The sequence below is a fragment of the Silene latifolia genome, chromosome 7, assembly GCF_048544455.1.
Source record: "Silene latifolia isolate original U9 population chromosome 7, ASM4854445v1, whole genome shotgun sequence".
NCBI lineage: Eukaryota > Viridiplantae > Streptophyta > Magnoliopsida > Caryophyllales > Caryophyllaceae > Silene > Silene latifolia.
In genome coordinates this window covers 26,502,419-26,574,507 of record NC_133532.1, presented here as the reverse complement: position 1 = coordinate 26,574,507, position 72,089 = coordinate 26,502,419, and the positions used below count along the sequence as shown (strand labels likewise).

The following is a 72,089-nucleotide window of genomic DNA, read 5'->3' as shown; positions in this document are numbered from 1 at the left end:
CCTCGTCGCCATCGACTACTTCACTAAATGGGTGGAAGCACAGTCAAATGCAGTCTTGACCGCCAAACAAGTGGCCATGTTCATTCAAAACAACATCATCTGCCGATATGGGGTACCCCATGAGGTCATCAGCGATCAAGGCTCTCACTTCCGGGCGAAAACTCAAGCCTTGCTGGACAAATACAAGATCAAACGACATCGATCATCCCCCTACCGTCCCCAAACCAACGGAGCGGTGGAGGCAGCGAACACTTGGAGGACCCTTGGCGATCCAAAAGAGGGAGCTTCTCCACAAGAGCTTTCCTTGTCCAAAGCTTGGATAATCTCTCCAAGCACCAACCATGATGGATCTCTACCATGCTCTATTTGCTCAATCACATGGATAAGGGTCATGCTACCATGACATCTTGGCCCCTCCTTCTTCAAGACATCAACAAAGAGGTACACATGGACAAGGCAAAATGCAAGAGCCCTTCTCCTAGCAACCTCCGAGACATTAGCATCTAACCGATTCGAGAAGATGTTGATAACAGCCAACATATCCACACCATGTGGAGCAAGAAGAAAGTTGATTTGGCTTGTTGATAAGCCCAACATGGAACGCAATTTCTCCTTGTAGCACAACCGAGTCGGAGGAAGCACCAGAGCACAACCCGGCCACCCACCAATGACTCCAACTTCTTCGGCAAGAGGACAAATTTCACCTTTCGGGAAAACGAAAACATGATGTTTCGAATCCCAAAACCGAGAACATGCTTCAAGAAACAAAGGTTGCACCTTGACTTGACGAAGCACCAACAATTGACCAACTCACATGCAATCGAGTTGATACTTTTCGGGAGGCGACAAATCCAGGCACCATTGTCGCAATGCGTTCTCAAGAGCATCCATGAAATATTTTTGTGGAAGAAGAAGAGGTTTTGTAGAGTTGTTTTCGTGTTTCGGATGATGAAACAATGAAGCGCAAACGTCCCTATTTATACAAAATGATCAGCGCATTTTTCAGAAAAAGGGGAGAGCTGGCTCCCATCGCCGAGCTGCTCGCGCCTCTTTGAGGCTCCTCCAGGATTCCCGCTGTTGACTTGTCTCTTTCAACATGTGTTTTCTCCTGACACCTCAAACCTCCCGCCAGGAACCTCGCGCCTCTTCGGGATGATCCGGGAAATTTTGTGTTTATTCACACTCACATTTCCTTGTTTTTGCGTTTTACGAAATCCGGCACGGTTTCCATGACGCAGCTTTAAACATACGGATTTTTCTTTCTTTTTTTTTAAGGAGGGAAGGGCTAGTAGCCCCGATCCGCGACGGATCGTTTCCATGTCAGTCGAAATTCCGAAAATTTTTCGCTTTTTCGCGATTCAAAAATTCGAAAATTGATAACGAGACATCAATTTTCCTCAAAAATTCAAGCACTCACAAATTCGAGTCTTGACCTCAAAAGCCAAATGTACTCACAAAATCCTTTTCTAAAATTCATTCCTGACGGTTTGAGTTTTATATTTTTTCGAGTCAATTTTCAATAATTTCGATGCAATTTAATTCACGACACGAGTTAATTGCTCAAATTTTCAAATCAATTCCTTTTGAATTCCAAACATGACGATTTGTCACGGAATTTTCAAAATTTCAAACTTAACTTCAAGTCGTCTTGGTTAATTTTGATTTTCAAACAAATGCTTTACGTGTTTTCAATCAAATGCTTCTACATGTTTACGTTTATGCATATGTGCTATCTGTTGCCTGTTTTCCATACTAACGATGCAGAAACTGGTACAAACATCAAAAGGAGAATCGACAGCCAACAACGCTCCTCCGAAACGCAACACAAAAAGCCAAAAATCACAAAATAAGCCACAATCCAAAAACACATATATACAAACCGCCTTACGCAAAACGTCTATCATACAGACACTGGCCTAAAACAAACGTCTATCATACAAACACTGGCCTAAAACAAACGTCTATCATACAGACACTGGCCTAAAACAAACGTCTATCATACAGACACTGGCCTAAGACAACGAACTGGGGGCTACCTGCTGCCTACCGAACTAAGCATCTTTATCCTCTCAAACAGAAAAGAAAGAGAGCAGCACAAGAGACAAAGGAGCAACAACGGAAGCATAGGAGGTTACCATGACGATAACCCTCCGCTCCGGCTCCATGACAAAAAAGAAGACAATGTCTTGCAGATTTCGGACGATACGACAACCGAGGACCTTAGCTTAGCATGCTACCCCGATGTTGGACCCCACTCAGCTGAACTCAACTGCGATCAAGGACAACAACAGGGGATAACACACTCGTACTGACCCCCAATCATCAGTCATCCTGTCCATGAGCCACAACGAAAAGGACAAACCGACCATATTAGCCGCCCATCCGGATCTCTGCAGACGACGACCAACGATCGATACCCGATCATTGGCCGGACAAAGGCCGCCAGGGAGAAACACAACCAAGCCTGTAACAAAAAACAGTCGACTCTCCCCCTCCGGGATCGACTTCCTCCTCCAAAGCCTCGACAAAGGACCCCATCGGTCCCAGACGATACCCTGCGATCAAAAAGGAAACAACAAAAACGTCAGCCGAAATTTCGGCATTACGACGGCATGAAATGGGTAAATCCCAACAAAAACAACAACAACCTGCAATACAAAAACAAGGGGCAATCCCGCCCCAAACCATTCAAAAAAAAAAACACAAAAACGACTCGCCCCTCTTTTCAAGCAAAAGACAAGTCAAAACCACAAAAACGGCATTTCAAGACCCATACAAGGTCCGCCAACAACCCTAAGTACATTCCCGACACAATGGGGATTTTTCTACGGTTCAAAAAGGCAGTTCGTACGCTAATTTGAGCCCAAACCGGCCAAAAATTCAAGAACGACCGCCAAAAGGCAAACGTGATTTTATCACGCCCCAAGGTGACCTAAAATACCAATAAGGTCCATTTCAAGGCAGACTGACTCAATTCAAGCCCAAACAGACGCTTATTTTGTCAGACGTAAGACCGTCGCAAAAGGCAAAAATTCAATTTTGCCCACAAACATCCAACGAAGGTCCTTAGATGGCAAACACGGGTTTTCCCAACTACAATACAACCTAGTGGGACCCACTACCCAAGCAAATAAACTTGGCATTGTGAAATGAGACGGTTTCTCGCCTCACTCACGTTTTTCGAGCACAGGGAGCGGGAACGGGGGCCAAAATGCAAACTAAAAGCACCCCTATACTCCTAAACAGGTTTCTAACCTAATGCAAACATCAATTTCACTCGAAATTGGCTCGATCAAAAACGCCCAATTCGATTTTTAGGGCAAAATTTCGCCCTAATTTAATCAAGCTAAAAATCAACAAATTTGAAAGGATTCAAGAGGAAATACTTACCTTGAGATGACATTTGTTGACAATGGCGCAAGTGAAAGCAAGCTAGAAGGTCCTTTAATGGCGACTTTGCGAGATTATTGAGGTTGAAGATGAATAATCATCCGCAGCTCAACCTCGCATCTTTTTAACAGAAAAAAGGGAAGCCGGCTTCCATCGCCAAAAGGCTCGCGCCTAAACCAGGCCTCCCCTTTGCTTTTTCAGCGAAATTTGGGCTTTGGCCCAATTTCCCATAACAAATTCGGATTTTCGTTGACGATATTGAATGTCGTCATTTCCTCGAAAACAAGCAAAACCAAATAGTGAAAATTCAAATTCGCTATTTTCAAAAACTTCAAGCAACGACAATTAAAACCGTCAATTTCAAAATAATAGTTGGAAGTTGAATTCCACTATTTTCATCACGTGTCAATGGCGGCACATAAACCGTCACTTCAATCAATAGTGAAGACTCCAAATTCAGTATTTCCATCACATGTCAACGGCGGCACATAAACCGTCACTTCAATCAATAGTGAAGATTCGAAATTCACTATTTCAATCAAATGTCAACGGCGGCACATAAACCGTCACTTCAATCAATAGTGAAGATTCCAAATTCACTATTTCCATCAAATGTCAACGGCGGCACATAAACCGTCACTTCAAATAAAATAGCGGATTTAAAATTCGCTATTTTCCTTCAAAATTCAAACAAACGGCGATCAAGACCGCCACTGCAAATTCAAACCGAATGGTGAAAATTCCAAATTCACCACTCCTTCAAATACCAGCAGAGGGCTTCCTCGCGGAACCCGCTCATTCCAAAAACAGTGATAGTGAAAATCCAAGCTCACTATTTCCACAGCGGCATCATAAGTTCGCTACTTTCAAAACAAGCCCATTTGACGCGGCTATTCCCTTGGTCCATTAATCGACCGCCTCCATGGCTGGCGAGCCTTTGTCCGCAACCTTTCAAGGACACGTCCCGAAGATGCCTCGGGTACATTTCCTTGTCTCGACTGGCGAGCCTTACAACGCACCGCGGCTGGCGAGCCCTCCTCATATACGCACCACGGCTGGCGAGCCTTTGCCCGCACCCCTCCAAGGACACATCCCGAAGATGCCTCGGGTACATTTCCTTGTCTCGGCTGGCGAGCCTTACAACGCATCGCGGCTGGAGAGCCCTCCTCACATACGCACCATGGCTGGCGAGCATTTGTCCGCAACCCTTTCAAGGATACATCCCGAAGATGCCTCGGGTACATTTCCTTATCTCGGCTGGCGAGCCTTACAACGCATCGCGGCTGGCGAGCCTTTGCCCGCACCCTTTCAAGGACAGATCCCGAAGATGCCTCGGGTACATTTCCTTGTCTCGGCCGGCGAGCCTTACAACGCACCGCCGCTGGCGAGCCCTCCTCATATACGCACCATGGCTGGCGAGCCTTTGTCCGCACCCTTTCAAGGACACATCCCGAAGATGCCTCGGGTACATTTCTTTGTCTCGGCTGGCGAGCCTTATAACGCACCGCGGCTGGCGAGCCCTCCTCACGTACGCACCACAGCTGGCGAGCATTTATCCGCAACCATGCAAGGACATATCCGAAGATGCCTAAGGTATGACTCCTTCTTATGGCTGGCGAGCCTTTGCACGTAGTCTAACGGACTTTAAACGACCCGAACAGGAAGTCGACAGACTCTAAACTGTTCCCGATGACAGGTCTTTGACTCGTACCCTCGAGTCGCCTTGGCGTCGCCCTTCCCGACGGCAGGTCCTTGGCCCGAATCCTTTCGAGCCGCCTCGACGTCGCTTGGGTCTTCAGGTTGTAATCTTCGATTGACCTGGGGACTCTACTTTGACTTTCGCCATGTCCAAGCCTCAGTCAAAGTGAGGGCTCTGTAGATACCCGGTATCTGCTGAGACTCCAACAAACACCCGATGATTATCGGACTACAACATGTTTTGGGATCGCAGCGTTTGATCGACAGTTTGTGTACAACTTTACGTCGGAAAACTTAAAACGATTTCGAAAACAAAACATTTCAAAACATTTCAAAAATACCTGGAGTGTTTAATGCACGGCGACGGGGACACAATGACATTAACTAGAGTCAAAACCGACACCGGACTAAAAACCGACTCGAAAATTCAAATCCCGACTCCAACAACGAGTCAAACCGAGTCAAACACAAAAACCAAAATATCTCAAGCCTTCTACCTTAAGTTTTCCCGGATTCATGTTGGTCAAGTACCAAACATGTGACTACAAAACCTAGGATAGAACAAATAATGATTGCGTTTGTTGTGATAGTGACAACACAACTCGAAGTGCCGCGATTTGGCTCGCGCCTCTTTGAGCGCCCAGTGTGCCACGTCGCTCAAAACTCACACAACCACTCATTCTCCTATAAATACCCCTCAAATGCCACCCATTTGAGACTTACGCGAGTGTCCGCCCCCTCTTTTCTCCCTTAAAATTCTCGACTCGACTTCTTAAGTCATAACCCGACGCGTGTTTACGACCTACCGATCGTAAATACGAGCCTTACACATTGTTTGGTACCGTCATCGTGCATTAAATCACTTGCCCGACCACTTTGACCACTACACCATCACTAAACTTTTAAAACACTCTTTACTTACCAAAACGGTTTTAAACCGAGTTTTTTCCGATCAAACGAGTTGTTACACTGACGTCGGTCACTCGCCATAACCAAACATATAAGTATGAGGGTGTAAAAATCCTCTTTTATTACGTTTTCATTTGTTTCATGACTCTAACATGCTAAAACATGCATAACATGAACCAAAACATGGAATAAACGAGCCAAAACTGATTTTTGGTCTGAGGCAGAAGCCCCTTAGGTCGCAAATGGCTCGCGCCTAAATGGGGTACTCAGACCAGAGATCAACCGTGTTTGTTCTCGTCATTTCCCTTAATCCATTTTTCATATTTGTAATCGGTTTTTACCATTTCAAGTATTTTCGAAACCTTTTTGTTTCATTTCACATGTTTTAACCATAAAGCATTTTTTACCCTTGGTTCTTCATACCATGACGGTTAAATCCGTGTTTCGGTGATAATATTTGGTTAATGACATTTAAAAGGTATTTTAAAGCCTTTTATTTCATTTCTTTATATTTTCAAACAAACATATTAGTCACCAACACAAAATCATCCTTGGTTCTACATACCATGCCGGATTTTAACCCGGGTACGATGATGAGTATCGACTAATGACATTCAAAATGGACTTAAAACAATTAGTCCATAATCATTTTCAAAACTATTCATGTCAAGCTTGTCAAACCGAACCCGACATCGAATGTTATCAAACAATGATGATTATTCGAGTCTAGTTCTTCAAATCAACAAATGCGGTCTAAAACGACCCCTTCAAATCAAACCGGGTCCAAATACCCATTTTCAAACACGTTTTATAACGTTTTCTAAATAGTCGAACACGGCATACAATCATTGTTGGCTAACCCGCGCCTCAAGCGTGCCTTTTCTTTCTCATTTTCAAAACCGAGGGAGGCCCCTTACACCGCCGGCTGCTCGGGCCTCTTATAGCCGTCCTGGTACAGGGGCCTGTTCCCTTCCAAGATTAGTCTAGGACGATCCGACTCCGGTTAACCCGGATATAGGACGGATCAGATGACTGTTCAATTATTCAAACCATATTTGCAAAATGCCTTACTAAGACAAATGGATCATGTTATGCACCCTAAACCTAATACGGTAATGGATGTTTAATTCCCGTCTTGCATGCAAATCAATCATTAATCCAACTCGACATCTTATACTTGATACTTGGATTAAATCAACCGACTTAGAAAGCTCTCACATGTTAGGTTTAAATCATTGGATGCGCATTCATGCATTTAAACCGTTTTATCAACCTTTGCATTCAACCAACCAAGATCGATCGGTAGAGGCGCTAAACGCGGCGGGATTGGGTGTCTGATTAAAGGGCTTCCCAATACGTACCTTCACCTCTTACTCAGAAACTTTGGATAGTGGACGACCTTATCCAGGGCGTACGAGAGTCATTCTAGAGATAGGATGCTAAAGAGGGACGATTTCCTTATCTTTAGTACCTATGTCAAAACGCTGCTTTGTGCTTCGATTTGACCGAGGTATAAAGTGGAATTCGAACGGGTTCCAGGCATCCCACAAATGCTTGGTGGCGACTCCGAACATCTCTAATCGTTTCGAGACCCTTACCGAGACGAAACCGACCGATCTAAAACGATCCGGTCGAAGGCATTTTTACGCCGCCGAGCGTGGCTTTCAAAAGACCGCTGCACGTCCACAGATCGACTGGGCTTGCAGGTGGCCCGTGACCGCAGATCGGTAGGTGGCCCGAAATCCACAGACCGAGACATGGCCCATGACCACAGTTGCACATATTGAAGTTCGAACACACGTAAGGATTTATGAAAATCCTAAGCTATTCAAGCTAAAAGGAGAAATAAGAAGTTTGGAAAGATACTTAGTTAAAATAAGAAGTTACGCAAAACTAATATTTTCTAATATGCTAGGACTTATGAGAAGTGCTAGGCTAATCATCTTGACAATTGTTGCAAGACCCTACAAAACGTATACCTAGTGCATGGCGAATTGGTAGAACACTTGACCAGTGCAAGTTATATCATTCATCACAATTCGTTGGTTATGTGATAAACAACAAGAAAGTTCTTTCAAGATAAAGAACCTGAACCAAGGTTGAGAACCTAGATGTGTACTTGGTAAGGTTCATGCTATGAGAGATAACATGAATATAAAGGAAAATGCAATACAAGAAGTATGAACACATGGACACATGGTATGTTAAACTTCTATTGCAATCGACTAGTGTTTACACACTTACGATATACATCACAAGGTTGTAATATGGTATTGACTACTCGAATGTGATGTCGACATTCGTCGTTTGAGTTATTAATAACTCACCTTATACTTTGTTACATCCAAACGGGTTGTAGAGACAATTGAACCCCGTTAAAGTGAACACAGATTAGCATTGTATTCGCCCATAGTTACTTACATGAGGTGACGTCTCGAAGTGACTAGAGTGTGATGCGATTGATGGCAAGTTCAAGTGCCATGGAGTCATGTGTGATGACTAGTCGATCACATAGGCAGACTGTTAGGAACACTTTATCGGGCCTTATGACCGCTTATAGAGTTCTGGCAAATTTATATAGCCTGGTAGTGGCGAGAGCTACTATAGTATTCTAATGAGTCGATTCTTTTGACTAAAGACTGTTCGCCTAAGATAGCACAGTTTCAGATTAACTTTGATTTGTGTTACTACGACCTTCGTAAATGGGGTCAAATGGGCATATTTTGGGTTATGATGGTTGTGGCTAGTCGAAGGGAATAAGTACGATAGGAATTGTCCACCCCTTGTCAGGGTTATAACAATATCTCAGGGCCACTCGAGGAGTAATGAACTGGAAATGCGTGGCCACGCTCGGATGATATCTATGGTAGATGAATCCGGTCAATCAGTTATTCTCCAGATCGAGGAAACCACTCTCGATATGATCACTTATAAGTACGACCTAAAAGACACCTTGCATTGAGTGGGAGATAGTAATAGGACAAGAGAATTGGTGACGCACACTTGTCGAGGACAAGTGGGAGATTGTTGGAATATGTGTCCTCCGACAATAATGCGATCACAACTGTCGATCATGATGATCACATGTTTAAGACTCATTTTAAGAATACATGTGGGAAGTAATATTTTACTGTCAACTGGTCCACACATATCGGTAATGATTGGCTGACTAGAGTTTGACATTACTGTCGTGCGACGGTGGTGATCAGTTGATCCCCTTAGGTCATACCTAAAGGGTAACATTCTTAATTGATTATTTAATTGATCGTATGACGATACGGGTTAATTAAATTACTTAAAATTGACGGACGTTTTTGGAAGTAATATTTACGTGTCTCATTGTAATTTGATTAAATAAGATACGGTCTAAGTAATCGAATCGTTTTATTACTTAGATGAAATTATTGTTTACGGAAACAATTGAAACGGAATGAATTGATTATTATAAATACAGAATGTTGTAATTTATGACTCGGGAACCCATTACGGTATAAGTAATTATGAATTACTAGGTTAACTTTATAAGTGACATATTTTATTAATATGTTGATTTTTAATTGTTAAAAATACATTTTATATACATAATGTCATGGAACATGTTACATGTGACAAATTGACAAAATAATGTGTAAAATGGATTTTCCATTTTACACTATATGTACCGAAATTTTGGGTGGGTTTGGGTTTATATTATGTTTTATTATTCATAAAAGGAGCATAATGATTAACCTAAACACATAGCCTTGCATGCCTAATTTCTTGGGAAAAATTGAAGCTCATGCATTGGCCCCTTTAACCCACCCCACCCGGTTTTGTCATAGAGAAAGGCCAAGGGTTTTTCTCTATAATTTACCTAATATACACTACATGCAAAACTAGTGCATCATTCATTCTAACACATCTAAAAATATAGAGTTTTTAGAGAGAATATTACTCCTTTTTCTCCCTTCTCTTAACCGAAAAACAAGAGACAAAATTCCATATTTTGGGTCAATTTTATTAAGATTAATATTGTTCTAGTATTAATAATATTAATCTTTTGAGAGGTTATCTTGGGTATAATTCCTTGGGAGGGATTCTAAGCTTGAATCCTTGTTCATCCAATATTAGAAAGCTCAAGAACAAGTGAGTAGGAGAACTCATTTGTGCCCATATATCCGAAATCTCAATGTAAGGATGACGATTTCTTCTCTATATTTATTCATGTTTGCATGCATAAGATCTAAATTAATTTTATGACTAAATTAATAGTAACATATATGAATATGTTGAGTATAATGAGATATAGATTTCTAACAGCTTGGCGGGATGAGTCTTTCACGAGTTGCGACAGAAGTAGTCCACATAGCTAACAGTAGTTTGAGTTGTACCTTTATGTATATGTATCTTAGTCTTGTTAATCACTATAATGTAACTTAATTGTTCTTCTATCGACATTTGATTATTACTGTCCTCGGGTAACCGAGATGGTGACGCCCTTATATGCTAGGGAAGGTCTTGTTAAGGCTCCTTGGTATATGGGGGTGTCACACCTTCTCTCAATTAGGGTAGGGTTTATGTGTGTGCTTGTGTTTAGAAACTAACAAAAGAGAATATGGAAAGTCGTAAAATGAATTATATAAGAAATAGGTTATGCGTCTAACCAAACCTCGTCATCCGTGTGCATTTCGATCGACAACCCACCTTAACTCGATCGATACACCACCCAAGTCGTCCTACGCCCTCCATTTGGTCGACCGACATCACATCCTCACAAACATATCAATGCCCAATGTGTCGTGCAAACATATATTGTCAAAACTCAAGTCGGTAGACACAACATGCTATATCGCTAGACCGAACATATAACTTTGCTAGACTGACTTATAAACACCCAACTAAACTCATGAAGCGATATACTAAGACTCATACACAACACCCATAACCTATATACTCATGAATTACTCACAAAATACACAAATATATATAAAATATCAGGGTATTACAGTCTTCCCCCCTTAAAATGAACTTCGTCCCGAAGTTCGCGCATCCAACTAACGCAAGCTAACCATACTCATGAGAAAACTTATGTATTTCATGCTCGGTAATGCACATAAACTAATAATAAAACCGGTTTGTCACATACCATCCCCCTAAAAAGAAGGTTACGTCCCCGTAACCTAACTTATACCTTCTCAAATAGGTGTGGATACTTCTCTTTCATCTTATCTTCTGTTTCCCATGTGGCTTCCTCGACATTATGGTTAGACCATCAATTTGCAGTAAGTGGATTATACATCCGATGTACTACCACCAATTTTATAGTTTTTGAGCAGCATTATACAATTTTCGAGTTTTGTTTTAAAGTTTATGAGTATACTATAAAGTTTCTGAGTTCATTTACTTGAACATTTAATTCAAAAATTACAATATAGCTAAAAAACATTACATATAAGCTTAGTTAAAATTGAGCTTTGACAGCAAAAAATTAAGGGGGTGTTTGGTTCACACAAAAAAGGTATGAGGTATGGGTTTAGAATGAGTCAAACACATACCAAGTGTTTGTTTCACAAATTCAAGGGGTTTCATACCCATACCTCAACCCCATGAGGTATGGGTTTTTCATACCCAAGGAGGGGGGTGGGTATGAGATTGATTCTCATAGGTATCAAACTAAAATGAACAAAAATAAGAGAAAACAAATTATAAATCCAATTTTTTATATACTTATTTGATTAAATCATCATTTTCATGATTTTATAATACTAAAAATTATTACTTGCAATATTTTAATTTACGCATTTTAACCTTATTGAGTTTAAAACTCATACCACTCAAAATTGAAACAAACACAAGGTATGAGAAATCAAGTTTCAAACCCATACCACCCGGGTATGATTCCTGATTCCAAACTCATACCCGTGCACGAAACAAACGCGCCCTAAAGTGTAACTTATAAACATTAAAAAGCTCTGAAAAAATACACATAAACTCAATAACAAATAAGGTCTAAGATACTACATCCGATGTATGTTCCTATTTCTCATCAATTTGAGAACGTGTCCTAATTTGGTCCCAATATAAAAAGTATTCTGATAGATTGAATAAATATATGACATACTTACCGTTGTTAGCACTTAGCCTAGACTAGTTAAAGAGTAGTGAAACTATATCTCCCGTTATTCTTATAAAAAGTTGTTTTATAATAAAATAATAAAAATATTGTGTAAAAAGTTAGTTTTACCTAAAAAAAGGTTTGTTGTAAAATCCGATTTACAAACTACTTATCTAAAACAGTTTAACACAAGATCTTTAATACTTCTTAAGTGTGAAGCGGATGCATACACAGATCTCAAGGATTAATTAATATTGATTACTAACTGGAGTGGGTGGATATTTGACCCGTCTATAATGAGACGCTTAGCTGGAGTGGGTCAAATATCCACCCAATAGTTAGACTAACGGCCGTTTGGGCGTCTTAAATAGGTGCTTGTATTTAAGTAAGCATGTCATATTACATGGTAATTGAGTACGCGTAGCTTATCTATTTCTAGTAGTCGAAAAACTATAAAGCTAACGTGTATAGGCCAAGATAAATTTTTCGCCCCTATTGACTTCAAATCCCCCTCCACCACTGATTTAATCGATTGAAGATCTACATCTAATCATACTTTTTATATTCCATATTTTTTGCGTAGTATTTTAATAAAAGATAATAAACGACTGATTGGAAATGAAGTAAAAGAAACGCTTAACATTTACAGTGTGCATTGCATATTTGTAATAACAAGAATCTATTATTGTTTGTTTATAAGACTAAGGCCCTGTTTTTTTGGACTAAAACGGATCTGATCTGAACTGAACTAAACTTATAGGATCTGAACTGAACTGAACTGAACTTATATGATCTGAACTGAACTTATAGGATTTGAACTGAACTGAACTTATAGGATCTGAACTGAACTAAACTTATTGGATATGAACTGAACTTATAGGATCTGAACTGAACTAAACTTATAGGATCTGAACTAAACTTGCAAGATCTGAACCGAACTTACAGGATCCAGATTTAAATTTTAAATTAATTTAACTTAAATTAAATATTATTATTATTATTATTATTATTATTATTATTATTATTGTTATTGTTATTGTTATTGTTATTGTTATTGTTATTGTTATTGTTATTGTTATTACTCCCTCCACATTTCTATGTTCTTCTCATTTCATTATAATACTACTCACATGTAATGTAAAAATGGGAAGAACATTAAAATGTGGAGGGAATATTATTTATTATAATTGTGGAGGGAATATTATTTATTATAATATATTATAAAAAACCGCAAACTTTTATTGAGATTAAACAATTGGTGGGCAGCAATGAGAGAACATTGATAATAAAATATAGTTTAAAACACAAGGTACGATAATAATATTTTTTTTACTTTATATACATTGGTTTGTTCATACATTTTACTATGATTACATTACGATAAAAAATAATGAGAGGTGTGATAATTTTGTTTTAAAAATAATAAGGTATATAAGTATCGAATAATTAATGTCAAATATTTTTGCATGGGTTTTAAAAATAATCTTCCGTATATAATTTTCTAAACTGAATTTATAAGATTTGAACTTATAGGATCTGAACTAAACTTATAGGATCTGAACTAATTTGAACTGAACTGAACTGAACTTATACGATCTGAACTGAACTTAAATTAAGTGACTTTAAATCCAAAAAAAAAACACGACGTAATAAGGACGTGTGATGAAATGTATGGCGGCATCGATGATTCCATGAATTATTAGAGATGAAGATAATGCTTAGGGCCCAACGCTTGCTCTTTTTCATTTTTCTTAATGCGTCATCTTCTTTGGTTGGCAGGCTTGGGAAAAAATAATATGCAATCGGCTGTATACAACAGTCTATAGCTATATACGGGTCAAATATCCACTCACTTTAAAGAAAACGGGCTAAATGTCATCACATTAACGTCAAATGTCACCAGTATCATTTTCTAAGCTACAACAGGTAGTTTATCACATGGAAATGGTACTGGTGACATTTGGCCCGTTTTGCATAAAGTGGGTGGATATTTGACCCATCTATAATAAGACGCTTTGTCGGCTGTATGTGTAATCGGTTGTTGAAATATTTTTGAATATTTAACTATAAAACTCGATTTTATTATTTCAGATTAAAATGGTCCGTTTAAAGGAATCTTTCGATTATATGCATATAACCATAGTATGGATTAAACGTTTAGGCACATGCACAAAAAAACATAACTGCCCCACAAGTCATTAACTTTTAGGATTTTCTACACTAAATTATTTGCATCAACTAAACTTTATTTGGCAAATAGATTGATTGGGGTGGGGAACAGGGTGCGGATATTCTTTACAATTAAGCTCTAATCAGTCCACCAGTAGGAAAAGAAAAACAAGATTGCTGACATAAAGAAGGATTTTTTCGGGCTAATATTACAAAAATGTTGTTGGGTTCCTTATGTTGATGATAACATGCCCATTTGATTTGTGTCATCTTAGTTTACCTTTTCAGGATATATGATCATATCAAGCATGGATTAAGAAGTGTTGAAGTTGTTATTAATCCCTTTGTAATAAGTCGTGTGTCATCTAATGTACAAGCGAGAAAGTAGAGTATATTAGAGTAATAGAAACAGTCCAGACGACTGTTGCTTTTACAAGTAAATAATGTCCGCTTGGATTGTTGCCACAACTCTCGAAACTTGAAGTCCCTTTATATCTTTCAAATGCTTTCACGTGACTCATATTTTTCAAAGATAAAAATCAGATTTTTATTAAGGAGGTAGTCTTCAATAAAAAGTGGTTTGAATTATTACTTTCAAAATGTTTCCTCTTTATGCAAATTCAACCCTTTGGCTCTTTAAGAAACAAAGAATGTTTTTTTGCCATTTTAGTGTTAACTTGTCATCATGTGACCAGTATTTTCTCTCTTTGTTTTCCCGACGAGTTTGCATGAGCTTTTAAGGATATCTTTCAAACCATCTTTCCCTATTCTTGCCTTTGCAAAAGAGCCCTTTTAGTGCAAGTTTTGGGTGGTTGCTTTGCCCTTCACATGTGAGGTCTTTGACCCTTCAAAACCCTAAAGAACCCCCTCACCCATCTCCTCTATAAAAGGCGAGTCCCTCCTTCACAAAATCTCAAGACTTTTCTGAAATAATTCTTCCATCTTTGCAAATTATTTTTAAAGCTAAAAATCGTGTTTTATTTGCAAAAATCTTTAAAAGTCTTCAAGTGTCTTCAAGTTGTTACACGATCGTAGCTCTTGTTGCTTTACTATACTAAACTCTCTTGCTTATGAATTGTTGATCTTGTAAAAGTTGTCCATCTCTATTCTTTGTTAAGAATGTGTTAGTGGAAACTTGATCCTATAACATTCTAAGTGTGTTAGTAGAGTTTAGGACGGAGTAGTCTTTAACTCTTGACAACCGGAGTAGGTTGTGAGTTGGCAACCGGAGTAGGTTGCGAGTTAGCTTGTCATAAGAACGGAGTAGTTCTTGTACTAGCTTTACAACCGGAGTAGGTTGGTGTCTTTTATTGTAAGGGTCTTTTAGTTGTCGGAGTAGATCACTAAAAGAAAAACAATAAAAAGGTAGATTGGACGTAGGCACTTGAGTATTTGCCGAACCAATTCAAAAATCTCGTGTTCATTGTTTTTACTTTATTTCCGCTGCAATTTACTTTGTTTGTTTTGCTTTGCTTAACCTTAGAAGTAACAGTTCATCATACTGTCGCATTTGGTCTGCAGTCATATTCCACAAACTGAGACAAATAGATACAGTCAGAACGATTGTTGCTTTCATACTTCAGCAAACATTCATCGTGATACTTGTTTAGTTTCTCAATATTATCCAAAGTATCTCCTAATCTCTTTTGTTTTCGTAACTCACTTTAATTCAATAAAGTTGGAGTTATAAATTTTTAAATAGTACCTAATTCACCCCCTCCCCCTCTTAGGTACTTGAATCCATAAACTCAACAATTGGTATCAGAGCCTCGTGCTCTTGATCGAGGCTAACCGCCTTAGAGTTTGATTCGTGGGTAATGGATTCCGAGAAACACTCCAAGATCCCGGTCTTTACCGGTTCGAATTTTGGATGGTGGAAACTCAAAATGGAACATTACATCAAAAGTATCGATTATCAATGTTGGAACATCATCCAAAATGGACCTCTTGCCATTGAGGAAACCGATATTCTTAACGGTTTCACCAAGACAAAAGAGGAAAGAAATTACAATGAGAACGACTTCAAGCTTGCCGATTCTTCAACGTTGTGTTGGTGAGGGGGAAGTTAGTCGAATCTCCGGGTGTCCTACGGCAAAATCTATTTGGGATTCCCTTGTACTTGCATATGAAGGGACGTCCCAAGTAAGAAAACACCGTATTGACCTTATCATGCAACAATATGAGATGTTTAGAATGTCAAAGGACGAGTCTTTAAATAGTTTCTCGTCACGTTTTTCTTGTATTATTAATGAGCTTCAAAGTCTAGGAAGGAATTTCGAGTCCGAGGACATCATTCGAAAAATCCTTCGTAGTCTAACCCCTAAATGGCAACCTAAAGTCACCGCCATAGAGGAAGCTAAAGACTTGTCAACCCTATCTCTTCATGAACTAATGGGATCACTAATGGCTCACGAGTTTAACCTCGATAAGCATTCTAGTGAGTCATCAAAGGGAAAGAGTCTCGCCCTCACATCTTCTCCAAGTGATGAAGAAGATGAGGAGGAAGACGAGTTTGCTATGTTCACAAGGAACTTAGCCGGGTTGGTCAATGGACAAGGTAACAAAAGGTTCACTAATAATTACTCGAAAAAACGCTTTCCTAAGAAACGACCTACCTCCACCGTGGGATGTTTTAAATGTGGTGATAAAACTCATCAAATTAAAGAATGTCCCAAGTGGGAAGAAATCAAATCTAAGGAAAGAAGAGAAAAGGTTAAAAAGGACTATAAACATAGAGTCATGAGTGCTATATGGGGAATGTCCGACTCCGAGGAAGATGAGGAACTCATCGAGGAGGAACTTGAGGCTAAAATGTGTCTTGCAAATCATGGTAAAGAAAAAGTCTCAAAAAACCCAAAACTTGAACACTTAAGATGTCTCATGGCTAACCCCGACGATTCCGACTCCGATTCCGACAACGAGGTAAATCATCTAAAGGCCAAGGCTAGAACTTACTCAAAAGAGAAAGTATGTAAGCTTCTTGATCATCTTTTTGATAAATGTCGGTCTCAAAATGATAAGCTTAATGTAATGCAAAATGAGATTGAGGAAATTGCTCAAGAGAACTTTAATCTGAAAAATGAACTAAAAGCAACAGATCACGTCACTCATCACTTCGAGGCATATAATGAAGTCAAAAGAGTCAACAAGTTAAACAAACATTTGACTAAAGAACTAGAGCGTCTTAGGTTGACCCCCACGGACGTCTCTGACCTTGAAAATGTCAACACTACTTTGGTGATGCAAGTTTCCCAACTAACCAAGGAACGTGATGACATTTTGAAGGACAAAGATGCTATTGAAAATGAGATCTATGACCTTGTAGTTGAAGTTGTAGACTTGAGAGAAAGCAGTGTCTAAGACTGTTTTCTTCGACCACGATTTAGACAAGTTTAAAAGAAAGAGTGAATGGTTGGAAAATGAAAATGAGTGTCTTAAAAGTGAGGTTGTTTGTCTCAAGAATGAAATAGAAGATCTCCATGATAGGCTTACTTTCTTTCAAAAAGGTATGCCCGAATGTAGCACTTCTAGGTCTTCTCCTCACCATAGATCCGATGAAGTCGTTGATCTAAGCAAAAGACTTGACGAAATGACATCTAAATATGAAGAGTCCAAAGAAAGAATCATATATCTCGTGTCTAAACTCAACAATCACACCCATGACTTCATTGTTGAGAAAAGATTGTCCATAGAAAGTGTTAACAATGATGAACTTAAAAGAGAAAAGGAAAAGAATTTGCATCTTCTCTCTCGTGTCAATGACTTGACCAATGAACTTGTTAATGCTAAGAACATCACTGAAAAATGGGAAGGAAGTCAAACCGTGTTAAACTTCCTCACGAATCAAACCGAGAAATGTGATAAATCTGCTGGTTTGGGGTTCAAATGGAACAAAGTCGACTGATCATTGTTGCATCCGAAGCCTAAAAACGATTTTAGAGGAAGGAAGTATGTAGGTCTTCCCGAATACATCATTTGCAATTATTGTGGTGACAATGGTCATGTTTTTAATGGATGTACAAAACGATTTGATGACATTGACAAGAACACCAAAGCATTAAATGAAATGAACATTAAGAAAGACACCACAAGTTATGTTGATCACAAAAAGGGACCCAAATTCATTTGGGTTCCTAAACTCAAAAACTAATCTTGTGTAGGGCTTGGTGAGAGGCGGCCGCAATTGGTACTTGGATAGTGGATGCTCTCGTCACATGACGGGTGATAGAAGCCAATTCCTCTCACTTAAAGCGTATGATGGTGGCACGGTAAGGTTTGGTGACAACAAGAAAGGTGAAGTAATTGGTATTGAAAAAGTTGGTAAGTCATCCTTACTTTGTGTCGACAATGTGCGGCTTGTCAAAGGTTTGAAACATAATCTCCTTAGCATTTCTCAACTTTGTGATAAGGGTAATGTTGTTGAATTTCGTGCCAATATGTGTCGAATTTTTGATGCCACTACTAATGAACTAATACTCGAAGGAAGACGTGTCAAAGATGTTTACTTAACTAATTTGAACTCTCTTTCCGGTCACACCATGTCTTGCATGAGTGTAATGAACAATGATCCTTGGTTATGGCATAAAAGGTTTGGTCATGTTAGTACAAAAACTCTTAATACCCTTAAAAGACTTGACTTAGTTGAAGGCATTCCCAATATAAAGTTTGATTTTGATAAAGTATGTGATGAATGTGCTAGAGGTAAACATGTTAAAAGTTCCTTTAAATCCAAAAGAATTATGAGTACATCTCAACCTTTGCAACTTTTACATATCGACTTGTGTGGACCAATGAGAACTAGAAGTAGAGGTGGTAGTCGTTATGTGTGTGTCATTGTTGATGATTACTCTAGGTTCGTTTTGGCACTCTTCCTAAGCTCTAAGGATGAGACATTTGATGAGTTTCTAATTTGGTTAAGAAAGATTCAAAATAAACTTGGTTTAAAACTTGTTTCAATGAGAACCGATCACGGAACCGAATTCGAAAACTCATCATTTGGTGCTTATTGTGATGACAATGGTGTAGACCATAACTTCTCAGCTCCTAGAACCCCACAACAAAATGGTGTGGTTGAAAGGATGAATAGAACCCTTGAAGGAATGGCTAGAACAATGTTATTATCTAGTAAGTTGCCTAAAAACTTTTGGGCCGAAGCGGTAAATACCGCTTGCTACATTCATAATCGTGTCATGATAAGGAGTATATTAAATAAAACTCCCTATGAATCGTTACGTGGAAGAAAACCCAACATTTCATATTTTAGATGTTTTGGAAGCAAATGTTTTGTTCATAACAATGGTAAAAACAATTTGGGTAAGTTCGATCCACGTAGTGATGAAGGAGTATTTATTGGGTACTCCGATCATAGCAAGGCCTATAAAGTTTACAATAAACGAACCTTGTTAATTGAAGAAAGCATCCATGTCATTTTTGATGAATCTAGTGTGCTTGGACAGGTACAAAACATGGATGATGATGATGAGGATGAGGATGATGAGTTTGAGATTGGTCTTGTTCGAAAAGACTTCGTGTTCACGGATGAAGAAGCTCCCAAAGACAATTGCAACAGAACACAGAGACTGTCACCTTCAAAGGAGATCAAAGCAACTCGGGGGGAACACGTAGCACCTCTCGATTCTTCTCTGGAAGCAACAGACCCAACGACTGTTGCATCCACCTCCAGAATCAAGTAACCCAAAACAAAGGAGGATGAAGAACCTTCCAGGCCAATAGAAACAGTCACTGTGACTGATGTTGTTGAGGGGGAACAAGAAACCATTGTTCCAAAGAAGTGGAAACATCAAAGCTCTCATCCACTCACTAATCTCACAAGTGATCTCAACTCGGGAATTCGAACAAGATCATCCGTCAACAATCTCGCTCATCTCAATGAGTATTGTGCCCACAATGCCTTCCTATCTCAAATTGAACCTTCAAATGTAATGCCTTGATCGATGCAGATTGGTTGCTTGCTATGCAAGAAGAGCTCAATCAATTCAAAAGAAACGAGGTATGGCACTTAGTCCCTAGACCGCCTAATCGTACCGTCATTGGTACTAGGTGGGTCTTTCGCAACAAGCTTGATGACTCGGGAGAAATTGTAAGGAACAAGGCTAGACTAGTGGTTTAAGGTTATAACCAACAAGAGGGTATTGATTACGATGAAACCTACGCACCGGTAGCTAGACTTGAGGCCATACGATTGCTTATAGCTTTTGCGGCTCACAAAGACATTAAACTCTTCCAAATGGATGTCAAAACCGCTTTCTTAAATGGATATTTGGAAGAAGATGTCTTTGTAGAGCAACCACCGGGTTTTGAGAACAATGATTTGCCTAACCATGTTTTCAAATTAGACAAAGCTCTTTATGGTTTAAAACAAGCACCAAGATGTTGGTATGATAGATTGTCTAAATTTCTTATTGAAAATGGTTTTAAAAGAGGCTCCGTTGACAAAACATTGTTCTTGAAGCAACAGTCCAGTGAACTGTTGGTTGTACAAGTATATGTTGATGACATTATATTTGGTGCAACAAATGAACTCCTTTACTTATATTTTTCGGAACTAATGAAATCGGAGTTTGAAATGAGCATGATGGGTGAGCTAGGATTCTTCCTTGGGCTCCAAATTAAGCAATCAAAGGATGGAATCATGATCCATCAACAAAAGTATATTAAGGAAATGCTTAAGAAATTTGGGATGACTAATGGTAAGCCTCATGATACACCTATGGTAGCCGGGTCCAAATTGGACAAGGATGAACTCGGTAAGAATGTTAGTGATAAGGTGTATAGAGGTATGATAGGCTCACTTCTTTACTTGACCGCAAGTCGTCCCGACATTCTCTTTAGTGTTTGTTTATGTGCTAGGTTCCAAGCAAATCCGAAAGAATCACATTTCAAAGCCGTTAAACGAATTCTTCGGTATTTGATTGGAAAACAAAATCTTTACCTATGGTACCCCTTACATTGTCCTTTTGATCTTATAGGCTTTTCGGACGCGGACTATGCGGGGTGCACGGTAGATAGAAAGAGTACCTCCGGAATTGCAACGTTCTTGGGTCCTTGCTTGACTTCTTGGGCCTCAAAGAAACAAAACACGGTAGCTCTTTCTACGGCCGAAAGTGAGTACGTTAGTGCGGCACATTGTTGTTCTCAACTCCTTTGGGTAAAACAACAACTCTTGGATTTTGGTATTATTTTTGACTCCATTCCTTTAATGTGTGATAATACGAGTGCAATAAATATTTCCAAAAATCCTATTCAACACTCTAAAACCAAACATATTGATATTCGTCACCATTTTATTCGTGATCATGTGGAAAAAGGACATATTAAACTTATCTTTTGCAAAACCGAAAATCAAATTGCCGATATTTTTACTAAGCCACTTGCAAGAGAACACTTTGAGAAATTTAGACTAGAAATTGGGTTAATTAATAGCTCGTGATTTTTAGTGTGAGTTTTACAAAATTCCTTAATTGTTTAAATTAAAATTGGATATATGTCATTAAGTGTTCTAAGTGCATTGACATCATGTTTAGACCAAAAATTGACACCGTATTTGTAAGTCGGTAATCACTCAACCTCATATCTAAATTTACGTTTATTATATGCTACCTTGCGTTTTTATTTCAAGTAATTAAATATGCTTAGTTGGGCCAACCACCTCACTTACCACATTTAATGGGCCATTAAACTCCCTCAACCCATCGCCTATGCCTACCCGTCCCAAACATCCTAATCCACTAACCTTTCATCTCCAAATCCACAAAACTCCCTCTACCCACCTACCTATTAACCCACCATGGTCAAGACATCCTTCAATACCCACATACCCATCAAACCAACAAACTTGACCTCACCACCTGTCACATCTCACCCACCGACATCAACAACTTCAACAATGACCCCAACCAAAACATCCTACGCATTCCCACATCAAACCTCAAACACGACCCCTTCAACAAACCCAGATCCACCAAACCCACAACCATCACCGAACCCCACTGACCCTCCATCATCCGACGACATTCCCATCTCCAAAATGGTAGGACGGCGCACACGTGGTGGTCGGAAGAAAAGCTCCACTGTTCCGAGTTCGTCCTCTGAACCCGTTACCGTGGTTGTTGAAGATGTTGAAGAAGAAACCGAGTTTGATTTGAATGAGAATCCCTCTAAGTCCGGCGAGTCTGACCCGACTCCGGCGAAAAAGGACCTCAAAAGAAAAGAAAAAGCCTCTTCATCCCAATTACCCCCAATCTCAGAAAATGTCGAGCAGAGTAATGTCGATAACCCCATTGTTGATACTCCAATTGAAACATCAAATGAACCTCCCCAGAAAAAAATCGAAACCTTTGAAGAAAAAGCTTGTGTACCTTTCTCCTTCTGATCCGGTCTCCCTAACCTCGAAATGGGACTTGGCCATTGTTTGGGATCATCTTGAGAGTATTGACCTCCCTACTTCCATTTACAAAAATTGTGAGAGGTTGATGAACATCAAAGCAATTCACTCTCCTCGGGTTTACAACCAAACATGGTTCGAGCCGCCTGCTTTTCACTCAGTCCGTGATATGGTCTTAGCTCAAGGTTGGGAAAAACTATTGGAAATGCGAGAACCGGTGTTTGTGAGCGAGGTGATTCAGTTCTTTGCAACTGTTCGGGTTGATAAGTCGGGTGAAACTCTCACGGCTAAGGTAAACGGTAAGCCTCTTAAATTATCTCAATCTGATTTCGCTACCGCCCTTGATATTCCAGTCGGAGGTTATGACAAACTTCCTTCCGAAACATGGGTCGCCTTACCTTATGCCTCACCACTTAATGTTGCCCAAATAGTGTGTCCTAAAACTGTTTCTCCTGGACCCGTGAGCAACACCCAAATACCCCCTCCTCTTTGCATCATTTTTAATATGCTTTGTCGCTCTATTTATCCCTCGGGTGATAGGGGAAAACTCACCATAGCCCAACAATACTTAATCTATCATATTGCTACCCATAAGAAGGTGAACCTAGTCGGGTTAATGTTTAAACGATTTCAACTCATTTCGACCAAGCTTCGTCGACCTTCTTCTAGCATGATTCACTTACCCTATGGAATGTGGTTATAGGTTGTGCTCAAGGCACAAGGGGTGTTAGTGAATACTAGCTTGGGTTCGTTGGATATGTGTGATGTTATGAGTGATGGGCAAATGGGGAAAATGCTTATCAAAATTGAAAATGATGAATTCATTTCTGTTAAAATTAAGAAGGACCCGGAGGTTGGGTCATCAAGTCAAGTGAATACGGGTGGTATGCGGGAAGTGCTTAATGCCGTGGCTGAGTTGGGTGCGTGGCTTAAGGAAGATGCTCGTCAAAAGGACTTGGCAATCTCGGCCCTTGCTTCTACTATGGACCTCATCCGTGGTGAGGTGGATATCATTTCCACCCTTGTGTCAACAAAAGAAGTTGGTGATGATGCTCATGTGGATGATGACCCTTTGGGTAGTGGCTCGGATGGTGAACAAGCCTCCTCCCCTTAGCCTTTCCCTTCCCTCTCGGCCTATTAACCTTTTACCCGTACCCCTTCATTTTGTTCCACCTTGGTTGTGCCCCTCTAAAACAATATTTTCCTTGCTTGTTATTTTGACAATTGGTGGTGTATTTTAAACTATCTTTAGCCGTGTTGAACTTTGATTAACTTATGCTTAATCTTTGTTTATGTTGACCTTGTTACCTTGTTACAATTACATGTGTCTTTTTGTGTTTTCCTGTGAAAAATCTGCACTCTAATGCTTGTGACATCCCTATTCCTTTTGATGATGTCAAGAGGGGGAAAAGGTAAACTCATGCTTTGAATCTCTTTGCTTATTGATTAAACTAATGGCTTGTCTAACCTTCTTAGCTTGATTCTTGTTTTGGGGCAATGTAAAATTGTCATGGTAATTTGATTCTAACTTTTGCCTTAGGTAAGGTAATATTGTCCCTTCTCTATCATTTGATCTTGCTTGCTTAAAAATCTTGAATCAAGGTGTTTACATTGCTTATACATTCGTTTGGGGCTTGTCATCATCAAAGGGGGAATTTGTTGGGTTCCTTATGTTGATGATAACATGCCCATTTGATTTGTGTCATCTTAGTTTACCTTTTCAGGATATATGATCATATCAAGCATGGATTAAGAAGTGTTGAAGTTGTTATTAATCCCTTTGTAATAAGTCGTGTGTCATCTAATGTACAAGCGAGAAAGTAGAGTATATTAGAGTAATAGAAACAGTCCAGACGACTGTTGCTTTTACAAGTAAACAGCTGCTTGGATTGTTGCCACAACTCTCGAAACTTGAAGTCCCTTTATATCTTTCAAATGCTTTCACGTGACTCATATTTTTCAAAGATAAAAATCAGATTTTTATTAAGGAGGTAGTCTTCAATAAAAAGTGGTTTGAATTATTACTTTCAAAATGTTTCCTCTTTATGCAAATTCAACCCTTTGGCTCTTTAAGAAAACAAAGAATGCTTTTTGCCATTTTAGTGTTAACTTGTCATCATGTGACTTGTCTTTTCTCTCTTTGTTTTCTGAGTTTGCATGAGCTTTTAAGGATATCTTTCAAACCATCTTTCCCTATTCTTGCCTTTGCAAAAGAGCCCCTTTTAGTGCAAGTTTTGGGTGGTTGCTATTGCCCTTCACATGTGAGGTCTTTGACCCTTCAAAACCCTAGCAACCCCCTCACCCATCTCCTCTATAAAAGGCGAGTCCCTCCTTCACAAAATCTCAAGACTTTTCTGAAATAATTCTTCCATCTTTGCAAATTATTTTTAAAGCTAAAAATCGTGTTTTATTTGCAAAAATCTTTAAAAGTCTTCAAGTGTCTTCAAGTTGTTACAGTCGTGGCTACTGTTGCTTTACTATACTAAACTCTCTTGCTTATGAATTGTTGATCTTGTAAAAGTTGTCCATCTCTATTCTTTGTTAAGAATGTGTTAGTGGAAACTTGATCCTATAACATTCTAAGTGTGTTAGTAGAGTTTAGGACGGAGTAGTCTTTAACTCTTGACAACCGGAGTAGGTTGTGAGTTGGCAACCGGAGTAGGTTGCGAGTTAGCTTGTCATAAGAACGGAGTAGTTCTTGTACTAGCTTTACAACCGGAGTAGGTTGGTGTCTTTTATTGTAAGGGTCTTTTAGTTGTCGGAGTAGATCACTAAAAGAAAAGCAATAAAAAGGTAGATTGGACGTAGGCACTTAAGTATTTGCCGAACCAATTCAAAAATCTCGTGTTCATTGTTTTTACTTTATTTCCGCTGCAATTTACTTTGTTTGTTTTGCTTTGCTTAACCTTAGAAGTAATTTCATCATACTCTTTCGCATTTGGTCTGCAATCATATTCCACAAACGGAGACAAATAGATACAGTCAGAACGATTGTTGCTTTCATACTTCAGCAAACATTCATCGTGATACTTGTTTAGTTTTTCAATATTATCCAAAGTATCTCCTAATCTCTTTTGTTTTCGTAACTCACTTTAATTCAATAAAGTTGGAGTTATAAATTTTTAAATAGTACCTAATTCACCCCCTCCCCCTCTTAGGTACTTGAATCCATAAACTCAACAAATGTCATTTGTTTATTTATTATGATACTTGTTAGGATAAAAATTACATTTTATCACCTATGATGTGGCAGCTTCTCATTGGCCGAGAGAAAGACAAATGAGCTGATGAGGTGGCACTTGTTTATTGGCGGATGAAAAAGAAAGAGGATTGATGAGAACAAAACAAACACAATTTAGGTTGTTAAAACACACGTGCAAAGGGAAGTGGGGACCTTGGACCAATTCAATAACCACTTCATATTCTTATGGGATTGACCAAGTATTCAGGAGCAGACGCAGGAATACAGGAGCAGAGGCAGGAAAATATTGTTGACTCAACCCTAGCAAGACAACAACTATATAAAGGAAGCAAGTCACAATTAGAGGAGGATCTCATTCCATACACAATACTTCAGCACACTTTACTACTCAATATTCCGTCTACTCTTAGCAATAATTAGCTAGCAAATAAGTCTTGTATTTCCTTATTTGCATAACTCCGTCTCGATTATAGTGCAAATTGGCGGGATTCCGACTCCCCCCGCGGTTGTTCCCACATCGGGTTTTCCGCGTCACCAAAATTCCTCGTGTCACTCTCTTACTTCGTTGTTCATTCGTACGTTAAATTCGTGGCATTCAAATCGTAATTGGCCGTGGATTAATCACTATCACTCACATAATTAATTCGTAACCGGTAAATTTTTACCAAAACAATTTGGCGCCCACCGTGGGGCATAGTGATCATTTTCTATAGCCAAATCTCGCAAGACCGAACCAGTCGTCACCATGTCCGGAACCAGCCAGAATCCTTCCAAAGGCCCGGCGAGCATGTCGCCCTTTCCTCCGGAGCGGACCTTCTCATGCGTCTGCTGGATCAGTGAGCGCTCCTCCAGCATCCAGCCAGATGGTTTCCGTCAGCATGTCACCCAGAACCATGCTTCCGCCTTTGCCTCTGAAACCGCCGCAGGTACCCAAGGAAGCAGGTGCACCCAGCCAGCCCAGATCTAGCAGGGAAAGCAGCCCCAGCGGAGGTGAAGCTGCGTCCAGAGCCCCGACCCAGGAGGGATCAGTGCGAGAAGTTCTCGAAGCGAGGGACCTCCGATGCTTGACCCGATCGATGATGATTCGAGGATGGATACTCATGCGTCGGGCCGTTGAGGATCGAGGAAAGACAACCGAACCGATTGCTCGGTCGTGACAAAGATTCAGCTCAAACCAAAGATCGCACCCGAGGCTCGAACCCGATCGGGTGGAGGATCAAATAGATCAATTTCGTCGAACTAGTCACCGACTAGACCTTGCGAGTAGCATCCAAAGGAACCAATTGAGCCCAGAGGATTGGGATGTCTATCATTTGACAACCCACCCAGCCTGCAGCAGACATCAGGTAATGCTTTGTTTAACACCCCGTCAGGATCTGACTATCCACCTTTTGCAGGAACACCGCACCAGACATCTGAATGGCAATCTGGAGCTGTCATCAACACAGCAGTTCCATCACTCAGCCAATTCACCAGTAGAGCCTGGATCGGACGCCTGCAGCAGTCACCAGGATGGCAGCCAGGATCTATAATCAGTGCAACACCAGTGACAAGTCACCCAGCGTCTGGCCAATTTTCTGGAGGACCCTGGTTAGGAGCTAGACCTGTTGGTTCATTCCCACCTGTTTCTAACCCTCTTGCAGGAGCAGGTAGTTCACTGGAGCAGCAGTACCAGGAGCTGAGGGACCTGATGTACAGGATATCAGGCGTAGCACGTCCATTAGAGAAAGCGGCACGAGATAGCTATACAGACTCCCCCTTTGTGGACGACATAGCCCTCATCAGCGTTCCTAAAGGATGTGTACCACCAGCCATGACGCTCTACGACGGGACCACAGATCCAATTGACCACGTCAACCACTACAAGCAAACAATGATGGTTATAACCGCAACTGGATCTTTGAAGGAAGCCTGTATGTGCAAAGGATTCGGATCAACCTTGTCTGGAGCAGCCCTACAGTGGTTCGTCAGCCTACCCAACAAGAGCATAGCCAGCTTTGTCGACTTGGTTAATACCTTCAACCAGCAGAAAGCCAGCAGCAGAAAGCCAGAGAAGCAGACCAGCGACCTCTACCGGATTGTGCAAAGGTTTGAGAAATCTACTCGCGATTACTTGAACAGGTTCAACAAGGAGAAGGTGGAAATTCCGAGGTGCGATATAGCAACTGCTATACAAGCCTTCCGCCGGGGATTGCACCAGGATTCAGATCTCTACAAGGACCTGACGAAGCACCCTTGCACCACCATTGAGGAAGTACAATCAAAGGCGATTGCTGTCATGAGGTTGGAGGAGGACTCTGCACCCATAAGAGGCACTTACGATTCAGAACCAGTATTCAGGAAAGCCCTAGTGGAAAAGAGGAGCAAAAGATCAGGACCCTACAACAGAAGCGAGAATAAGGTGTCTGGAAGCACAAAAGGGAAGGACGACACAGACCTACCCCCAAGAGAAGATTCAAATATTTGAGTGGACAAAGGAACATGAGAAAAGCATTTAAGGAATTGAAACATTATCTCAGCACCCCGTCACTCCTGACAAAGCCAGAGCCAGGAGAACCGTTATTCCTGTATCTCGCCGATCCACGAAAAGGCGATAAGTGCAGTACTAGTACGAGAGCAGGAGGGGTCATAGCATCCAGTATACTGCGTCAGTAAGTCTCTGCTTCCTGCAGAGACCAGGTACAAATCGCTTGAAAAACTCGTCCTTGCACTCGTTATGGCATCCTATAAATTACGTCCTTATTTTGAGACTCATATCATTTCCGTAATAACTAATTACCCTCTTAAGACTATCATGAGGAAACCAAAATTGTCAGGAAAGATGGCTAAATGGTCCTGCGTCTGAGGCTGACTCTGGATCTGACATCTCAAGGTTTGCAGTGATTCTAAACTAATAGTTAACCATGTAAATGACTCCTATGAAGCCAGGGACTCCAGGATGATGGCGTATCTGGACGTAGCAAAAGAGTTGATCCTCAGGTTTACTACATTCAACATCAAGGAAATTCCGAGAAATCAGAATGCAGAAGCAGACGCTCTAGCCAGCCTGGGGGCAACGTTCAAAGTAGAAGCCATCTCCACAGTACCAATTGTCCATGTGCTGGAGCCAGCGATACTGATACCTGAACCGGAAGCAGGAGGATTCTGCAACACCACTCAGCACCAGCGGTGAAGAAGATACTCGAGACTGGAGGAAACCATACCATGACTGGCTGCAGAATGACATCCTATCAGCAGATAAAAAGAAGGAAATCCCTCGCTGGACCCTACCTCAGATGCCTGGATCGGAAAGAATCTCAGGCTGTTTTGCATGCTCTCCACAATGGAGAATGTGGAAATCATGCAGGGGGCAGGAGCCTGTCCAATAAAATAAAGTACCGAGGCAGAGATATTTCTAGCCCACAATGCGCAAAGATGCTGTAGGATTTGCAAAAAGGTGCGACGCCTGTCAAAGGCACGCACATGTCGATCCACCAAAGATGGTCGGCAACTAGGTACTCGATTTACGATCTGACTCGATCGGTCGAGTTCTAGATTTTGCTTTGAACATTCTCTGGTTCTGAATATTTTTCTGGTTCTGAAACATTTTCTGCATATATTCTGAGTTCAACATTTTCCAGTTCGAAAATTTTCTCGCATATATTTTAAGTTCAACATTTTCTGTTCGAAAATTTCCTCGCACGTATTTCAATCTCAACATTTTCTGGTTCTGAAAAAACCCTACATGTATTCTGACCCTGATATTTCCTGATTCTGAAAGTTTTTCAAGTTAGTAAACCACTTTAATATTTTAAGTGAAGAAGTTCCTTTTTATAAATATCTTTCAAATAAATGACCAAGTGAATAAAAATGCAAACTAATCTGTCAGGGTCTGTATTCACTACAGAAGGCGTGTGTCTGTGGCTAAGCACGTACAACCGGGACAATCAGTCTCCCGCGATGCATTAGCACCCACACAAGTCTGGCTTCTCTGAACGAGTGGGCGTACTAGACCCTTTAGCCAGCAATCAGACAGCGATGGCCAAACATACAGCGTAAAACGTGCATGCACAAATCAAAAGTACGCCAGAAACGACAAGATACAAAGCAAACAATAGAACACCCGCGACACTCGCAACGCACACTCAAACGTGATCATTCTAACGACACATTGATAAACATTACATTTCCGACATATAAGTTCATAACGTGTCCACATTGGTTAGATCGCTAGATCATGCATTAGAAGGTCATCGCATACACCTAGGTTGCATTACTAACATTTCTCAGGTACCAGCTGCGTATAAACTGCGTAAGCAAGTCTTGGCAGAGGTTCTCAGCACCAGAAGCACATATGCCGACCAGACGTAGAACAGTAGAGTAAGGAGGAGGCTGGACCTAGCATCCATGAGCTGGATCCATCATTCACCAGCAGCGTGGGATCCAGATGCGAGTTAGACCCGAAAACAGAACAAACTCGGAGGCGAGTTCGAATACCAGGAGCGGCAAGTCACTTCTTCCTCGGATCCGGCTTGTCAACAGAGCACCTTCCCCTCCGGACACGGATAGCACGTCCAGGTTCAGACCCACAGGAAATTCTGCAGCCAGCTTTCTCTCTTCTGCTTCCAGATTCCAACACCTGCACCTTGAAGGCTAGAGAAGCTTCAGTATCCAGAGTCTGTGAGAGACGAATCTCAGCATCAAAAGTGCGACCCTCAACATCATAGAAACTTAAATCTCTCGAGAATCTGAACTTGCCAAAAGCTCCAGGAAACTCAGCAGAAACAGGAGAACAAGATGCCGAGTATATCCGAAATGTAGCATTTCCGAAGCGAAACACACCCAAATGGTGGAGCAGACCCACAGATTGGGGGCATGGTTGCAAGTGAAGTAATCTCAATAGAAGTAGACTCTGGCCGAAGCAGTAGCAACCCTATTTCTGGCACTAGATCGAGATGCAGAACCAGAATCTGCCTTTCTCTTCTCAGCAGGCTTAAGAGGAGCCCAGTGGCCCCTTTTCCTCCTTTGAGTCAGAATCATTTCCAAAGTAGCCTTTGGCTTAGCAGATCCTGGAAGAAGGTGAGAAATCAAGAAACAGCAGTAGCAGTACAACAAATAAAGCAGAAGCAGAGCAACATGTCAGACGACATAGCATCTAGAGCCTGAAAGACTAATTTCCCTCCCCATCTTGAGGCTGAGAAGGAAAATTGGGGGCAATTGTTAGGGATAAAAATTACATTTTATCACCTATGACGTGGCAGCTTCCCATTGGCCGAGAGAAAGACAAATGAGCTGATGAGGTGGCGCTTGTTTATTGGCGGATGAAAAAGAAAGAGGATTGATGAGGTGGACATGGTAGGACCCTTGATGAGAACCAAACAAACACAATTTAGGTTGTTAAAACACACGTGCAAAGGGAAGTGGGGACCTTGGACCAATTCAATAACCACTCCCTATTCTTATGGGATTGACCAAGTATTCAGGAGCAGACGCAGGAATACAGGAGCAGAGGCAGGAAAATATTGTTGACTCAACCCTAGCAAGACAACAACTATATAAAGGAAGCAAGTCACAATTAGAGGAGGATCTCATTCCATACACAATACTTCAGCACACTTTACTACTCAATATTCCGTCTACTCTTAGCAATAATTAGCTAGCAAATAAGTCTTGTATTTCCTTATTTGCATAACTCCGTCTCGATTATAGTGCAAATTGGCGGGATTCCGACTCCTCCCGCGGTTGTTCCCACATCGGGTTTTCCGCGTCACCAAAATTCCTCGTGCCACTCTCTTATTTCGTTGTTCATTCGTACGTTAAATTCGTGGCATTCAAATCGTAATTGGCCGTGGATTAATCACTATCACTCACATAATTAATTCGTAACCGGTAATTTTTTACCAAAACAATACTCTGTAAATGAAAAACTGTTGTATTTGTGACTTGAAGCGGTTAGTTGTTACTTTGAACGACTACTATGGGAGTCTCGCTGATTAGGGTGAAATGCCCTGGGGGATGAGGTTCTGAGGCAATAACGCCCTTGAAACCCAAAGAGTATCCGACTAGGGTTTTTGTAATTTCTGTCTGGGTTAGAGTTTCTTTAGTAGCCTTAGCAATTTATTTTGTATTGGTCTTAGATAGTTATTATATCACACATGTGCATATATATGATAGCGATTCTTAATCCGAACTTTGAAACCTGTAACAGAAGTCCAAAGCCAAGGCAGAAACAACACCATTAAACTCACAGGGGGCCTGCACAGTCCGGCCTAGGCATAGCAAATGAATAAGGTTCAAGGCCCCTCTTGATAACTATTCTTGGTTCCAAGTCCATAAAACAGCTTAGTTGGAGTCTCTCTAACAAAATTGGCCAGGATAATTAATGCCAATTCCAAAAATTCAACTAGTTTCAAAGAATAAAGCATCGGCTCATGGAAGAAGTGTTTCGAGAGGATATTGTCCAAAACAATGCTGATGGAAGTTGTTGAAAAAGATGAACATAAAAAAAGTAAGATTGAACAAGAGGTTGTTCACGCTTTTGACAACTCTTATTGTGATGATGGTTTCTTTGAAGATAATATGTTTGACTTGGAACTTTTTTTGCCTCACCTCCCATGGAACAACTGGTGTCTGAAAATGAGTGTTTTTCGAATTTTTTTTTAAAATTTGTATTACTCCCTCCGTCCCGATCATTTGTTGTCCTTTTCCATTTTTGGTGTCTCAGTCATTTGTTGTCCTTTCTATTTTAGGAATGCATTTGATGAACAATTTGTTCATTCACACTCAATTTGCTCTACATATCATTTAGTAATTGACTCTCTCCTCTTTTCTTGGTCTTTGTGCCAAAACAAATGGACAGCAAATGACCGGGACAGAGGGAGTAATATTTACGGGAGTGTACCTATGCATCGAAAGATTATTTAAGAATGAGCGAGTTAAAGTGAAAAAGTTGGGTAAAATCGAATCAATGATTAAAGTGAAAAAGTTGTGTATAATGGAAGAAATCAGTATATGGGAAAGAGCAACACCCAAAATCAATGATATAAATTGGACTATTTTAACCGATGACATGAGCGCACCTACTCCATGACTTGATTTGGTTTAAACAAACTAACGTCTGCATCTCGTGAATTTGAGGCTATGAACATGAATTTCGAGTGACACACACAATAAGATCAACTATTCAGACAATATACTGTACAAGCACAAGGAAAACATAGATTGACCATGGTAGGTAAACACACTGGAGAATTGGAGGTGGATTATTTACGACAATTAAGATGAAGCAACCCTTTCAATCATTCCCTCAGTCTTGTCCTGTTGGTGGGCACAGGCATGGAATGTGGTGCAAAGGTCAAGCTTCTCAACAAAGCTTCCCGCATCAACGAGCAGCAATGGCCCGTACTCAAACACCATCTTTTTACACTGCTAATAAAAAAGAGGTCAATGACTGAATCAAGTCTGGAAGCTCAGAAAGCTAAAATAGTACTCTGTATTATTCTAATTCATATTCAGTATAAATGGATTTTCGAAGCTTTCATAGATAAGGTGGCTTCTATAAAAGTTATTTAGAAAATAAAGTCAGGGGATGACTTCTGCAATCTGCATTCATGAAACAACACTGTGGAACAAAATAGGAGAAACAAATACTCATGAAATATGTTACGGAACAGAGTTCCAAGATGCCTTTACTTTATTTCCCGTTGTAAAACCCTCCATGGAAAAACTCTCATATATCGACATTCAGCAACTTAGCTTTACGAAAGATTGGAGATCATGTATACATTTGTGAAGAAAGAGGGTAATAAGAGAGAAGATACATTACTTTACATGGAAAATTAACACAAATTTCATATTTTTAAAACAAGTAAAGATTTGATGTTTTTGAAATTACAGTCACATGGACACAGCTGTTACATTACGTACGCAATATCTCTATATCGAGATTTCGTAGATGTCACCGCGATTGTGACTGATGCCAATTTTTATAACTTGTCATAACTTATATGCAATGGCAATATTAAACCAGAGGTTTAAAACCCCTTTTTTTTAAGAAGGGTAAGGTGAGTAGAAAGTAGAATGTACACAACCTTACATGTCAAAAACACAAATAGGATATTTTCCTGTAACCCGTAATGAAAAAATGTCGGAGCCTCGAAGGTGCATAGACAGACTTCTATTCCACACTAAGTAACACGGACTAAGCCATTTTACTTTTAACAAAAATTAGGATGTAACAGCTAGATTCTAGATTCTAATATCTGAAGCAAGTCCCATCTTACCTTACTCTTGTACTTATCCCCGACAGTATTACATGCCTTCAGTAACTTCTCAATGATTTCTAGCTGTAAAAATGAAAGCAAAAATAAGCTTTCTAACATAACAAAAGTTCTGTGAAAAAGCAAAAATAAAGGTTATAAATAACAAAAGAGCTTATTTCGATGGGGAATAATAGTATCCCATGCATGTCCTGCTCATAAAAAAGTAACAATCGTAATCAACTTTGTCTAAATACTCCTAACCAAATTCTATATAGAAGATTTAGGAACAGACCTCGGTGTCCGGATCTTTCAATTTGTCAAGCACTTCATCAACCGCTTGGCGACAAACCTCACACTTGTTTCTTTTAGCAGGCAAAGAGGAGACCATAGCATTCTTACACAATCCAACTTCCTTGCAAAATCCTTCAGGTTGCATGGATGAAACGTCTGAGAAGAAAAGTGCAGCATAGCGATCAACCATCACTGTACACTGTTCAAAAGAAAGATATTGATAAGAAATAGATAAGTATCTTTTTAAAAAAAATTGCAAGTTTGTTTAGGCTTGAATGCATTAACAATTAACAAAAAATGAAATTAACAGTTTCACACAACAACAATAAGCTGGTCGCATTCCAGCGTTTAATCCGGTTATATAAAAGCAAGTTTGGTTACAACTTAAAAGTAAGATAACATTTTCTGAAGAAAGGGATGTCTGGTTGAAAGTCCAAAAAATAGAGAAAATATGTAAAATGAATAATATTAGAACTCAGTTTCAATCTTGACCCCACAACACAACAGGAGAAGTAATCCAATCTCAAAGCCATGGAATTAAACCTTTACAACCCCGTTCATATGTGGTGTCATAATAATTGATATTTTAAACTATGTGCAACAGTTGAGTAATAATCTCAGTGCAAGAGCTGCTTTAATTTTTGACGGAACAAATAATGCAGCTAAGAATATAAACGACAAGCCAACGACAACGTCAATGAACACACAAACACACACACACACACACACACACACAAAGAGATTAATATGTTGACACCAAAATACTTGAAGCAAGACAAGAATGAAAAACTTAACTAGAGTTAAGAACTTAGAAAGCATGTCTACAAACAATAAAAAAACATTCAGTTTGAAGCAAGTATTCCTGCATTAAGTCAATACCTGCTCTGCCAAATTGCGCATCTGAGAACAAGAGTCGTGAAGGGCCATCATAATGTCTTCATGGGTTTTGTTATCATTAAGGTAATTTAGAGCCACAGTCACATATTCTTCGCAAAGTGCGCACAGATCTATGCGTCTACCAACTTCTTCCACTCCTAAAAGGATGGAAAGACTATCATAAAAATAGAGCAAAATCAGAAGAAATTAAAAGGGTCAATTAAATTAGCCATTAGGGCTTTCCTAAAGACAAAATCACCTATTGCGACAGAGTTGTTCAAGCAAACACTAATTCACCCGGTTTTGGTCCTTCTGCTAATATCACTATGTTACTCCGACTCGGCCACAAATGTCAGACACGACCCAATGTCGGCTACTTTGTGGGAAAAATTTATCTTCATGGCCTTAAGTGAAGGGCCAAGTGTCATGGAAGACGCAACCAAATTGAAGTTTAAAGTAACACAGTATAAATACTATGAGTGTACTCCACGAGACAGGAAATGAGGACATAATTAAGGAAAGACATGAGAGATGAGAGGTTAAAACATATACACCAAAGAAAACTGCGCAAAGAATATATGACAGGTAAAATAGGAGATAGAAGAAAAGAAAGAATTTTATAAGGGAACTTTAGAATTTTATCAAGAAAATGGTCATCAAATAAGGAGGACGAAATAGAAAGAGTAGTTCCTAGGCACTTGCATGGTCTGTAAATTCACTAGAACAATGCCTATTCTACAAAATCCATATATGACAACTTCGACTATAAATTTATCCCTGCACCCAAACATAATGTACAGATTTGACTTTCATGTAAACTAATATCAAGTTTGATGATAAATTTATCCCAATATATCTAGAGACAAATTTCTATATTTCACATGGTTGCTTTACCACAGCAATTTTTTTTTCACAGCATCGTTATTCTAAAGTTAAATTATTGTGCAAGATTCCAAAACAAATGACGTTACAACTATTACATATTGCAAAACAAATCTTTGTCAACTTTGTCATCGGTTGACCACGAAAGTCAAATATCATATAAATGAGACCGTAGGAATACATTTAAACATTCACAGAGAAGTAACACCCACGGCTGACTCCAACATGAAGATTAAGGATATATCCCTTGGGCAAAGGAGCATGGAAAAACACATATCAGTAATATACTACTAATATCAAAAACAGCAACACATTGTAGATCTTCAACAGAAATTACAAAAGAAAAGAAATGAGACGCCTAACGGGAGTATGAAACCATAAAAAGCATCTAAAAGTTTAAAGAGGGAAAAGGTGTCAAAAGTTCATGAAATTTACTAGTGGACTAGTTACCTGAAACGTTTAAATCTGCAATATCCCTAGCATCAGACACCCAATTACCGGCCAAAGCTAAAAGAACTAGAAGCCCTACTCTGACATCCATGATACCTGAAGTGTAAAGACAACACAGAAAATCTCAAACATCAGAATCTTATTCATAGACCAGCTCTAACTAGACCTCACAGATGACAAGATGACGAACAATGAGTCGTGACAGTCTCACATGTAGCACAAACCCAAAATCCCAAATACGTGTAGTCGTGTTACTCGTGTATTCGTCATTTAGCTATATAGTTTATGAGTTGGTCTACCATTTAATATCGCCACATATAAGTTTTTGCGCAAGAAGAACATTAGACATATTTCAGAAGCCGAAGAGCTAACAAAACTAAATCAAAACCACAAAAAGAACAACTTAAACTCCCATATGTAAACCTATTAATGACCATCTAACTTCTAATACTCCCTCCCTCTTGGTCAATTGTTTCCCTATTCCATTTTGGGATGTCTCCGTCAATGGTTTACCTTTTTATTTTAGGATCGCCTTTGAAGGGCAATTTGAACCTCCACACGCAACTTCCACTTGACATCTAATAATTGGCCCCCTCCTCTTTCCTTGGCTTTGGTTAGTGTCAAAACCAAAGGTAAACAAATGACCGGGAGAGATGGAGCAATAGAATTTAAAACTATAAGTTTTATCTCTTTTAAGAACGTTATTAAGCCAAATTCCAACAATAAGTTCACCTAAAATCAAATTTGGAATGGATTACCCACCTAAAAACCAAACTGACACAAACCCTGCCTTCTTTGCAATATTTTTTTAAGGTCAACCAAGATTAGTAATCATCTCCGACTTTATACAAACAAAATTCAACGAAGATAGCAAAAACCCAACACCAATTTGATGAGATGATCATGAAAGATGGCAACTTTATTGTCAAAAAACTAGAACAATTAAAAGTAAAAAGTAGTAATGGATAATTTATAAAGCGATATACATATAAATGAAGTAGGTATCAAATTAAAGAGGAGATGAAGATGGAAAAAAAAAACGTACCTTTGAAAGATGAGGTTAAGGATGACAGAGAGATTGGGAGGAGAATCATCAGAAGAAGAAGAAGAAGAAATGGAAACAAAGAAAGAGATGCCTTGTAAAAGTTCAGGTGGTGTTCAAGTTTTATCAAAATTGCTATATCACGCCCCCTGTTTTACTTGTTACGCCCCCTACTTTTTCATTTATTCCTTTTTTACCCTTGGACTTGAAAATTAATTAAACTAAAAATAAATATTGTTTTATAGTTATTGATTTTCGGAGACGGTTTTTTACATTAGTGTTGAATTATTGTTGTGTAGAGCCTATTAGGGTTGCGTTTTTGTCGTAAATATGCTGCGTTTTTTTGGTAGTGACAATCGAAATAGTTTAGGGGAAAAAAAACAATAAACGACGGTGGGTGGGTAGTGTCATGTGAAGTACATGACGGAGCCAAGGCCTTGTCGTGTGACTTACATGACATGCCGTTAGGCTTGTCATGTGACTTACATGACACACTACCATGGCCATGTCATGTGGTTTGCACGACATCACTGCTTCTACCATGTCGTGTATTTCACATGAAATTTACTGGTGTGTCTTGTAACTCCACATGACATAGAGGATGTTTTTTTTTTTTTTTTTTTTTTATCGTGTATAATGTATTTGTTTTTTTAATCGGTTTTGTTATTTAAATACATTAAAATAATTTATGTCGAGTGTTTTAAGAGGGACCGTCTACATTACTAAATTAATTATTATAAAAATAGTCGCCAAAATACATTTGCGTAAAACGATATTTAATTTTTTCTAAAACTAATTTGAAAGTCCAAGGGCAAAATAGGAATAAATGAAAAAATAGGGGGCGTAACAAGTAAAACAGGGGGCGTGATATAGCAAATCTCTTTATAAAACCAACAGGATTTGAGTTGTAGTAGTAGGGAATCGTGGGTCCAAAACCACTTTTTTTTTTTTTTAATGAGAAAGTAGTTGAAAAGCCCGTGCGATGCACGGGGCTGCCATTAGGGTTATCTTTATAAATATATTCTATAGTTGATAAAAGAAGTTCAATTATGTTTAAATCATTGATAAACAAAAGTTCGTGGTTGGTATAGTTGATCAATGAACTATTGGTGCTTTTAGCATAGTAGTTTTGTCATTTAGTAGTTATCATTTCAGTTGTAAAACATCAAATAACATAGTAAGAGTATGTAATTAGTTTTTCCATTTTTGTTATAGAAATCATTGGTTTTAATTAAATACTCCCTCCTATTCCGGATAACTGTCCCATTTTGAAATGGCATAGGAATTAAGAAAGTGAGTGAATAGACGGAAATGGATAATGAAAAGTACTAATAGGATGGGTTAAGGGTTGGTTGGGTTGTAAATAATGAAAAGTAACAAGGGTAGTATAATCATTATGTAAGAAAAAAACATTACAAAAAAAGAACAATGGGACAGTTATGTGAATAGACGGAAATAGACAATGGGACATCTATCGGGAATAGGAGGGAGTACAAAACATTATCTCCATAAATATAGTGCGGCTCACCAAATGAACCGCCCTTAATAACTGAGACAGACCTTTATGAGTTCTGCAAATTATTTTAACCCATAACAACTACGTAAAACTAAATGGTGTTACGTAAAGCAACAAGTATCATAAATATCTATATTTAGTGTGTTTAGAGAAATGTTAGATCTCCTATAGCAAACGTTTACCTTGACTATCTACAATTAAGAGAGTAGTTTGCTCTTTATATACCGGCTCGTAAAATCAAATCCATACTAAATTCTAATAAAATTAGTAGTCTCTAAACAACAGTACAAAATTTTTTGTGATTCTGTTACATAGAATGCATGAGGCTCCCATTAGGATCATCTTAACAATATGCATGTTAAACGTTCTAAGAATTTGTTGAACAACAGATTGCAAACGTTGGTTTACATTGTCATGGTTTGATAGTAGAAGTTAATTAAGTTGATAAAAAATAAAGTCTAACTATCTTGAAAATCGAAACATAGAAAACTTTTGGGTTGATTATTGATGGATCATCAGTCCCTTTAACTTAAAAGCTACCCCTTTTGGTATTAACTATATCAGTTGTATAGCATCCGAAGACACAGTTATGTTATGTAATTACCTATTTTTATTGTTGTGCGCCACCGATTTTAGTTAATTTAAAACGTTATTCCCAAAAATGTGGTTTAATTCCATAAAATGAACACGTGATAACTGAGGCCGATTTTATAAGATTCACAAATTAGATTAACTTATAACATTTACGAATATTCCATTTTGTAAGCATACGACCATGTAAATGTTGAATGATAGTACGCAAAACAATATGTATCTCAATTATATATGTAGCCTGTTTGGAGAATTTTTGTTAGATCTCTAAACAATAAAAAATTATTTTTGACTATTAACCATTAAGACTGGTTGTTCCCTATGAACTTCATGTAAAATATATAATACGAAATTTAATTTTTTAGATGTGAGATATATTTTTAAGTGAATTAACGGTCAAATTTTGCAAAGTTTGGAATTTATTTCGGAATTTCATGGCTCTAAGCCTTGTATTGAGTTGTGACTTAAACACTCTCATGTAAGTCATATGTTCATTACTTTCCAGAAGTAACTTGAATCAAACAATTTCTTTGTAAGTTGCAAGCTCTTTACTTTCTAAAAAAGTAACACGAATTCATCATCTTCAACAAGTGATGAGTTCAACCTCCTAGGTTTGGAAGAAACAACGTCATGTAGCCAAGAAAGACCAGTTTCTTGCGACATACAATTTTTGACACAATTCTTTTGTGGCTCTTGAATATTTTCTCCCACTCTGTCTTCTAGAAATAAACTTGTATTCTAGAAAGACAGCTTTACGAGCCACAATCCTGTTGTACTCGTGATTATTATAAGGAAAAATGAGCATTTGTTTCTTGTGTAAACTTACAAACATGGTACCCTACCATTTCATATCTTATATGATTCGTTTTAGATTTAGTGGAAAAATAATTTAGACAAAATGATAAAATCCCCAAAAGGATCAAGTAACTCAAAGTAACTTGATTGAAGTCCAAACCATATCGAATAGCGTTTGATTTCTTTATCCAACCACACATTATCCCATAATGTGTGCTAAGAGAGATTAATTTGTGATACTATATCACATTTCCTTTGGCTTATATCAAAGTCTTCACTTTGATAATCCTATCACGACTAAATCGCGATTCTTTGAACTCTTTGAACTTCTTCAAAGATTTCTCTTTTTACCTTATGAAGTGAACACATTAGTGTCAACTTAAATCGTTGGTAAAAGAAAATGATCAACCTATTCTGGATCAATGGTTTACATCCTCGATCTCCTTTTCAACCAAAAAGCACGAGACATCTTGCTTTGAATACAAGATACGCATATACCATAAGATTAACAATCTAATGGTTCCAAGAGTACTCGCGTTCATCATTCCAGAATTTAAGGTTTAATCTTGGGTTACCACTTTGAGTCTTGCATCATCTACATGATATATCATTCTAGTTTGGTTTAGAATATAATCACCTTGATAATGGGCTAGCCATACATCAAATCATGGTGTATAGGGTCACAAAAGTAAAACCTCTTTTGTATCTTAACAAGTTTATATTCTTATTTAGAGTTTATGCACTTAATAGTCATAATTAAGTACAACTATAAACCCAAAACTAAATATAGTACACAATGACTCTATCTCTCGACATCATTTGTTGCTAGTCATCATATTCTAATCATCCTATGTATCAAATACAATGTTGAAAACCACCATCGGTTTCTAATATTGACGAAGTAGTACTAGCAAAATTTATGTCAATCAAATAAACATTTAAAGAAGAAGGTCCCATTAGATGTCCCACAACTAACTTGCTGATTCTTCAATAATTTGGGGTAGTTTCCTTTCTAGCGTCCAACACTTCCAAAATGGAAACTTTATCAGTCGGGATTGATAGGTTTAGTATCGATATTCTCAATAACTTAACTTTTACCATTACCTTGTATCAATTTCATTCTAATTTTACTTCTTGGAACCTCGTCCTTTTCTTAACGGTTAAGAGAATGCTCCCACTCAATTCAACGAGTCTTTGCTTAGAGAAGCAAAATTGAATTTCATGAAGACTACTCTTCATTTCATTGTTTAGTCTTAAAACTTTCATTGAAGTGGTTGCGCTATTTTGGTCAATTTTGATTTCCAACAAATCTAGTTACCAAAATGATTTAACGTTTCAAAGTACTTAATTCGATTAAGCACATGGAAAAATAATCCATTGTAAGTAGATATGTTAGTCAAGAATCAAAAACCCTTTTGATCATGAATAACTTTTATCTATACAAGAGATCCTTCCAATGGATAACACGAGGTTTTTAGAAGAAAAATTCATATTTGTCTTAAGTTACGATGTTTTAATAGAAATTTGAATTAAAATCGAAATGATATCGTATAATTTGAGGTAAAGAAATAGAACAATTTGATAACAGAATAATGAAAACAAAAAATTTATCGTTATAATAATACTTGTAAATAATTAACAAGTAAAGCATTTACATAGTGACCTCTACCCAACAATTATAAATGATTCCAAGATCCAAATTCATATTAACTTGGGCACGCTTTGGCGATACAACCCTCATCAATATAACTCGGTGGATTAACTCTTTAATCGATTCTACTTTTAGAACTCTTGGTCGATAAAATTACATTAATATTTATCTTTAGCCCAAAACACATCCGGCTATGGTCGAGAATACTTTTGTTGAGTTCAACCCAAATTTCGAATAAATGTGTCCATGATCCAAATTCACATTAACTTGGGCACGCTTTGGCGATACAACCCTCATCAACATGAATTCGGTGGATAAACATTTATCACCCACTTCCCCTACGTAACAAGGTTTGTACCCCGGTTTGGCCGAGCGCACTCCCTCACGAAATAGGTTTTCATGGTTTCTAATTTTTGGTAAGGCTAAGTCTCAATTGTTTATTTAGCGAGAGGTCATGTCAATTTATTATCTATCACGTTTTAAGTGAACTAAAGCGGTGAACTATGATAATTGTAATTGACACGGTCGATAAACTCGATTTAAAAATGCATGTTTAGTTATGGCGATTTAGCGATGCATGCAACATATAAATAAAATGCAAAGCATAAAAATAAAATCTTAGTATGGCCTTCCTAAAATAGTAAATCTAATAAACTATTACAAATTCGGAAACCAACTCCTTTGGTCCCTTGAACTTCGGTCTTGGCATCCATCTCGAGGTAACACCGTCTTCATGGAAACTCCGGGAAATTACAAATAATAAATAAAAATTACATAATTTCCTTTTATACATTTGTAATAAAAATAAAACTATTAAATTACAAAACGGTGATACGAGATCACAATAATTACAACCGAATCGATATTCCCATGCATTTCGGGTAATATCAATTAAAAACTAAGGCCATACTAAGTAAAATTACATAATTCAAAAATTATATAAAAATGAAAATATGACAATCATAAATAAAATGCAGCATTATAATATGTATGAACATGCTTAATTTTATGCTAAATCGCCTTTTAAGAGCCAATATCGTATATTTTATTGGTTTTTATGGATTTGCGTGATTATAACTTGTTAAAATCACAATAATTACATAAATTTATATTTATGTACAAGTTAATTACCCTAACCATCTTAGGACTCAAAACTTAGTCTTCACTAACATTTTGACAATAATTCAACTTGATTTCTTAATATTGTTCATCATTGGACCAAAAATAAAATATTATACTATAAACTTCAAATTAAATTAAAAAAATTTCAAATAATTTCAAAATTTGAAATTTAAACTCATGAACATTCTGGAAAAATACCATGACACTCATAATGTTCAAAACTTAGGTTAAAAATTTCGAAAATTTCTCAAGTGCGATTTATCGATTTCATCAATTATGACAATAAAAAATATGAGCAAATTAATTTTAACCAATTTTTCACTTTTAGATCTAAAATGTGGGATAAAATGAAACATATGATATTTTTCTTTAGTCATGAACTATGTTTTAGCATTATTGGCTAATTTAAGTCACTATTTATCGAATTTTTTAACTCAAAAATTCATAAATCATGCATAAGAAGTTCAATTAATCTAAGATTTTTACACACACTGAGTAAAAATGCATGTGACAACATATAAAATTTCCATGACCAGATTCGAAATATAACTCATATTAACCTAATAAACCCTTTAAATTCGATTTAAGCTTATAAAATCCATATTTCATGCAAAATAACTTAGTTTATCACGAGATTTAACATGCCATCAGTAGATAATATATGTGAAAACATATCCAAAAACCACTAAAACAATCGAAGTTTAGCTATTTTTCGTCCAAAAATGACATTTTTCTCGTAAAAATCACATTTTAATGTCAATAATATATTAAAATGAACAATAAAATCCTTAAATCGTCCCTTATGACCTAAAATCCATTTAGGACCAGAAACTTTTAACATGTAAAATTATTTCGTGATTTATCTTCATAAATCCTAAATAACAAGTTTTATATGTTAACTAATTAACTCGGAAAAACAAAACCGATTTTGCATGCAACAACCGTGTTGCTCTAATACCACTTGTTGGAAATCATATTTTAAATATCACATATTTTGGTTTAAAGTTTTAGTCATAAAACTTAAGGATCTTATGCATGCAAAGCATAAACAAGAGTAAAGAAAACGGGTTCCTTACATTTGGTGTTTCGGCAATATGGGCACTAGTAAGTTCACCTTCTTACTAGTTCTTGAGCTTTCCAAAGATGGAAGAATAAGATTCAAGTGTAGAATCTCTCCCCAAGGATTGTACCAAGATAACACCCTTAATAGTTTCAATTAATATGAGACTAGTATTAACTAAAACTACCTCAAAAATGACACAAATAAATTGTATATGCTCTTGTTGTATTTCGGTCAAGAGGAGGTATTTTGTGAGATTTTTCTCTCTTGTTCTTTCTCAAAGTGTAGAGTAATTTTTATGCAACAACTTAAAAATATAACATGTATATTTTTAATCTTATAGAATGATGAAAATAAGAGGAAAAAACTCTTGTTTTGCTCTTTGGGAAACCGGGTAGGAGGGGAGTGGGGAGCCAATGCATGAAGCCAACTTTCTTCCCAAGAAGAGTAGGCTTGCATGGCTACATATAGGTAGGTAATCATTGTGTTTCTAATTGTTTAAAATATAAAACACAATCTTAATACTCCCTCCACTAAAACCGGTTTCTACCCATAAAATGGAGGTCCATTTTATTTTTATCATTTGTCAATTGTGACATATGTGACATGTTGCATGACATGTTACATTATAATGCATTTTTAACATATTAAAAATCATCATATTAATAAAATATGTCACATACAAAAATAACTAGTAATTCACAATTATTTGTACCAAAATGGGTCATATGATTATAAATCACATCTACATGTGGTTATAATAAATTATTCATTCTATTTTTAATTGTTTCATAAACAATAAATTAATCTAAGTAATAAAACAATTCGATTATTTAGACCGAATCTTATTTAATCAAATTACAATAAGAGACGTAATTTTACTCACAAAATCACTTGTCAATTTTAAGGAATTTAATTAACTCGTATCGGCATACGATTAATTAAATAATCAATTAAGAGCATTACCCTATAGGTATGACCTTAGGGGATCAACTGGTCACCACCGTCGTACGACAGTAATGTCAAACTCTAGTCAGCAAATCATTACCGATATGTGTGGACCAGTTGACAATGAGGTTATACTTTCCCACGTGTATTCTTAAATATGAGATTTAAACATGTGATCATCATGATCGGCAATTGTGATCGCATTATTGTCGGGGACACTTACTCCAACATTTCTAATGTGGAAGCCCCCTTTGATTATCATCAAAATAGGGTATTTATAGTAGTGCCTCATTAGGTTAACTAAGGCTAAATTAGTAATTAACAATTCTAAGTTCTAAGTAGGGAAATGCAAGTATTTTGGAGAGATGAGCATCCTTGCAGAAGACGCCGAGGGACCACTAGTAGAAAAACCCCCTACGGTGGCGGTTATAAATGACCTTTTACGGCGGTTTTTTGAGATTTAGGGTGCGTCGTTTATCGCGGCGTCGTATAAAGTTTACGGCGGTTGTAGGCTGTTGTTAAACCGCCACTATAACTATCTTATAATGGCGGTTGTTATACAAAACCGCCATTATAAACTTATCTAATACGACGGTTTTTATACAAGAACCGCCATTGTAATTCATCAAAACCGCCGCCATAGGTATTTCAAAATAAATTTACCCTCAAACCCGACACTACATGTTATCTATAACGTCGGTTGTAGCTACAGAACCGTCGCGATAGATTAGTATAACGTCGGTTGTAGTTAAGAAACCGCCATTATAGGTATTTATAACGTCGGTTGATTGTTGAAGAACCGCCATTAAAGGCGAATTTTATTTTGATTTTTTTTGTTTTGTAACCTTTTAGCGTCGGTTTTAAAGAAACCGTCGTAATAAGTATATTTATATTTTTTTTTAAAATAAAAATCTACGGAAATTTTGGCGGCACCTCCCCATAAATATTATGATTCCAAATACTATATGAACCAAAGAAGACCTGTGAATAAAAATTTAACCACATTTGTAATATTCCAAACACCACAAGTCCAACAAACTAATAACATCCATGTGCCATTACATCCAACAAAATAACATCATCACTAGCTATCACCAAAAAATACATTCAACCGTATGAATAACACAAGCCTTAGTTGATAACTAATCTACAAATTCTGTAAACAATTCGTAGCCCACTCTTCTTTGATCTCATAAATGTCGGCATCAGACATAGTTGAATTCGCCATAAACTATAGTTGACAAATAGGTCAATTAGTAAGAATATAAAGCTATAACTAGATAAATAAACCATACCAAGAATTTAAATAATATATACCTTCTCAAATTGTTCCTCATTGCTCCTTGTAAATAAAAAACTTATGTTGTACATCCACTTCATGACATAATAACCACATTCGTAATTACTTGGTTGTTGGGGACACTAAAATTTGAAGGAAAAAAATCATATTAATTATATAGCATGTAAAATGTAATATAATTTAAAGTTAGTTGTTACAATATAAAAGGAGTTTATATTTTACTTACCACGATGTCATCTTTAATGATGAGCTTATTATTCTTTCTAGCGAAATTACGCCTTCCGCCTTGAGCGCAATGTAAAAACCAAGCGTTTTTTAGTCTTCCTTTTATGTCCAATTTCTTTGTTGTTTTTTGGTCCGAATCCAAAATATAAATAGTATTTAGCCCCAAACAAGTAACGATCAACATCCAATGGTGGCTAGAGATATAAGTTCATAGTTAGAGTTACTATTACTAAATCATATATTATTATAAAACATAAAAATAAATTAAAACAAATAAAATTATCTCCTCTCATAAAATGCGCCCAAGATATAATTCTTTTCCTCTTGAATCTTCCAGACATGTGAAATATAATCTTCACATTGTCGACCGTTTTGCATATATTCAGAAAGTTTCACCGGACACATGTATCCGACTACTTTCCATTTTTTAAGCTTTGAGTAGCACATTGATGCGAAAAACTACATACAACGATTATATTAGTAAATGAAGAATGAATGAACGAAAAACAATATATAACGAATAAGTAGAAAAAATCTCAGACTAAATAATACAATGTTTTACTAATAATACGTACCTTCCCCAAATTTGAAGCATCACAACATTTAGCCTTTGACTTCTTAACATTTGCCTAATCTCGACAATAGTTAAAAAGCTCCTTGCGCTACCTTCTTTGTAATTATAAACCGACTCATCTATCATCATCTCGATTGTAGCATTTTTGGACAAGGAACACAACTTCTCTTCTAAAGAACGACCAAAAAAACCTAATTTCCCAACCTCTTCTACACTTAGAGGTCTAACATCGTCTTGTTCTTCATCACATGACGCCTTATTATTACCTTCTACCGATTCCTTTTCAAGAGACTTAGCATTCATAATAAAAACAAGTTAATTTCAGCTCATCCACAATATACTCATTAATTAGTATTAATATATGAAATGATGATACTTACTTGCTTTTGAACTTTATTAGCGGACTCCTCCGTGTTTTTGAATTTGTCTTTTCTCTTGAGATTTCGAGTCTTAGAATTGACCTTAAAAAAAAAAAAAAAAAGGAAACAAATGAGAGGCATAATCACCATATCAAGCTATAAGGAAGTTCAATAAATGCAATATACCAAATATGGACCACAAACGAGAATGACCAGTTTATAGTTATAGTTTATAGCCTGATGCCTGCATTACTACGCAACCACAACCAAACAAAAATGGTGTAATACTACCTAAATAATGGTCAACAGAAAGCGCAAACATTAACACTAATTCTAAAGATTTTTGTGTAATTACCTCGTTTTCTTCTAATAAAATCAAGGATTTGGGCCATTGGACAAAGCTACCCGCTGCATCACCGACCATTGTGAATCCGGTCCACGGCAATGGAAGTGGTACATCACCGCATATGACATTGTCGATGCAAACATGGGCATTCTCCATGGTTAATAGTTTCTTGTGTACCATTTTACCTTGTACCCATGGAAAAACCATTCCATGAGCAACAATGGTCAATTCCCCGTTCACGTGTAGAGCTAGCCGACAACGAACAGTTTCCTACACGCATTAACATGATCCACAACATAATTACAGCATAATTACAGCAATATAATAACGAACTCTATCCGAACTCGGATTAATTCGAACTAGTGTCAAATTAAAATGAAAAAGGTTTGCCAACATAATTACAGCATAATTACAGTAATAACCCGTTTGCCAGCTCTAAGAAACACTTAAATTGGAGAAGCAACATGAAAAATGAGTAGTGGTTGTCAGTGGGAAATGTCCTCCCACAAGTCCAAAATTACAGCATAATCCAACATAACCCAACAACATAATATAACTTAAGTAGAGCATATGAACCATGAGCATAATTGTAGCCGTATATATGATCCAACAACATAAGCCACCTTAGACAGAGAAGCATCCAAGGATCATTTTTGAGGAGTATAATAATGACAGCAAAAAAAAAATGGTAAGTAAATATGGTTGTATGGTGTTGATATTCCCTTTAATTCAACAAAAGGGTCAATTTGATGAGTAGAATGACAACTACTTAGATCTCTTTGATGCGGCGATGGATCCTTAAATGAACCTCCAATATGAACATCTAGACTAGACATTTTCACCGTCATTTCAGCCCATTTCTTCTCCATCATCATATTCACCTCCTCCATGGTTTCTCTTTTGAAATCAGCTTTTGCTTCCGACTGCGCCTTCTCAATAAGCAGTAAAACTTCGTCTTCAGAATATGTCTTTCTAGTAGTCCTTCGTGGTGGCTTGCCAAAATATTTCTGGAGACCAACAAAACCGCCAACTCCTCTTGTTCTGCCATTGTGTTCCGGATTTCCTAATGCTTTGACCAATGCATCCTCAAGTCTTGTAGGAACAAACTCGCCTGTTTTCTCCTTTTCCTTCCAGTGTTTCTAAGAATAAAGTATATAGTTGTAAAGTTAATTGGGACTATACACAAAATTAAAAGTAACATTACATGACATGGTGCCTTATAAAAAAAAGTTTACTTACGTATTCTTCAATCACGTTCTCTGTTCTAGGTAGAGGAGCATTAGATGATGGGGTATGGGCTTTAATCCATAAATAGCCCCGATCATTGATGCGTTCAGTTACTGAACTAATGGCTTGTTTGACAAGATCAGGGTCTGCATCATCTTCGTCCAATTTCTTTTGCGCAAGTTCCTGCGAGAGTTCTTCTTTATACCATTTTTCTCTCTTAGCAGCATATCCGGCTCTACCCATATAATGTGGATGCTTGTTATTTCTCTGGGAGGCTCGAGCCTTTCCACTTTTTTCCTACAATTTGGTAACCAAATATTGATAGATTAACCACAATGTAGTTGACGTTATATTGATATATTAACCACAATGCAATTCATTTTACACTTTACAGCATCAATCATTACTTTTAAAATATCAAGGTAAGGACCTCTACCCTAACTCAGTTTCAGGGGCTTTGTCTTTGAAGCTATGGTGGTTGCAATATAAGGGTTTAGTGAATTTTTCACATGTAGTGGTTGGGATGGAGATGGTCAGGGGACCTGTCATATTTTTTAACCCTTTAACTCCTTAATTGCTTGCTGCTGGTCTTTTTAGAATGATGGAGTACGAAAAAAATGCTAACCAGTGTTGCCTAAAACTCCAGATACTCGGGTTTGAGTGGCGACACATCTGTTCAGAAATGTTCAGCATTAAATCTTACTCTAGCAGCAACTTTAAGGCTTTGTATCACATAGCTCAGATTGAGTTATCGAGCCAATGATGCACCATATGAAAGCTATAATAGTTGGCTCTTATATCCAATTGGAATTATACAAAATTATCGTCTGGTCTGTGATTTATAAAGCTAGATTGGCATAGACCGTAAAATGTCATAACCACAAAATAGTCGGACTGAGACTCAAACTGAATAACCAATAATAAGGAAGCATACTCACCAAGAAGCTCTTATCCATGCGTTGCCTTTTAAATTCTTCCCAATCATCTGCCTTGATTTGATCATATTTACCAACAGGAGAATCGCCGGCTACTTTTCCATCCGGAAGTTTCATAGTCTTGGTAATGTAAGTGCGTGTTAATGTACATCTAAATTCCCTAAATGCTTTTGACAAAATCTTTAGAACATCCTTTTTATTCCTATCATCTGTAATATTCCACGTCAACTGCATAAGAAAAATAAAAACAATATACAAATGATAATATATTCCATACAAAAAATCAGTAAAAGAATAAATAAACATCCATGTTATCAGGTTAAGAAGGATTATGAGCCTTCTAGCTGCTCTAGTTGGGCCTGGAAACGTATTTGTCTGGTTAAGAATAAATTCAAGCACTTGATTTTTGATGATACTTGGAAGAGGACTTAATCAGGAATATTTTACCCAGATGGGATACTCCTGGTTGGAAGAAGAGGCTGCTGATGTTCCCTGGTGATGTGACCATAATTGGCGCATATTTAGCCCCCGAATTACCATTGTTTCCATGCTTTTTAGTGCCTATTTGGATCATTTCTTATCTTTAGTTCTTTGTTTTGCATATTCTTTAAGATTTTGATCCCTTGGTAGGAAAGGAGTAAGAATCTTGCATTTTCATGGCAAAACGAGGCTAAATTGATTGTATTCAATGACCAAGCATCAAGGAGAGACAAGACTAGAAGGCCTTTGTACATATCATAGTAGAAGAGCAATGTTGAGAAAAGGATCCTTGAGTCCCCGAGGAAATCCCCAAGGAATTTATGAAGAAAAGGGAAGAAAAGAAGAAGAATTGAAGCTGACCAACAATCCGAACGGATTGTACCAAATCCGCCCGTCCGTCCGGCCCAATCCGAGCGTCCCACCTTGGAATCCGCTCGGATTCCCCAAAGACAATCCGAGCGTCCCTCTCTTGAATCCGCTCGGATTCCTCACCAAATCCGGCCGTCCCGACTCGATCCGCACGGATTTCAAAGATGACAAAGACGTTTTTCATTCTTCAAGCTACGAAAAGAGAAGCCCTTCTCTCAGAAAATACCGGCTTTTCCTTGCTCAACTTAAAAAGTGTAATTACTAGTTTAGCCCTTAGTTAACCCTAATGCATCCTCCCTAATTTTCACTATAAATACCCCATTAGGCTAATTAGAGGAGCATGTTCTTCTTATCAATAATTAGTGTAGTTAATATCAATCAAATCTCTCTTTAATATTGTAATCAAGTATTAATCAAGTTTTAATCCAAGTTTTAGTTCTTTAATCTCTCTCTTGTTCTTCCTTTATTTTGGGTAATTGAAGATTATTTGGGTTATTTTGGGAGATTGACAACCTCTCAATCTAGGATTCAAGTACTTCTATTATTCTTGCTTTATTATTGGAATCATTAGTAGGTATAATCTCTTAATCCCTTTTTAATTATTGTTAATTACTTTCATTTATTCATCATGTTTCATTATGTTAGTATGATTGACAACCTTTCTAGCATGATCAATATGATGATGAGTGAGTAGTCTCTTAGCTAGGGTTTAATGGGTGATTAGGGAAACCAACATGGGGAATGATTCATGCTTAAATTAATATGCTTTCATATCTTATTTGCTTGCTTGTTTTGATCTTAATACATGCACATGTTATATTTGATGAAATGCTAAGCCTATGAATCCTTGCATTTACTATCATCTTCTATCCTTTCAACTTGACTTGTAAGACATAACCCAACTCGAGTCTTGTTAGACCATGCATGTGTTGAGTAGGAAAGATTAAGTCGACTTGTAGGTGTTGTACAATCTAATCGATTCGGCTCCAGGACCCAAACTTTCCTAGGATTGTAAGATATAACCCAACTCAATCCATCACAACAATAATTGCTTGCTTATAATTTGAGAACATGTTTGTATGATCATATCCCATGATTCCCCTATGAACCCATGACACCCTAGTGCCTTTAATCAATTGTTTACACCCCTTATTTTATTCATCTTGCTAGTTTATTTTCATTGTTATTTTAGTTTAGTAACCTTCTACATCAACCCAATTTGTGACACCCCTAGACACTACTAGTTACAATAGAATTCTCATTTCAATACCCGTCCCTTGGGATCCGACCTTTACTTGCCTCTTTACTAATTGTAGAGTTGTTTGTGGAGTATAAATTGTGTTTTGTATCGACCATTGACCAACGACCACATATGCTTAATTGTGAACACGAAATGGCCTCGATCAAAAATGGCGCCGTTCTTGGGACGGTGTTTAATTGATTTAAGATTTCTTTTATTGTTTTTAGTTGTGTCTTTTTCACCTTGGGAAGTAAAACTCCTCAAGGTTTGTTCTAATTGTTTTCGAGTTGTTTGATATTTTGCATGTCTAGAAGGTTACAAAGAGATTTGTTACCTTTTGACCGTGAAATCGAAAGAACCTTGACGAATAATAGGAGACTTGTTAGGAGGAATTTGGGAGGTGTTGGTGAAGTTGTTCAACCCACTAGTGAGTTTGTCAATCCTTTCGCAATAGAAGGAGAAGAGAACCCATTAAACAATACCACACAAAATCCACCTACAATGCCTAAATTCTCGTCACACTCTATACCCACCGAGGAGGATCTACCAAATGGTACTCCTACCCCGCAACATCTCACCGGTAATTTTATTGCTAAGTCCGCCTTCATCCAACTAGTTGAGAGGAGCCAATTCGGGGGAATGCCTAGTGAGGACCCTCATTCTCATATGGAAACCTTTTGCGATTATTGTGAAGCTATCTCTCAAACGGGCGTGACTCAAGACCAAATAAGATGGGTCTTATTTTCTTTTTCGTTAATCGGCACCGCAAAGCAATGGTTGAAGGGCCTTGATAAGGCCACCCTTGGAATAGATTCTTGGAAGAAGCTAGCTCTAGCTTTCTACAAAAAATTCTACCCACCGGAGAAGACTAACATGCTAAGAGCTCAAATTACGGGTTTTAAGCAAAGGGATGAAGAATCTTTGTATGAAGCTTGGGAGCGGTTCAAAGGTATTTGTCGCTCATGTCCTCACCATGGACTTAGCGAATGGTTTTTAGTGCAACAATTTTGGAATGGTTTATATGAAGATTCAAGGAACATTCTCAATATGGGATCAAATGGAATGTTCACCGAAGTTGATGACAATCAAACATGGAACAAGATTGAGGAAATGGCGGTCCATAATTCACAATATAGTAGACCTCGCAAGGCTACTAGAGGAGGAAAGTATGAAGTGGACTCCGTTACTCAATTGGGTGCTCAACTTAGTGCTCACATTGACACAATCAACTTGAAGTTTGAGCAAGCTATGGCTAGACTTGAGGAAAACTCAAAAACATCAAAGCATCATGTCAATGCCATGACGGCATCCTCATCAATCCCAAGCGGGATATGTGAGAATTGTGGAACTTTGGGTCATGACTCAAGTGGGTGTAGGGGAACAACCGAACAAGTTAATGCTTTCCAAGCTTACAAAAGTGGTACCCCTTATTCAAATTTTTACAATGAAAACACCAAGTTCCATCCAAATCTCTCATACAAAAGCCAAAATGTTCAAAACCCTCAAACAACATACACTCCACCACCCATGAGAAATAAAAATCAAAGACCCTTTTACAATCAAAACCAAGGTTACCAAAATCAAAATCCATACAATCACCAAAATGACCAAGGTTTTGATGTCCAAAAAGCGGTCCTCCAAATGCAAAAGAATCAACAAGAATTTTTCACCCAAATGCAAAAAGATAGCCAAGCAAAAGACACCACCATCAACAACATTCTAGCTCACACCAAGATGTTGGAAACACAATTGACCCAACTAGCATCTTCAAGCTCACAAAGACAAAATGGGCAATTACCACCTCAAAGTAATCCCCCTAGACATGAAACGGTTAGTGCCATTCACTTGAGAAGTGGTACAAGATATGAAGCACCGAAGGAGCAAGTTGAGAATGAAGTTGTGAAAGCTAGTGAGAATGAAGTTGTGGTGCAAAGCCCCAAAGAAGGGGAATCATCAAAAGAAGAAAGTTCAAAGAAAAATGAAGACAAGGCCAAAGAGAAGGAGCCTATTGTGATTAGACTTCCTTTTCCAAGTCGTCAAGCCAAGCCCAAATTTGATGATCAACTTGGAAAGTTCATGGAAATTGTGAAGAACTTAGAAGTCTCAATTCCTTTCACGGAATTAATCAATCACGTACCGGCCTATGCAAAGTACATGAAAGATATCCTCACAAAGAAGAAGTCGATCCGGAAACTTGAGACTATCGCCTTCACTAAGGTGAGTAGTGCAATACTTCAAGGGAGTTCACCTCCAAAGTTAAAGGATCCGGGAAGCTTCTCAATACCGTGTACCATTAGCGACAGGACGATCAACAAAGCCTTATGTGATCTAGGGGCTAGTGTGAGTGTCATGCCGTACTCGGTGAGTAAAAGGTTGGGAATGGGAGAGCTTAAATGCACCAATATCACTCTTCAAATGGCCGATAGATCGACGAAGACACCATTAGGGATATGGGAAGATGTCCCCGTGCGAATTGGGAAGTTTTTCATCCCGGTGGACTTTGTCATTGTTGATATGGAGGAAGATTCCAACATTCCAATCATCTTAGGAAGACCTTTCCTACACACCGCGGGTGCGGTAATTGATGTGAAACATGGAGAGCTCACTCTAGAAGTGGGAGATGAAAGCATAACTTTTAATCTTGACAAGACCATGAGAGCTCCTCGTTTGCATGAGCCATGTTTCATGATTGATCATTATAGCCGAAAAGATGAAAGGAAGAAATCGGAACTCCAATGGAGGAAGAAAATTGAAGATGCTCCATTCAAAGAGCAAGTGAATTGTGACAAGAAGAGCTTGCAAAGCTCATCAAAATCAACCAAGGAAGAAGGGGATGGCCTCATTGGCCAAGAGAAGAAATTGGGAGAGTTGTCTCCATCTAAGCAAGAGATTTTCAATGATCAACTCAATGAAGTTTGTGGTCTTTGGGACGACGAATTTGAAGGGATCTTTAATCCCTACATTGGGCATGCCATCGATCATGATCAACAACAAGGGCCACGGTCTATTGAGGACCTCTACCATAACAATGAACAAGCTTTTGATTACTTCTTCAAGGTGTTGAGCAACATCAACAACACCTTGAACATGCCCCCTTGACATCTCATCAAGAATGAGAGTTTGGTGGAGTCCTCCCTAAACCACCACTTGTAAATATTTCTAACTCCCTAACTTACTTTTCAATTTTTGTATTGCATTTTTGTCATTTTTGGATTTTTATTTACTTTGATCAAAATAATTGTCATGTAAGAGAGAAGTGAGGGAGGGACTAATGATTTCAATTGATGTGTAGTGCTTTACCTTAGTGTGGGGATGGCAATTGCCTAGGCTATTCATGCCTTAGTAGTGCCCCCACAATGAAGAACACAAGAAATGAAGAAGAATGGAAGAATGGTAAAGGGAAATGCATTGTGCACGAATGAAGTGAATCCGGGTACAACAGAGAAGAATCCGAGCGGATTCCTGAGAATCCGCCCGTCTGCAGCAAATCCGAGCGTCCTGCTGAGAAGACGCCCGTCTGGCCGAGCTGAAATTGCAAATTTCTTGATCATTGAAGAATCCGAGCGTATTTCGGAAAGACGCCCGTCTCACGAATCCGTCCGTCTTTTTATACAAGACGCCCGTCTCGAAGTCAAGAAAACAAAGAAAAATCTCTGGACTGAAATCCGTCCGTCACCGCATGAATCCGCCCGTCCTAAAAAAGAATCCGAGCGGATTCCCCCGAATCCGCCCGTCTCTAGGCGGGATTTTGAAAATTTTGAAGTCTGCGAGAATCCGCACGGATTGCGCCCAATCCGCACGGATTGTCCCTGCGTTCTGAAATTGTCGACTTCTTTATAACCCACCCCACCTTCATTCATTCATTCATTCACTCACAAACACTACCCTAAACATCAAAACCCTCATCCTCTCCATCACAAAAACAAAAACCCTCAACAAAATCCACCAAAATCAAATCAAACCATCCTTCAAACAACAAATCAATCACTCCATCTTCAATAACAATCAAAACCAAGAACAAATTCTTCAACCTTTGAATCGATTTTTGATTTCATAAAGGCAAAGCCTTTCACCTTCAAATCGATTTGGGCATTCTACAAATTGAAGATTTTTGATTCTTTTCTTGGTTAGTTCATCAAATGGCAAGGACAAAGGGTGCAACAAAGGCAACAAAGGCACCAAAAGCAAAGGCTCTCTCTCAAAGGCAAAAAGCTCTCCAAACAAAGAAAGCTTTGGCAATGGTGGTAGCAACACCAAACTTGGAAGTGCAACAACAACAACAAACTTCTATGGGAGCATCACCTTCTACTCCGGTAATCGATCAACTCTTGCATTATCCGGAGGTAACTTTTATTTCCGATACCCATAGAAAGACATTTGCCAAGTTTGCTATGAAATCAATTCAATCCACCAAATTCATATGTAAAGATGCTTTGGAGAAATTGGGTGTTCTTGAACAAACAAAAGCCTTTTTCAATGCCATGGGTTTGAAGAAATTGTTTGAAACAAAGGAAGTAACATACCCCTCCCTTGTCTTGGAATTCTTAAGTTCTTTAAAAGTGACAAAAGTTGAGAATAGGGAAAATCTTGAGTTTCGTCTAGCTAACACTAGTAGACGCATTCCCTTTTCGGAATTGGGTGAAATTTTGGGTCTTAGCGATGAAGAGAAATATTATAAGCAATATGGGAAGTATGACCCCGAGCCTCTTTGGGAGGCAATCTCCGGGAAGAAATTTGATGATTTTCATGCTTGTCGTGCTCTTTTGGTCCATCATCCGGGCATAAGAGTATGGCACAAAGTTGTGGGAAATACTATAATTGCTAGGAAAGACACCAATCATTTCACAAGACTTGATTTTATTCTCCTTGAATCGGCTTTGAATATTGGAAGAATTCATACCAAGCCTTACAATTCTTTGAGGCTATTGGTTGATAGACGGCTCCATGTAGATAGTGGGAAGAAGGGTACAACCGTTATTGTTAATGACGACCTAGTCACGGTCCTAGCCAAGCACTTTGATCCTAATTTCAATAAGGATAGCAAGTACAAGGCTAAGGAAGGTGGCCATCTTATTGATATGTCTATCATGATTAACAAGTTCAAGTGGGTTGCTCACAATCCCCTTGACACCAAGTATGGGTGGCTTACTAGTGAGGCTCGATCATTCACTTTACCCGCGAAGATTTGTCGACTAAGTGTCCACCGGACCAACTATTTACTTCCCCTATCCGAAGAAGCCGAGTACATCATTCAACAACAAAAGGGTGATCATGAAACTCCCTCCTCTTCCATTGTTATACCGCCTTACCCCTTTGTGTATGAAGAGTTCAAACCGCAAGGAGTTGAAATTGGGAAAGACTATGTCACTCTTCTTATGCAAGCCATGCACAAGCAAGCTTATGAAGATCGGAAGAATGCTTATTTGGCTCAATATCCTCCCCTCTTACATCTAGCTAGGCAAGGACTCCTTGATCCATCTTGTCCTTTGCCTAGTTGGGCGGATAGAGAAGCCTTATTTCCGGGTGCATCTAGGGACGTGGTGGAAGACAATGAGGTTGTTGGAAATGGTGAAGAAATTGATGATAATATTGAGGAAGAAGCAAGTGGAGATGAAGAAAGAGATGGTGAAGATAATGATGAGCAAGATGATGGAGAAAGTGATGAAGAAAGTGCCAAGGAAAGTGGCAATGTGACCGCTTCTCATGAGGGAAGTGATGATGATAATAGCATGATGGAAGACTAGCCTTGGAGACTCCTACACTCCCATGGTTTGTCTATATCTCTTTGTATTTTATTTCATTTTGATCATTGTTGGTTTAGTCCTAGCAACATCAAAGGACTCACACCTCGGTATCATTGAGGTGTTCTTTATTGTTCCCATTTTTGAAAATCCAAAATGACAATCTAGTTTCATGCATAGCATAGTGTGTGCATGAACTATACCCATGCTTTGACATTAGCAATAGTGTCTTATTTGGTTTGGGGAAGTTAATGCATACACAACGGGAGGTAATCTAAATTATCCTCTCCGTCATAACAAAACAACATGCATCATGTAGTATAGCTTAGTGTAGAATTGCATTTAGTATAGAAATCATGCATCATCTTTGCATAATTTCCATCATTTTGGCCATTGAGGACAATGCCCATATTAGTGTGGGGATGGGAATTCTAACACTTAACTTTTATTCAAAAAGCCATAAAAATTGAAAAATTTCAAAAATCATAAAAATTGAAAAAATTGAAAAACCAAAAACAAGTTCATTTCCTTTGTATATATTGTCTTGTATATATTGTGTTTGTTTTATCCTTGTTCACTTTGATTGACTACGCCACATCCGAGACGTGAGGATATTGAAGACCGCATGGTATGATCTTTCCAATCTCCTTTTTCCTCTTTATGTTAATGACTATGTGGCTTTATTTTGATTAATGCGGTAAAAAAATGTGAACTTAGGATTGCATTTAGTTTATATGCCATATTAGTTGGTAGAATCATTTGCATTAGGATGTTTATATGTTAGTTGCATCATGGCATGTAGTTTGCATGTTAGAAAAATTTTGCGAAACCGTCTACTTGGGAAGCTTGACAAGTGTATATAGGCCCTAGTAGATGCTTCTTGTTCTTAAGACTTTGCTTGTTAGAATACTTGTAAAACACCCTAGGATGTGTCATGCTAGTATCCTTTGACCCATGGTTTAAGGCCTAGTCAAGAGTACCTTGTGGTGTGATAACTCCTTGGCTACCGTTTATTCCAAGGTGACCCTTGAAACCATGCATACTTCTATCATTCATCCATGTTCTACCACATTTTTGTAATCAAAAGGGAATGGGCACAAAAAGAAATCAATTTGAGTTCAATGAAATGAAAAGTGAAAGAAAGTTTGCAAAAAATCAAACGAAAAGAGGAGCAAAAATAGAACTCCTAAAAGCTTCAAATACAAGGCACCCTCGTTACTAATTGGGGTGACTTTGAAAATGTTCAAAAAGAAATGCAAAAAGTTGCCAAGTATTGAAATGCCAAAAATCAAAAGAAATGGCAAGAAAGTGTTCTCAAATGTCAAATGCCAATGAAATTGGGGAAAAAAAAACAATAATGAAAGCAAACTCCCAATGTGAAACTCAAACATCTATTGATCCCTTTATCCATCATATCCATTTTTGTGCATGGTAGAGAGGGGACGACCCTTCTTCTTGTCTAGGCAAGAGGGGGAATTCCGCGATCCTCCAGTGTTTCTAACACCATAGGGAGTCTACTCTTGACAAAACCATTTAACGATTGAGGACAAAGGTACCCTAGCTTGACACATTTTGGAGGTGATTTATTGGTATCCTTCTAGGCTTAGTAGTTTGAACAAATTGCATCTATGAAGGATTGTGTACCCTTGAATTGCTTCCCTTGTAGATAATTTCCGCCACTTAGATGAGGAAAGTGGCTATTCTTTTGTAGATGCATCCATTACTTGATTTTATGTGCTTTAATGTTTGGATGTGTCGCCATTTTGGCAAGACCCACCTTGCCTTGCAAGAAGGCATCCTACCTCATGGTTGTCTTGTTGTGAGTTGAAGGGGCGGAGTGAGACCCGCTAATTGTCTCATATCGGCTATTATTATTAGGTTAGGTTAGTATTGGTCCTAGTCTTTGTCACCTCTTTACTCGGGACGAGCAAAGGTTCGGTTTGGGGATATTTGATGTGACCATAATTGGCGCATATTTAGCCCCCCGAATTACCATTGTTTCCATGCTTTTTAGTGCCTATTTGGGTCATTTCTTATCTTTAGTTCTTTGTTTTGCATATTCTTTGAGATTTTGATCCCTTGGTAGGAAAGGAGTAAGAATCTTGCATTTTCATGGCAAAACGAGGCTAAATTGATTGTATTCAATGACCAAGCATCAAGGAGAGACAAGACTAGAAGGCCTTTGTACATATCATAGTAGAAGAGCAATGTTGAGAAAAGGATCCTTGAGTCCCCGAGGAAATCCCCAAGGAATTTATGAAGAAAAGGGAAGAAAAGAAGAAGAATTGAAGCTGACCAACAATCCGAACGGATTGTACCAAATCCGCCCGTCCGTCCAGCCCAATCCGAGCGTCCCACCTTGGAATCCGCTCGGATTCCCCCAGCACAATCCGAGCGTCCCTCTCTTGAATCCGCTTGGATTCCTCAGCCCAAATCCGGCCGTCCCGACTCTGATCCGCACGGATTTCAGTACAGCGTTTTTCATTCTTCAAGCTACGAAAAGAGAAGCCCTTCTCTCAGAAAATACCGGCTTTTCCTTGCTCAACTTAAAAAGTGTAATTACTAGTTTAGCCCTTAGTTAACCCTAATGCATCCTCCCTAATTTTCACTATAAATACCCCATTAGGCTAATTAGAGGAGCATGTTCTTCTTATCAATAATTAGTGTAGTTAATATCAATCAAATCTCTCTTTAATATTGTAATCAAGTATTAATCAAGTTTTAATCCAAGTTTTAGTTCTTTAATCTCTCTCTTGTTCTTCCTTTATTTTGGGTAATTGAAGATTATTTGGGTTATTTTGGGAGATTGACAACCTCTCAATCTAGGATTCAAGTACTTCTATTATTCTTGCTTTATTATTGGAATCATTAGTAGGTATAATCTCTTAATCCCTTTTTAATTATTGTTAATTACTTTCATTTATTCATCATGTTTCATTATGTTAGTATGATTGACAACCTTTCTAGCATGATCAATATGATGATGAGTGAGTAGTCTCTTAGCTAGGGTTTAATGGGTGATTAGGGGAAACCAACATGGGAATGATTCATGCTTAAATTAATATGCTTTCATATCTTATTTGCTTGCTTGTTTTGATCTTAATACATGCACATGTTATATTTGATGAAATGCTAAGCCTATGAATCCTTGCATTTACTATCATCTTCTATCCTTTCAACTTGACTTGTAAGACATAACCCAACTCGAGTCTTGTTAGACCATGCATGTGTTGAGTAGGAAAGATTAAGTCGACTTGTAGGTGTTGTACAATCTAATCGATTCGGCTCCGGGACCCAAACTTTCCTAGGATTGTAAGATATAACCCAACTCAATCCATCACAACAATAATTGCTTGCTTATAATTTGAGAACATGTTTGTATGATCATATCCCATGATTCCCCTATGAACCCATGACACCCTAGTGCCTTTAATCAATTGTTTACACCCCTTATTTTATTCATCTTGCTAGTTTATTTTCATTGTTATTTTAGTTTAGTAACCTTCTACATCAACCCAATTTGTGACACCCCTAGACACTACTAGTTACAATAGAATTCTCATTTCAATACCCGTCCCTTGGGATCCGACCTTTACTTGCCTCTTTACTAATTGTAGAGTTGTTTGTGGAGTATAAATTGTGTTTTGTATCGACCATTGACCAACGACCACATATGCTTAATTGTGAACACGAAATGGCCTCGATCACCTGGTTTCCTTGGATTCATAATAGAATTATGCTCCCAAAACATTCATTTTTCATATGGCTGGTTGCTCAGAACAGACTACTAACTCAAGACAGGTTAATAAAGATGAATATCATAAAGGAAAATTGCTGCAGAGGAGACCATTGATCACTTGTTCTTTCTCTGCCCCTTTAGTCAGAAATGCAAGCAGCTCCTGGCAGCATGGTTAGATTATTTCATTCCTGATCAGGATATTATCCTATGGTGGATAGGTGTCAAATTGATCATGTTATCCCTCTCCCTGCGGTTGTTATAAAGCAGGTCTTTATATTAAAGCCAAACCAACCAATTTGGAACTAGAATAGGGAATAGTAATTGGTTGGTTGGGTTTTAATATAACACTTACATTTCCCAACAAAAAAAAAAAAAAAAAACATCCATGTTATCTGATTCGTTCTTCATACCTTTAGTTCTTTCCAAATGGTTTCTTTTTGGCCCGTTTGTACCCTCCTCCAATCATTATATGTGATCTTGATATTTCGAATTAGTTGTCCCAGGTCAGTGACAAATTTCGAGTGGTACTCTCCCGTAGGCTGGCCATACTCATTAAAATCAATATGCAACTTTTCTGGATTTTTTTCTTTTTCTTCCTTTAAGTTCTTCCCAGTTGTAACACCTCTCGTATTTTGCACTGGACGAGAGTCATTGATCTCATTTTCACTCATGTTCAGGACCTGAAATAAATAAAGAATTATTTAGAACATATAAGAAAATAATAGATACTCTTTTTTAGTTTAATAAAAAGCTGCTTTTACTAAAGTTTCCTTCATCTTTTCTTTATTTTTCCATCTAGATAAACTAATGGTCAAAAGTTTTATTTCAGATACGTGAAACTAAGGTTTTCCTTAGAGCTGGTCAGATGGCAGAACTTGATGCCCGGAGAGCTGAAGTACTTGGTAAGGCAGCAAGAATTATTCAGCAAATTGAAGTGTTATTACGCTGCATTCATACTGAAGCAATTTACTGATATTACGCTGCATTCAGAATGACACAAATCCAATCTGTTTTGGAGCAGCACTTTGGGACAGTCCTAGCTTTGGCTTGCTAAGGGGAAGCTCAGTCAGGAGGGACTGTAGTACTCAGTCAGGTCACAAGAAGTAACATAATCTGATATATAATCTGTATAGAGGATGCCAATAGTAATCAATACTGAAACCAATGTGACTAAATTAGAAAAAATCGAAATGCCCAGCAAGAGTGACACTCTCAAACTATTGAAACTAGAAAGTGGAATGCAAGCTTAGAGATCCCAATCAACTATCATAGAAGTGTTTGAACAAGCCTAAAACTAAACAGGCTGACCAAATGCCAAGTAAGAAACATCCAATATACCACCTACTTTTATTTAAATCGAGTCTGAAATGGCTAAAAACATCAAACAATTTACAGAGAACTTTTCGTCACTGGTGCGCCCAACTGGTGACTGGTGCCTGGTGGTGACCTTGCCAAGGTTCAGAGGGCAATCTGCATTATCAAACTATTTCGGGTTATCAAACCATATTCCCTCGTCATGATCTTCACGCATATAAGTTTCATCACGTATTACTTGCTCATTTTGACAGTTTGTAGAAATAGGAGAAGGTTCATCAAGTTGATCGTACTCTTCTTCATCAATAACACCATCCACTCCCAGAATGCGCCTTTTACCATAACGGACAACTGACCGCTTATCTTCTAAAGGATCTTTAATATAGAAAACTTGTTTCGCTTGAGATGCAAGTATAAAAGGATCCTCAATATGTCCAATGACATTGAAATCAACCAAAATAAATCCCATATCGTCAACGTTTATGCCTTTCTTACAATCAACCCATTCACATCGAAATAAGGGTACATGAAAATCCACATAATCAAGCTCCCAGATATCAAAAATTACCCCGTAATACGACTGTGTTATATCCACTGGTTGCTTACCCCTGCCAACATATCCTATAGATGATGCAACAATTGTAACTCCGCTGTTTTGCATTGTACTTTTCTGATCTTGACGACTTGTGTAAAAGCAGAACCCATTGATATCGTATCCTTCATAAGATAAGATGTTAGTCTTTGGTCCGTTTTCTAACCATCTCAAATTGTCACTTATCTTATGTGTTTTGTTTGATAAATCCGTCATTACCTTTTCTTTAAACCACTCTGCAAAACATCGATTGTGTTCACTTATTAATCAAGCTTCACGTTTATTTGGATTTTTTTTTTCAATATGGCAAAGTGATCACTTAAATATGGATGAACCTCCGTCATGTGTTGCAAAACATACAGATGAGCCTTGTCAAATAATGCACCATCAATGGTAATGACCTTTTTTCCCAGAGTACCCTTCCCTTGAAGTCTTCCTTCATGTCGAGATGTAGGAAGTCCAAGAGGTTGCATATTATTCAAATAATCTTGGCAAAATCCAAGTGTCCTGCATAACCGTTGCTTCAATAATACTTGCCTTCGGACGATATCGATTCTTCATTCGTCTCTTATAGGTTCCCATCTCTCGCTCCATCGGCCACATGCTTCTCTGAAATACCGGTCCACAAAGTTTTATCTCTCGCACCAGGTGAACAATTAAGTGAACCATAATGTCAAAGAAACTGATTGGAAAGTACATTTCAAGCTCACAAAGTGTCACAACAACATCGGCTTGTAAATCATCCAAAGAATCTGGATCAATGTCTTTCGCGTTTATTGCATTAAAGAATTTACAAAGCTTTGTGATGACTTGTCTGACATGCTTAGGCAAAATAGATCGAATAGCTATAAGCAATAGCTGGGTTAACAAAACATGGCAATCATGAGATTTCAATCCCACTAACTTCAAATCCTTCATTGAAACAAGGCTACTTATGTTAGAGGAATATCCATGCGGCACCTTCACTCCCTTTAAAGATTCACAGAGCACCTTCTTCTCATTTCTGGACAAAGTCGTGCAAATTGGGGGTAAGTAGGTACGCTTCCCCTTCTGAATTGGATTTACCTCGAAACGACCCCTAGCAACCATGTCATGTCTCGCTTTGACACCATCTTTAGTTTTATTAGGCACATTCAACAAAGTGCCAATAATACTATCAAACACGTTCTTTTCTACATGCATGACGTCAATACAATGCCTAACCGACAAATGCTCCCAATAAGGTAGGTCCCAAAATATGGACTTCTTTGTGTGATATACACCATTTGGTGGAGGTTTGTATGGTTTTCCAAACTCTGTAATAATGTTTTTAACCCGTGCGTGATACTCTTTTCCACTTAGAACTAAAGGGGCCGACCGGTGTTCGCTTTTACCATAGAATGCCTTCTTCCTCTTACGATATGCATGGCCCGGGTCAAGCCCTCGACGATGACACATGTACACATGTTTCCCAGTGTTCCAACCATTCGGACTCGGTGTCATCACCACATACAGACACCCCTTATCGGTCTTGACCTATAACCCGAGAGGTTACCATACGCAGGGAAGTCATTGATAGTGCGAGACAACATAGCACGCATTTGAAATTTTGAACCGCTTAGCCGCATCAAACACCTCCACTCCAACATTCCACAACATTTTCAAATCCTCTATCGGTGGCTCTAGATACACGTCAATGTCATTACCCTATTGTTTAGGACCGATATTAACATGGTCAATAAAATATATTTGCTCTTTGTAGTAAGCCAAGGAGGGAGATTGTAAATTATCAACATTATTGGCCAACTACTATGTTGGGTACTTTGAGTTCCAAAGGGATTAATTCCATCGGTGCAAAGTCCTAATCTTAAATTTCTAGGTTCACTACCAAATTCTGGGAAGTCTCTATCAATTGTTCTCCACTGGGGAGCATCAGCGACATGTCGTAGCTTGCCATCTTTCTTCCTCTCTTTGTCGTGCCATAACATATACTCCGCATCCTTCGGATTTGCAAATAAACGCGTAAACCATGGTATTATTGACAAATACCATAAGGTCTTGGCCGGACCCCCTTTTTTTCGACCTTCAATAGTATCTCTAAACTTGTACCTTGACTTCTTGCATCGTGGGCACTCATCTAAGTCGCAGAGTCTTTACGGATGCACGAATGCGATCATTCGAGGCATGCATGGATTTTTTGGTAATGAGTAGCAAGTGGACACAACACTTTCTTGCATCGATAAGTGTTAGTGGGAAGCTCATTACCTTTCGGCAACATATCGGACAAGAGTTCCAATAAAGCCGTAAAACTCTTATCGCTCCACCCGTTCCCAGCTTTTAAGGTGTACAACTTCAACATTGCTGTTAGACGACTATATTTAGAGCAACCCGGAAATAACGGCTTTTTTGAATCACTAACTAGCATTTGAAAAATTTCCGGACAATCAATAATATCTTTTTCTAGATCATCCATCATCCGATCAATATTGTCACCCTATATTACAATCCTTATCATTAATAGGCTCATTAACCTCAATGTTATTACGTTCCTCTCCAACTACCTCAAAATCAACCATATTATTATCAACTTGTTTCTCAAAATTTACGGCGTTAGGACCATTAGAAATGTCATTCTCTTTCTCTCCGTGCCATATCCACACTGTGTAATTAGGTTTAAAGCCCTTTAATATCAAATGTTCTCGCATTTCACTTCCAGAATTCACCTTCTTTCGATTCTTACATACGCTACACGGGCACATGAGTTGTTCATCATCCCCATGTAGTCTTTGATGTTCAACAGCGTGAGTAATAAATTCATCGAGCTTTCGAAGATATTCAAAATCACGCTTTTCATACATCCAACTTCGGTCCATGCTATAATTAATTCAAACATAAATATTATCAAATTAGTAAAAATTAATAACATATTCAAAGTCCGTACAAAGAATAGGTAGTTGAATAAAAGAAAAATTATGTTTTTGAAGCATGACCTAGTGTGGCGGGGGTAGTTGAACATCAAAGACAAGGCCCTTCTTACTAAGAGGGAAGGGGTTTCATTCTCTTTATAACACGAACTCTTAATCATCAATTTTTCTAAAGTATTCGGCAAAAAATTAACAAGAAGAAACACATGTGTCTCATCCTTGCAAACCGGGAATCGACCATGAAGGACTGCAGAAGTAGGCACTAAATTCAACCAGCCGCATACCGAGTTTTTTACTTTGTGTGGTTTCAATTACGGCAAAGGGAAGCAAACTTGAGGTAACAATTGCAGTATTTACAAGAGTCACAGATAAAGTTTACTACTTAAAAGTTTTAACTATCCAAAAGACATGGCAATGGAGTCCGTGATACTCAACTACTCAAGGTCTGAAACTGTTCTCTCTAGAAACAGTTGGCAATCTTTTTAAGAGGATTTAGAGGAACTCTCTATGATGTCCTAAAGTATTTCTTTTACTTGGCCTAGCTCTCACATAGCACTGGTCTAAAATGCTAGCCTACACCCAGATCCTAGTTGTTACATGTAGATATATGGTGAAGATTTGTACAACTTCCCTAATAAAAATCCTAACCAAAGCTTCTTTCTAGATAAAGAGCTACCCACTGTACATTACTTCATTGTTTGCTACTTCAGCCCTTTGCTTTGGCTGCGTGTTGCATGTAACACGACACTCCAGTACTTCATTTTAGTCCAGACTAAAAGAAACTTTTAACAAAAAAGCAGTACACTGGAAGAATGGTTACGTCCAACAGTTGCCGGCTAGTGGGAGTAACATAGATTTCATTATTCAAATAACATACATATATCACAAGTTTCTATTTTGCATTCATCCGTTACTAACCGTAACATAATTTTCTATTTAGACAATTGAAACTATTTGCCCCTGATAATGCATCAGCATATTTTATTTTGTATTTTAAATTCATTTGAAACTATTTGCCCCGATAATGCATCAAAGAAATTGAAACATAATATTCTATTTTGTATTTCAAATTCATCTAGCGCTATAGCCCTAGTAAAAACAGGTTAAATTTGCCCCTGATAATGCATCAGCATATTCTCAATACAGATGATCTAGGACAGCCACTGCAGGCTCCTTGCATCTGTAACTTGGCAATGGGGACATCGTAAAAGCTCTTAATTAGTTGAAAAGGTAGGTAATGCTCTAAGTGAAGAACAAACATCGCTGCTATGCCTGAAAACTTCAAGTTTTGATTGTTGCAGGAGACTTATGAGAGAAGATCTTTCAGATTTGACCATCAAAGAATTGCAAAGTCTAGGTTATCAATTGGAGATAAGCTTCAAAAAATGCACGAGAGAAAGGTTGAAGGCAGTTTTAACTTTCACTATGACCTTTTATCCCTAATTCTCAATATCCAGACACTAACTGATAGTATACTGATTGACTACTTTGCTGTTGTAGGAGCAACTCCTATAAGATGATATGATCAAGCTTAATCGACAGGTATCCTCAATGACAGGTATCTATTCACTCATCTTGAGAAAGTTAGAACATGAATTTACAAGTATTGACCATGCTGTAGGCAGCCCTCATTCACAGGACCCTTGGATTTAACAAAGTAAAAAATAATTGTAGGGGGTTAAGCAAAGAACTTTGTTAATTAAGAAATTCTTAAAAATAATATAATCGGGTGGACAAGATTTATATATATGAAACAGGTCCCTTGGATGGATTATAAACCAACTGATGCTAGCTCATGGACATGTAAGTTTGAACCCCCTTTTTTTTTCTTTGAAAAAAAGCAGGAAGATTTGGGAGGTGAATGAGACTTTCAAAATGGCATATATGCAAGGGAAATGGATGACTGATGATGATGATGAGTATAATATTTCAGAAGGATATAATTGGTTAAATCAGCAAGCTATAGAAAAGGTCCCTTGGTTCAAGATTGTTTGCAATAAAATGCTGAAACCCATACACATTTATTCCAGATTTTACCTATACAACACTGTTTTCACAAATTATTTGTGTGGCTTCAAATTCAGTTCAATGGCCACATTATTGCTGATAAAATGCTAAAGTTGAGGGTGTTTACTGGTTTTATCAGGTTGCTACTAAGTACTTTGATTGTTGTTGTTCAGTACAAGGCATGAGAGGTATCTTACACATCCGAACTCTTTAACTGGTATAGAACAGGGGCTGCCACTCCTAATTCCCAGCCTCTATTTCAAATTTTCAACTCTAAAACATCATGAAACCCATCCTAGATTCATACCATTCGACACCTCTAGCAACCTCGATTAACAATCTGCAACTCGAGACAAAATAAGCACCAAAACGACGATACAAAAACGAAAACGGAGCAAAGAATACCGACTTAAAACTCCATATTATACCAACCTAAAACAAGTATTCCATGGTATACTATATAATTATACTAATACAGATACTCCTTCGACAATTCAATAACACAATAATGCAATAATTCAATAACAATCACTTTGAAGAAATTAATAAAGATGCTACAATAATACAATAATTTTATTGAAGAACTGTAATTAGAATTATATAGGGGGGAAATAAAGTACCTGTTGTTGTGGATAAAGAGGATGCGTCGAAGATAGAGTCGGGCACGGTGGCCGGAAACAACCAGTACTAAAGCAAGAGAGTTCTGAAATCTGTAATTGAAGGTGTCGTGTAGAGGGAGTTCGAAAAATCGGATTGAGGCAGAGGCGGGCACAGTAGGGACGGCGGCTTGATGGTCGACGGAGATTAATGATTGAGGGTTTAGCGATGATTAATGGTTGAGGGTTTGCTGGTATCGTGCGCGGGGAAGGTGAAATTAATGGCGCTAAGTTGAGTTTATCCTAAGGGTTTTTGGAATTATTTTTTGGGTAGCTTACCCCGTCGGTTTTGTTAAAACCGTCATATAAATATATTACGGCGGTTTTTTTATTAAAAAGTATTGTCAAGTACTATTACTTTTAGCAACGTTATTAACGTCGGTTGTTAATATAACCGCCATAATTGACTTATAGTGGCGTTTCTTATATGAAACCGCCATAAATAGTATTATTATTACGTCGGTTCTAAATTAAAACCGCCACAATAGACGTCCTACAACATGAAAAATTCGTTCCCTCCAATTTTTTGGCTTTTTTGCGGTGTTTCTATTAGAACCGCCATGATAAGGGCGTCGCGATAGAGGTTTTTTCTACTAGTGGACGCTCGTACACAAGGGTAATCCGCTCGGATTCTGGGCAGGTAGGACGAGCGGCTGAAGGTCGGGACGCTCGGATTGTTGGGGCACTGGACGAGCGGCTTGAACCTTTGGACGCTCGGATTGCAGTTCAGAATGATTCCTCCCGCATACTTCTTATTCTTGCAATATTGGTCTTTAGTTCTTGCCTCTTCTTCCACACTCGTTCTACCAAGATCGTCAATGTCCTTCCAAATAAGCTCAAGAGACGGGAATTTCCGCCTAATTGTCTCCTTTCCTACAAAACAAGCACAAGGCGATAGGAAAGCAAAATAGAAAGCATTTGGCGGATAAAATGGCTATGGAATGTTATATTAGTATGCAAAATAGGCTCAATTAGGGGACTAAATGTGCGCAAATATGAGTCACGTCAAATATCCCCAAACCGAACCTTTACTCGTCCCGAGTAAAGAGGTGACAAAAACTAGGACCCTTATTCAAACTAACCTACTAATATAGCCGATGTGATACAATTAGCGGGTCTCACTCCGCCCTTTCAACTCACAACAAGACAACCATGAGGTAGGTTGCCTTCTTGCAAGGCAAGGTGGGGCTTGCCAAAATGGCGATACATCCAAGCATTAAAGCACACAAAACAAGTAATGGATGCATCTACATAAAGAATAGCCACTTTCCTCATCTAAGTGGCGGAAATTATCTAAAGGGGAAACAATTCAAGGGTACACACTCCTTTATAGATATGGTTTCTTCAAACTACTAAGCCTAGAAGGATACCAATAAATCACCTCCAAGTTGTGTCAAGCTAGAGTACCTTTGTCCTCAATCGTTAAATGCTTTCGTCAAGAATAGACTCCCTATGGTGTTAGAAACACTGGAGGATCGCGGAATTCCCCTTCTTGCCTAGACAAGAAGAAGGGTCGTCCCTTCTCCACCATGCATAAAAGTGGGTTCAATGGAAAAAGGGATCAATGTATTTTGAGTTTCATGATGGGAGTTTGCTTTTGTTGTTGTTTTTCCCCCCAATTTGTGGCATTTGACATTTTGAGAACATTTCTTTGCCATTTCTTTTGATGTTTGGCATTTCAAAACTTGACAACTTTCAACTTTTTGCATTTTCTTTTGAACATTTTCAAAGTCACCCCATTTGTAGGGAGGGTGCTTATATTTGAAGCTTTAGGAGTCTATTTTTGCTCCTCTTTTCATTTGATGCAATTTGCAAACTTTTTGACATTTCATTTCATTTCTTGAACTCAAATTTGAATAATTTTTGTGCCCATTCCCTTTTGATGGCAAAAATGTGGTAGAACATGGATGATAGATGCATGGTTTCAAGGGTCACCTTGGAATAAACGGTAGCCAAGGAGTTATCACACCACAAGGTACTCTTGACTAGGCCTTAATCCATGGATCAAAGGATACTAGCATGACACATCCTAGGGTGTTTTACAAGTATTCTAACAAGCAAAGTCTTAAGAAGAAAAAGTATCTACAAGGGCCGTATATACACTTGTCAAGCTTCCCAAATAGACGGTTTCACAATTTTTTTTTTCCTAAATGCAACTACGTGCCATGATGCAACTAACATTTATACATCCTAATGCATATGCTTCTACCAACTAATATGCCAAATAATCTAAATGCAAGTCCTAAATTCACATTGTTTATACCACATTGATCAAAATAAAGCCACATAGTCATTAACATAAAGAGGAAAAAGGAGATTGGAAAGATCATACCATGCGGTCTTCAATATCCTCATGTCTCGGATTTGGCGTAGTCAATCAATGTGAACAAGGATGAACAAACACAATATATACAAACAATATATACAAGACTACACTACAAAGGAAATGAACATGTTTTTGGTTTTTGAATTTTTGAATTTTTTTGGGTTTTGTTTTTATGAAATTAAAAGACATATTTTTGTGATTTTTCGCAATTTTTCAATTTTTATGCATTTTTGGAATATAAATTCCCATCCCCCACTTTATTTTGGACATTGTCCTCAATGTACATGTAGGAGTAGGAATGAAAAAGAAATACATTTTTTTGGATTTTTGATTTTTTTGAAATAAAGTACAAATGCAATCATATGATATGAATGAATGCATGCTCTAACTAAATGTAATTCTAAATGACATATATAACAAATGAAT

General features: G+C 38.1%; 1 protein-coding gene, 1 long non-coding RNA gene and 1 other non-coding gene across 3 annotated transcripts; all 3 read right to left on the bottom strand.

Annotated features, from left to right (window-relative positions):
• Positions 1-32,858: 32,858 nt before the first annotated feature.
• Positions 32,859-37,772, bottom strand: LOC141592002 (uncharacterized). Its single transcript, XM_074412537.1, has 6 exons — positions 37,651-37,772; positions 36,606-36,701; positions 35,277-35,431; positions 34,399-34,596; positions 34,128-34,190; positions 32,859-33,270 (listed from the first exon to the last, which is right to left on the bottom strand). Exons 1-6 carry the CDS (start codon positions 37,697-37,699, stop codon positions 33,121-33,123), a joined length of 711 nt encoding a protein of 236 aa, XP_074268638.1. The 5' UTR covers positions 37,700-37,772; the 3' UTR covers positions 32,859-33,120.
• Positions 37,773-46,343: 8,571 nt separating this feature from the next.
• On the bottom strand, positions 46,344-47,048 carry LOC141590989 (uncharacterized). The gene is made up of 3 exons (XR_012520578.1): positions 46,857-47,048; positions 46,648-46,752; positions 46,344-46,561 (listed from the first exon to the last, which is right to left on the bottom strand). It is a non-coding gene; the product is annotated as an uncharacterized LOC141590989 (long non-coding RNA).
• Positions 47,049-53,258: 6,210 nt separating this feature from the next.
• On the bottom strand, positions 53,259-53,365 carry LOC141593502 (small nucleolar RNA R71). Its single transcript, XR_012521581.1, has one exon. It is a non-coding gene; the product is annotated as a small nucleolar RNA R71 (small nucleolar RNA).
• Positions 53,366-72,089: the final 18,724 nt, after the last annotated feature.

Bases quoted from the DNA above. Each gene is read 5' to 3' on its own strand.
- LOC141592002 (XM_074412537.1), bottom strand. From the start codon at position 37,699: ATGATTCTCCTCCCAATCTCTCTGTCATCCTTAACCTCATCTTTCAAA. The intron at 36,702-37,650 runs GTACGTTTTTTT...TTTACACTTCAG, and splicing joins CTTAACCTCATCTTTCAAAG to GTATCATGGATGTCAGAGTA. The intron at 33,271-34,127 runs GTAAGATGGGAC...TTTTATTAGCAG, and splicing joins GGGATAAGTACAAGAGTAAG to TGTAAAAAGATGGTGTTTGA.